Source organism: Lithobates pipiens, unplaced genomic scaffold, assembly GCF_037356315.1.
Source record: "Lithobates pipiens isolate NorthernLeopardFrog02 unplaced genomic scaffold, aLitPip1_a1.2 Scaffold_56, whole genome shotgun sequence".
NCBI lineage: Eukaryota > Metazoa > Chordata > Amphibia > Anura > Ranidae > Lithobates > Lithobates pipiens.
This window is the reverse complement of record NW_027507878.1, coordinates 1161302-1233390: the sequence shown is the minus strand read 5'-3', so window position 1 is coordinate 1233390 and position 72089 is coordinate 1161302. Positions and strand designations below refer to the sequence as shown.

General features: G+C 46.3%; 1 long non-coding RNA gene across 2 annotated transcripts; it reads left to right on the top strand.

Annotated features, from left to right (window-relative positions):
• Positions 1-16799: 16799 nt before the first annotated feature.
• LOC143958068 (uncharacterized) lies at positions 16800-53819 on the top strand. Of its 2 annotated transcripts, none has more exons than XR_013270086.1 (3): positions 16800-16858; positions 47924-48037; positions 53032-53819. It is a non-coding gene; the product is annotated as an uncharacterized LOC143958068 (long non-coding RNA). The 2 variants fall into 2 exon arrangements; XR_013270085.1 differs by lacking the exon at positions 16800-16858 and adding an exon at positions 42839-43141.
• The last annotated feature ends 18270 nt before the right edge of the window (positions 53820-72089 follow it).

The window sequence follows — 72089 nt, the reverse complement described above, 5'->3', positions numbered from 1 at the left end:
CAAGTGTTCTTTTTCGTTCTCGCTCCGGATGCCTTTTAAAGTTTATTTTTTTTATTTTTTCTTTCTTTAATTTTTCTCCATCCACCATCCATCCTGTTTGGGTTCAGCCCCTCCCGGTTCAGAAGACCCCCCCATATAGGCTGTAAATCTCCTGAGGAGTGTGGGTTCCCATGGTGCTGGGATTGTATGGTAGTACAGTATAAATGACCGTGTGTTACTGGCAAAGGTCACTGGCAGTATAAATGACAGTATATACCTTCGTTAGGCAGGTGCTGGCACTCTCTCCTTCCATGATTTTTTCAGGCAGTGGTTTGGCTCGCTGGGTCTTGTAGTTCACCACCTCCATGTGTATTCCTTTCAGGAAGCGGAGAGTTGAGTAGGTAAGGTCAGAGGTAGCTTCCTCTTGGATTGCCTAACAAACACCAGAATGCTCACTGCTGATTTGCAGCAGGCTCTGTCCTCTAGGGCTAATCTCAGCCTCCAGCTGACCAATCTGCTGCTCTGCTCTGCTCTGGTAAGCCTAGGGTTGCCGCCTTTTCTTCAAGCCAAACCCAAACACTTTACAGGGCACCTTTTTGTTTCCTTAGTATACACTATAGGATTATAAAAGACCCGGGACACCTTTGGCTGCCCCAAGGAAAGTGATAATGCAGCACACTGTGGCGAACAGTGGGTGTGGCCAAACTGCTCTTGCTGACGTTATCGCCCCACACCCCCCAAGTGATGCCAAACCTGCCCCCAGACAGCGGCCCGCAGCTCCCGGACAGCAACAGATTTTTGCGTGACTATCTCAGTTACTTGGGGCGTCACAGCCCAGTCCAAATAATCTGTCCTGGTTTCAGACAGACTGAAATCCGGACACAAGATTCTAAACCCGAACTGTCCGGGTGAATCCTGGACAGGTGGCAACCCTAGGTAAGCCTCCTTCCAGGACTCTCATTACTTACTGCTGTGTTACTTGTCTGTCAGAGTGTTTTTATTATCCTGTACCTTTATAGAGCTGGGGAATTTTGCCTGTCTGCCTAGCTGCCTTAGCACTGAAGATTCGGATGGAGAGATTTTATTTATTTATTTATTTATTTAAAAAAAAAAGAGAGCACATCCTCTGTCTTTTACAGAGAGAAGGGCCCAATGCGGGATAAACGCCTACAAAGAGGTTACAAATCAGCATATCAGCCTCAAAGGAGTAAAAAAGGACTAGACATGGCAAATCGCAGAGTCGCATGCAGCTGGATAGACGCTTGTTGTCACAGCATTCCAGATCTCCCTCACCCTTACCTGACTTTAGTCGCTCGGACCCGAGCCAAGAGAGGTCAAGACACCAGAAAGCCTCTAGGAAGTGAAAATCTGGGCGCAGACAGAGAAGAGGATCCTTTTCTTCGGATAGGTCTTCATCGCCAGCCCAGACAGAAGAAGGATCCTGTTGGGCCTGCTCAGCTGAGGTCCTCAGAGGAAAGCGGGTGTGCATCTTGCTTCAAGGAGGCGACTAAGGACAATGCTGCGAATGCTCGGCAGGTTAAATTCTACATTAACCCCTTCCCGCCGAGCGTACGCAGATGTGTGTACTCGGCTTCCGGGGGGGTATACCGGGATGATGCCCGCACCTGCAGGCATCATCCCGGTACGATTTTATTCAGCGGGCGATTGGCTATCCAGCCACAACAACCAAAGTGGCTAAAAGCCGCTCGGCTGTTATGCCGGAGGAGCGGGAGGGGACGTCCCCCCTCCCACCGCCTCCCGTCGCTGTTACCGGTGCTCCGCTCGATCGGGAGCACCGATTCAAGAACCGGTGCCTCCGGCTGCCGGGGAGGAACTGGAATGAAGCCGTAATCGGCTTCGTTCCAGTATCCTAATCGTGAACACGGAAGCGACGTCATGACGTCACTTCCCGTTTACTCGGCTGCCAATGGCGCCGGTTTTAAAAATATATACGGTATTCATAATCGCCGTTTTCGGCGATCTGAATACATTGAAGTGTAAAGGAGGGGTGGGGGGTCTTTTAGACCCCCGATCCCTCCATAAAGAGTACCTTTTACCACTTATTACTGTCACAAGGGATGTTTACATTCCTTGTGACAGCAATAAAAGTGATCAAATTTTTTATTTTTTTTTAAACAATTTATTCATTTTCAAATAACTAAAATAAAAAAATAACTAAAAAAATTTTTTTTAAAGCGTCCGCCGTCCCCGCGAGCTCGCAAAGCAAAGAAAACGCATAAGGAAGTAGTGCCCGCATATGTAAACGGTGTTCAAATCACACATGTGAGGTATCGCCGCGATCGTCAGAGCGAGAGCAATAATTCTAGTACTAGACCTCCTCTGTAACTCTAACCTGGTAACCGTAAAAAAAATTTAAAGCGTCGCCTATTGAGATTTTTAGGTACCGTACTTTGTCGTCAATCCACGAGTGGGTGCGATTATAAAGTGTGACATGTTTGGTATCTATTTACTCGGCGTAACATTATCTTTCACATTATGCAAAAAAATTGGGCTAATTTTACTGTTTCATTTTTTTTAAATTCATGAAAGTGTCCCTTTTCCCAAAAAAGTTGTGTTTAAAACACCGCTGCGCAAATACCGTGTGACATAAAATATTGCAACAATCGCCATTTTATTCTCTAGAGCAGGGATCCTCGAACTACGGCCCTCCAGCTGTTGCAAAACTACACATCCCATGAGGCATTGTAAAACTATGACATTCACAGACATGACTAGGCATGATGGGAATTGTAGTTCCTGAACAACTGGAGGACCATAGTTTGAAGATCCATGCTCTAGAGTCTCTGCTAAAATATATATATATATATAATGTTTGGGGGTTCCAAGTAATTTTCTAGCAAAAAATATGGATTTTAACTTGTAAACACCAAATTCCAAAAATAAGCGCAGTCATGAAAGGGTTAAGAACGCAGTCAAGGAAGGGTTAAACAGTGCTTCAAGGAATCCTGCTCACCCTGCTGTATCTTCAGCATCTGCACATTCAGATCATGTGTTTTCAGTGCGTTTTAACTCTGACGTCAATAGCGATTTGGATCCATCTGAGGCTGAGATGGTCTTGGAATTGCATACGTTTGATTTTTGCACTGGTTCCCCCATTGGTGGAGGCTGTTAAGGATGCTGTCAGATGTCCTCTCTTAGGGCCGGTTCACACAGGGGGCGACACGAGGTGACACGACTTGCCGTGCCGCGACCTGACAAGTCGCCCCCGTTCTGTACAATGCAACCGTTCTAAGAGGAGCGACTCGAGTCGCTCCGACTCAGAAAAAAGGCTCCTGTACTACTTTTGGGCGACCTCGGGGCGACTTGCATTGACTTCTATACAGAAGTCATTTGCAAGTCGCCGCTGAGGTCGCGGCAGGTCGTGGCGAGGCAAGTCGGTGTCGCCTCGCATCGCCCCCTGTGTGAACCGAGCCTTAGCGTTCCAACCTATGTGTCTCATCAAGGGGGCACAAGAAGTCACCCTCTCCTTCAGGTGGCATGTCAATCGTCCTATACGCAGAGAAGAATCTCGGCTCTCTTACAGCATCTTATCTCACAGGGCCTGGGAATGTTTTAGCAGATCGCTTGAGTCAAGGCTTTGGGGATCACAACAAATCAACCCCAAATGCTTACACAAGATCTTCAGGGTCTGGGGGACGGCTTCGATAGATCTTATGGCATTGGAGAATTGTCAACTGCCTGGCTTCTCCTCCCGGACCTGGCATCCACAGGCCTTGGGTCAGGGTGCTCTGTCCAGGTCTTGGAACTTCCCCTTGGTGTATGTGTTCCTACCGCTTCCATTGGCTCTCAAAATCCTGCTGAAGATTCAGCGAGAAAGGGTCACAGCAATAGTAGTCCTTACTGGCTCAGGGAGCCGTGGTTCCCTCTGGCTTAGGGGATAACGTTGGGCTCACCAATCCCACTGCCTCCTTGTCAAAATCTCCTTCTGCAGAGTGGGGCCTGACACCCGAATCGCAGGAGGATGAAGTTAATAACTTGGAAGTGAGAGGGGGGCCTTTAACTGGCTTGGGTCTCTCAGGCGGTGTAGTGGAGACATTATTACAGGCTCGTAAGAGGTTACATTCGTGGACGAATCACCAGATCTGGAATACTACAGGAAGGGGTTGGGACCTTGGATATCCTTCAGTATCTAACATTTTGGAGTTTCTGCAGAGTGGTCTCTAAGGGTTGGCTCATAATTCCCTGAAGGGTCAAATCCCCACCTTGTCAGCTATATCGTGTACAAGATATGCTCTACATCCGTTGTTCTGATTTTTAGGGGCAGCCATAGAAATCAGACCTCCATTGAAATAGTTTTTTCCAAAAGAGGACTTAACACTAGTCTTGGGAACATCGCTGGTTCCTCCGTTTGATCAAGCTTTCTCTGGTTCATTATTTCCTTTAACAGTTTTTTGTTTTTGTTTTTTACTAGCTGTTGCCTCGGCCAGAAGAGTCTCCGATTTGTGCGCCTTCTCATCTAAAGAACCATATTGTTTGGTGCTCCCAGACAAGATAGTCCTTAGGCCGATACAGAGCTTTCTACCTAAGGTGGCCACATCATTTCGTATGAACTGGGAGGACATTCTCCCAGCCTTTCCGGCGGATACAGCTGATGAGTGGAGTAGGTTTGACCTGGTCTCTGTGGTTTCAACCTACCTGAGATGGACTAAAAGATTTTGAAAATAAGATCAGCTGTAGGTTTTCCCTATGGCAGTGGTCATCAACCCTGTCCTCAGGGCCCACTAACAGGTCAGGTTTGCAAGATAACTGAAATACATCACAGGTGATTAGGGATGAGCTTCGTGTTCGAGTCGAACATTGGCTGTTTGTCCGTTCGGCGAAGTCCGAACATTTTGGTCCGTTCGCGCCAAATTCGTGTGGCGCTCACGGCCCACAATGCACTGCGATGGCGCAGTGCATTGCTGGCTCATGATTGGCCAAGCATGCACTGTGACCCCGCATGCTTGGCCAATCGCAGCGCCAGCAGCGAGGAGAGCCATGATTGGCCACAGGCAGGATGCCTGTGGCCAATCATAGCTCAGGCTGTGTAGTGCACGCCCCACACTATATAAGGCCGCCAGCGCGGCGGCCTTGTGTAGTGTGTTGGCGTCTGAAGCAGTTAGTGGGTGTTCTGTGTACCTTCAACACAGTACACACCGATCGTTTTCGGCCGATTTTAGATCTTGCTGTTGTGTAGTGGTTATTGTCTGTGCCCTGACCGCAGTATACACCGCTATATTCACCTCACCTATATAGCTAGTGATCTATCATTTATAATAGAGCTTGCAGTCAGTAGTGTTAGGAGCTAGTGCGTGCTGTCTGCATGCTCTGTACCCAGTACATACCGCTATATCCACCTACATAGCTCTTCTCTACTTGAGCCCACTTGCCATCTGCAGGAGTTATTGGAAGTTGTGTGTGCCTCCAGCACAGCACAGTATACATCTGTATATACCCCTTTATCTCTGGTGTTCTATAATAAAGGCATCTGCAGGAGTTAGTGGGTGTTCTGTGTACCTTCAACACAGTACACACCGATCGGCGATTTTCGATCTTGCTGTTGTGTAGTGGGTTACTTTTTTACCAAAGATATGTAGCAGTATACATCTTGGCCAAAATTTATGAAGAAAAATTATTTGCAAAATTTTGTATCAGAAACAGAGAAAATGCATTTTTTTTTAACAGAATTTTCAGTTTTTCTCATTTATAGCACAAAAAATAAAAAACCCAGCGGTGATTAAATACCACCAAAAGATAGCTCTATTTGTGTGAAAAAAGGACACAAATTTCATATGGGTACAGTGTTGCATGACTGCATAATTGTCATTCAAAATGCGAGAGCACCGACAGCTGAAATTTGTTCTATAATAAAGGCATCTGCAGGAGTTAGTGGGTGTTGTGTGCCTCTAGCACAATATACATTACCCAACTGGCTGTGTTTGATGGCAAAGTGGCTGCGTTTGATGGGTTTTTTTTTCAAATTTTTTTCACTTTAATCGTCATTAAAATCAGTGCTCCCGCCAAAACGGCCATTTTTAAAAACATTTTAGGCATTGACCCATGTCCCCTGGGGCAGGAGCCAGGTCCCCAAACCCTTTTTAGGACAGTATCTTGCATATTAGCCGTTAAAATGAGCACTTTTAATTTCGAACGTTCGAGTCCCATAGACTTCAATGGGGTTCTAAAGTTCGTTCGAATTTGGGGTCCGTTCGAAAGTTCTGGTGCGAACCGAACCGGGGGGTGTTCGGCTCATCCCTACAGGTGATATAATTTGCTGCTCAGTGATTGCCGTATTCTAGTCTGCATCCCCCCAAGGTAAAACATAAAACCTGGCCTGTTAGTGGGCCCTGAGGACAGGGTTGATGACCATTGCCCTATGGGGCCTAAAAAGGGTATGCCAGCAACATCAAGAGTTGTGTCTTCCTGGTTTGTCAAGACCATACATATTACATACAAAACGCTGGACCTTCCTCCTCATTCAGAGATCAAAGCACATTCGATGAGGGATATGGCAGCATCCTGGACAGCATACGCGAAGGCCACCCCTGGGGTAGTTTGCAGAGCAGCAAGCTGGGGCACGCCCAACACCTTTTTAGGCATTACAGGCTTAATGCTGCTTGTCCGCCTGAGGAAACATTTGGCTCTACGGTAGCATTGCATTGAGGGTTTGGTTTATTTTATTTTTTTTAGTTTCCGTCTTCCCTCCCTTCTTAATATTGCTTGGTACATCCCATAGTAGGCTGAAATGGGGAGGTCCAGGAATAAGGAAAATTGTTATCCATACTTACCGTAATTTTCCTTTCCTGGATCCTCCCCATGTCAGCCGGAGGATTCCCACCCAGTTTATCCGTCGGGAGGCGGGTATTTTTGCAACACTGGTGTGGGCAGACAGCCGTCCCTTTATGGGCTAAGAAAGAGGTGGTCCTGGAGGGGTCAGAGGGGGCGGAGCTGACCCATAGTAGGCTGACATGGGGAGGATCCAGGAAAGGAAAATTACGGTAAGTATGGATAACAATTTTCCTTAATAAATATATATATGTGTAGATTTTATTTTTAGTTTTTTTTAATTTTTCACTTATTTTTTTATTTTTAATAATTCTTATTTTTCTTTCTTTTTTCTACAACAATTTTCTTTAACGGACTTATATACCCACTTAGCCGGACTCACTTGAGAATCCTCATGGTTAAAAACATATATAATAACTCCATGACATATGTAGGGCCTAAGCCCATTCGTTGACCACCTTACCCAACCTAGCCCCTAAATAACATATGACTCGAAAAGGGTGTGGAGTAAATGGCCAGCCGGCCTTTTATTAATACAATATATAAAATTTAATAAATAACTTTTTTAAACTTTTTTTTACCGTTACTTCAAAACCTTTTTAAATGGGTCATAAACAAAGTGCAACCACCAAACCACTGGTCACTGTGAACAACTATCTGAACTTTGAACTCTTTCCTCCAGTCGGAAGCCCCTGACTCGGAGGCGGTACCCAACGTGTCACAGTGACCTACCCCTTTTTAACCCTTCCAGGTTAACCCCTCATAACCCGGAAGTACAATAACCACCCCCCATCCCATGGATGGGTACTACATGTTCCATACATGTACCTCTCCTTCACCTCCTCCAACGACCCAAAAGACTGCCATAGCCTAATAAACCCTTTTCATTCCTGAAAACCACTATTCCCCCAAAAACACCAGGCGGGCGGGTGGGAATCTCTTCCTCCTCTGCTCGAGACTGACGTCATATCCTCCCTTCAGGCACATTACTTTTTGCCTGCGTACCACCCAGCCCCTGACCACTCCCCCTTTCTTAAAGTTCTGTCATCCCTTACTCTTTAAAGCGGCACTGTGCTATTCCCAGCACTGTCATGCCGTCCCTCCACCTATGTCCTTGTGTCTTCTGCTCCGGGACTCTCTGTATTAGTCCTATCTACTAATTCTATGTAAAGTAATTTTTTTCACAGCATGAATGGTTAAACTCAACCAAATGATGATGACATACTGAAAAATCTACTGCCACAAAGTGGTACAACAAGCCTCAACACATCATTTTTCCACATTACCCTACTAGAGTCAGATCAATATTTTTTTCGAATCTATTTTAACCCAACACTGCCATCGTATGCCCTATATTAGCAATGCGGACTCCATTGCAAAGACTAAAAATATGTTTACATTCAGCTACTCCTCATGGATGCTTATCACATGTCATACACCTAAATAGCAGTACCATTCGAAGCAGTGGACATCCCTCCCTTATTTATTTATTTATTTATTTTATTCTATCTTTTTTTGCTTACTTTTCCCTCTTTAAATTTTTTCTAGAGACGTACCTAGTGATAACTTGAAGGGATATTTAGCTTAACCATTTTCATTCTTTAACCTCTTGAGATCCGCGCTATAGCCGAATGACGGCTACAGTGCGGACCTCCTTTGCCGGGACTACGTCTATTGACGTCGTCCCGTGCACGAGCGCCCTGCGCGCCCCCTGAGGGGCGCGCGCGGCGCGCTCTGTGATCGGCGAGTCAATGAGACTCGCCTGATCACCGATCCGAGCAAGGGGTCGATCCCGACCCCTTACCACGTGATCAGCTGTCAGCCAATGACAGCTGATCATATGCCATAACAGAGCCGGTAATCGGCTATTTTTCCTCCTCGCGCTGACAGCAAGTGCCCAGTAAGCAAGTGGTTAAGAAAATCGGTCTCCATTTTGTGTCTCTCTAACAGCCACTTCACCAATAGACATGCTCAAGTTTTGCTAACCTAGTTTTGTTTCTCACGTTACTCTTATCTTCTTCTTTAGTTGTTTCGTTTGTTGGAAAGCACATGATTTTTGAGAAATCACTGGTTTCACTTTTGTTGTAGGCTGTACTTGTATATGATTGGATAATCTGTATGACACGTTCAAAGGGCGGTACTTTCTGAAAGCCCCCCTTTAAACATTCACACCAAAGAATAAAGATTAGATTTGCTTGGAGAGACTTTGTTGTTTTGTGTCATTGTCTCAATGGGCTAATCTCACAGGCCCGTGTGGGGGGATTGGTCGTCACATCTTACCAGAGATAATTGAAGGATTAAGGACCTCTAGACAATCTACATTCCCTTCAATAACCACCATATATAAAAGTTTAAGTTTTTTTTTGGTTATATCACTCATATAAGTTGATTATAAAAATAGCTTAGACATCAGTGGAGCAATATATCCATAAAGCATAACAGAATCAATCATAATCATTCACCTTATTCTCCTGCCTTATGGCGACCACACTTACACCTCGATCCAGATTAATATTTTCATAAACCAACTAAAATTGCTTTGAACACGAGTGGTATAGTTTCGTTCCACTTGATGTCTAGGCCCACCTGTTGATTTACTTTTTTTTCTTTCTTTACAGAATCATTTATAGCAGGGCCGGGACAAGGGGTCGGCAGGAGGGGCGGCTGCCCCTAGCGCAATGGTTTATTGCAGGGGTAGGGGGCACCATAACCCTAATGGAAAGGAGGGAGTGGGCCCAATTTGGCGTCTTTGCCCTGGGCCATTATTATTGTTGTATTAATGTTACAAGAAACACATTTGATGAAAGACGCCCACTCTACATTTTTTCCACAAAGCCTTTAACCGCTTGCGGACCAGCTGCCACAGCCTGCGGCGTACAATAACGTGATTTCGCACAGCGCAGCCAACCTGCCGCAGGCTGTGGCGATGTCCGCGGGGAAACCCGCGATCGTCTCACGGAGAGGAAGAACAGGGAGATGCTAATGTAAACAAGCATTTCCTCGTTCTGCCTAGCGACACTGTCACTGATCACCGCTCCTTGTAATCAGGATCAGTGTCGCGTCACACACAGCCCCTCCCCCTCCCCCCACAGTTAGAATCACTCCCTAGGACACACTTAACCCCTACAGCGCCCCCTCCTGGTTAACCTCTTCACTGCCAGTCACATTTGCACAGTAATCAGTGCATTTTTAATAGCACTGGTCGCTGTATAAATGTGAATGGTCCCAAAATAGCGCCAAAAGTGTCCGATGTATCCACCATAATGATTTTTTTTTTTTTTTTTACCAAAAATATGTAGAAGAAAACATATCGACCTAAACTGTGGAAAAAATGTTTTTTGGTTTATATATTTATTATAGCAAACCCTGTAGCTGCTGACTTTTAATAAGGGCACTTACCTGTCCAGCGAGCCCGCAATGTGAGCCCCCCCCCCCCCCAGGCCAATCCGTCTATCGGATCGTCTGTCGGTGCCGCCATCTTAACGATGGGAAGCAGGCAGTGGTTTGCGGCTTCACTGCCCGTTTCCTACTGCGCATGCACGAGTCGTGCGGCGCTTTGTGAATGGCACCGTTGTGTTCTGGGACACACACACATGTCCCAGAACACAACGGGGCCGCTCGCCAAAGAGGAGGAATCGCCACGGAATAGGAAGAGACAGATTAGGAAGACTGCCTAGCAACAGCGGTTTCTGGTAAGTTAAAAACATTATTTTTTTTCTATTTTTTTTTTTAAGAATATTAATGCTATTTTTAATTTTACAGTGGACCTCTGCTTTAACGATTGCCAATGTATATGCACCAAATGAGACATGATCAGAGATGCAGCCAAGAGGCCCATGATCACTCTGGATGAACTGCAGAGAACTACAGCTGAGGTGGGAGAGTCTGTCCATAGGACAGCAATCAGTCGTACACTGCACAAATCTGCCCTTTATGGAAGAGTGGCAAGAAGAAAGCCATTTCTCAAAGATATCCATAAAAAGTCTTGTCTAAAGTTTGCCACAAGCCACCTGGGAGACACACCAAACATGTGGAAGAAGGTGCTCTGGTCAGATGAAACCAAAATCGAACTTTTTGCCTATAATGCAAAACGATATGTTTGGCGTAAAAGCAACACAGCTCATCACCCTCAACACACCATCCCCACTGTCACACATGGTGGTGGCAGCATCATGGTTTGGGCCTGCTTTTCTTCAGCAGGGACAGGGAAGATGGTTAAAATTGAGGGGAAGATGGATGCAGCCAAATACAGGACCATTCTGGATGAAAACCTGTTGGAGTCTGCAAAAGACCTGAAACTGGGACGGAGATTTATCTTCCAACAAGACAATGATCCCAAACATACAGCAAAATCTACAAAGGAATGGTTCACAAATAAACGTATCCAGGTGTTAGAATGGCCAAGTCAAAGTCCAGACCTGAATCCAATCGAGAATCTGTGGAAAGAGCTGAAAACTGCTGTTCACAAACGCTCTCCATCCAACCTCACTGAGCTCCAGCTGTTTTGCAAGGAAGAATGGGCAAGAATTTCAGTCTCTCGATGTGCAAAACTGATAGAGACATACCCCAAGCGACTTGCAGCTGTAATCGCAGCAAAAGGTGGCTCTACAAAGTATTAACGCAAACGAACGTTAAAAAAGTTTCAAAAATCCAACCCCAGGAGGAAGTCAGCACAGCACAGGGATGGTGGGAGCCCCTCATAATAAGCAGCCCCAGGAGGAAGTCAGCACAGCATAGGGATGGTGGGAGCCCCTCATAATATACAGCCCCAGGAGGAGGTCAGCACAGCACAGGGATGGTGGGAGCCCCTCATAATATACAGCCCCAGGAGGAAGTCAGCACAGCACAGGGATGGTGGGAGCCCCTCATAATATGCAGCCCCAGGAGGAAGTCAGCATAGCACAGGGATGGTGGGAGCCCCTCATAATAAGCAGCCCCAGGAGGAAGTCTGCATAGCACAGGGATGGTGGGAGCCCCTCATAATAAGCAGCCTCAGGAGGAAGTCAGCACAGCACAGGGATGATGGGAGCCCCTCGTAATGAGCACAGCAGAGGTACAGCCTCAGGAGGAAGTCAGCATAGCACAGGTATGGTGGGAGCCCCTCATAATAAGCATGACTGAGTCGTCATCGATTCGACGACAACTGATCCGAAATTCGTAAACAAAAATTCGTATTCCGTACAGAATTCGGACGCATGGCAATTCGTATTTCGGATCCTCCCGTACGTACTAACTAAAAAACAAAACGAATCGTACATGTCTAATACACCCAGCCAAACTGCGTTCTCATACTTGCCGGCGGTGACAGCGACACCTGTGGCCAAGGAGAACTCAGTGCAATCCAGCTAGACTGGTACTGAAACCATAATTTAGCAGAATTAGCCCTAGAACCCAACTGTGGTTCCAGGAATATTAATTTTCAAAAACAAATAGCATGTGCTCGTCAGGAGTCGGCGCTAAATTTATAAATACAAATCAACTGTTCACTCATCCCATCCTCTGTTTAGTGATGTTGCCTGTGCTATGCAGCCACAGCATGCAGAGGAGGTGGTGGACTGGCTTACTAAACCATCTTCATCCTCCTCATCCTCAATCACTCAATGTGATACTAGGGCGCAGTCTACTGCATCTGCCAGAGCAGCTTATTCTGCCCTTTTTTTGTCCACAGCTCCTCCTGCCATACCCCCATCATCAGGCATGGAGTGCTATTTGAACACAGGGTCAGCCACTTGCTTATGGAGGATGCACAGACATTACAGGCGCATCTCATAAAAATTTGAATATCATCAAAAAGTTAATTTATTTCAGTAATTCAATTCAAAAAGTTAAACTCATAAGCCATCTAAGCCGTCAAGGGTATTCGGGGAAGTCAGGGATGTTCTCTTTGGCACGGCTACCAGTTACCGGCCAGGTTTTCGTGGCGTTTCAGACTTCCTGTCTCTTACCCTTGGCGCAGTTCCCAGTTAGTGCTCTAGGCAGTTCTCTCTTACCACACTTGCAACTTCCCCTTCATTAGAATAGATGAATAAGCCAGAGGTTTGTGGTTATATTACTGTACCCCAGTAACCGTGTCGGATTAAAGTATTTGCCCTTCTCTGATATATTTCTTGGGTCTGCTCTTTCTCCCTCTCCCCATGCATCCTCTCACTACAAACAGTTGGTTCTCACGTCCAGGTTACTTGCCAAACCAGGCTCGAATCCTAAACCGCTTTTCTGGATATTCGTCTGGATCGGACGCAACTTTCGCAGGTCCTGCACAGGGGGTTCCTCCTTTGTCATCAGGTTCATGGGGCGCTGGAGATCCTCCGTTTTAGCAGCCACATACGTTAACCCCTTTTCTCTAGTCATCTGGGCATTCGCATTTTCTGGACTGATGGTTGTTGCTGGCCCTTTTTTGTAGCTTTCACATCACACCTACTCCGTGTCTCTTTTTGCCCTCTTTTTAGGCATACTGAGCAGGCAGGCCAAGGCACACCTCAGGTCTTGGTAGTTGGTAGGATTATTGTGTTTCCAAGAGAAGACTCCGACTACAAGTTGGAAGGCTGGCCACAGGCTAGCCTGAATTTGTAGGAGGAGTCTGAGGGCTTAATATCCCTCCTCCTCCATCGTATCCTTCGTCGGCTAATTTCTGGGTTCTCATCCAACCGTTCCATACTTTCAGCCCATGATGTCTGCTCCCCCAATACATGGAGATCATACCCCCCTTATGTATTTATACATGGAGATCATATCCCCCTTATGCCTTTATACATGGAGATCATATCCCCCCTTATGTATTTATACATGGCGGTCATATCCCCCTTATGCCTTTATACATGGTGATCATATCCCCCTTATATATTTATACTGTACATGGTGATCATATCCCCCCTTATGTATTTATACTGTACATGGTGATCATATCCCCCCTTATGTATTTATACTGTACATGGTGATCATATCACCAAGCCATTGTTTTACAAAATAAGGAAAGTTTGCAGGGAAAATCAATTTAAATGTCTTTTTTTTTCCCCTTTACAAATGTCAGTTTTGCTGCAGCAGGTTCTATACATGGTACAGATGCGCCACTTTACAGGCAGACTAAGTAGATCATTTTTATTGTTTCACTTTAAGGATCATTAAAATCACTGCTCCTTTAAAAGCGATCTTTTAAAATAAAAAATAGCATTGGAACATGTCCCCCAGGGCAGTACCCGGGCCCCATACCCTTTTTTTTAACTTGCATATAAGCCTTCAGAATGGGGACTTTTGATTTTTCAAGTTCGAGTGCGATAGACTTTAATAGGCTTCGCGATTCGGGTCCAAACTTTTGCGATTTTCGAGAGGGATGATATCCTACCTTATGTATTTATACACAGTGATCATATCCCCCCTTATGTAGTTATACACGGAAATCATATCCCCCTTAAGTATTTATACATGGAGATCATATCCCCCTTATGTATTTATACATGGAGATCATATCCCCCCTTATGTAGTTATACACGGAAATCATATCCCCCTTAAGTATTTATACATGGAGATCACATCCCCCCTTATGTATTTATACATGGAGATCATATCCCCCTTATGCCTTTATACATGGAGATCATATCCCCCCTTATGTATTTATACACAGTGATCATATCCCCCCTTATGTATTTCTACATAGAAATCATATCCCCACCTTATGTAGTTATAAACGGAAATCATATCCCCCTTAAGTATTTATACATGGAGATCATATCCCCCTTATGTATTTATACATGGAGATCATATCCCCCCTTATGTATTTATACATGGAGATCATACCCCCTTATGTATTTATACATGGAGATCATATCCCCCTTATGTATTTATACATGGAGATCATATCCCCCCTTATGTATTTATACATGGAGATCATATCCCCCCTTATGTATTTATACATGGAGATCATATCCCCCCTTATGTATTTATATATGGAGATCATATCCCCCTTTATGTATTTATATATGGAGATCATACTCCACACTCCTCTCCTGTACATTATTCTCACTACCATACCCTCTCCATCCCTCTAATGCACATTGGAATTGATTGTTCTGGAACATGCACTCTTGCATACATAAAAGGTTGTTTATTATGTGTATGTAGAGCACAGTAATTGTCCAGAATACAGACTGTTCCTAGTGGAATAAAGCCCAGTAACTTTCCCCATCCTTCCCTGAATACAGAGAAATCATTGTACTCATGTCTCATGATGTGAACAGATCCTGTTTGGCAATACTGGTCTTTTTTTTTTCATTTTTTATGTTTGTGCGGGGTTCCCCTTAATATCCATACCAGACCCAAAGGGCCTTGTAATGGACTGGGGAGTGGGACCCATGCCGTTTTTTTTCAATGATTTTCATCTATATTGCTGGGACCCAACAATACATTACAGTTGCGTGTATAGTTTTAAATGACATTTTTTTCCTTTAGAAATTTCATTTTGCTGTGATATTGTACTAATCACGGGAAGAATGTGACACTTTACAGGCATATTATAGACACCCCTCAGGGGCGATATTTAAAGGAATTTTTTTTTTTTTCGCATTTTTTAAGCATTATTAAAATCACTGCTCCTGGAAAAAACAAGCCCTTTTTAAAACTTTTATGGCAATACCATGCATACAAGCCTTTAAAATTAGAACTTTTGATTTTTCATGTTCGTGTCCCATAGACTTTAATGGTGTTTGAATAATTTTTTGCCTCTTCTATCCCCCTTATGTATTTATACATGGAGATCATATCCCCCCCTTATTTATACATGGAGATCATATCCCCCTTATGTATTTATACATGGAGATCATATCCCCCCTTATGTATTTATACATGGAGATCATATCCCCCCTTATGTATTTATACATGGAGATCATATCCTCCTTATGTATTTATACATGGAGATCATATCCCCCCTTATGTATTTATACATGGAGATCATATCCCCCCTTATGTATTTATACATGGAGATCATATCCCCCCTTATGTATTTATACATGGAGATCATATCCCCCCTTATGTATTTATACATCGAGATCATATCCCCCCTTATGTATTTATACATGGAGATCATATCCCCCTTATATATTTATACATGGAGATCATATCCCCCCTTATATATTTATACATGGAGATCATATCCCCCCTTATGTATTTATACATGGAGATCATATCCCCCTTATGTATTTATACATAGAGATCATATCCCCCTTATGTATTTATACATGGAGATCATATCCCCCCTTATGTATTTATACATGGAGATCATATCCCCCCTTATGTATTTATACATGGGGATCATATCCCACCCTTATGTAGTTATACATGGAGATCATATCCCTCCTTATATATTTATACATGGAGATCATATCCCCCCTTATGTATTTATACATGGTGATTATACCCCCCTTATGTATTTATACATGGAGATCATATCCCTCCTTATGTATTTATACACGGAGATCATATCCCCCCTTATATATTTATACATGGTGATCATATCCCCCCTTATGTATTTATATATGGAGATCATATCCCCCCTTATGTATTTATACATGGAGATCATACCCCCTTATGTATTTATACATGGTGATCATATCCCCCCTTATGTATTTATACATGGTGATCATATCCCCCCTTATATATTTATACATGGTGATCATATCCCCCTTATGTATTTATACATGGTGATTTTATCCCCCGTGTCATACTGCCACACTCCTCTCCCATACATTCTGCTTCACATTGCAATTGATCGTCTCTTTCTAGTATACTGTATATAAAAACACAGAAATTTGCCAGAAAAAAAAAATGTTCCTGCTGGAATAACACCTTGTACCTTTCCCTGATTAATGAGGGGTCATTGTACAGTTTTAAACGGATTCTGTTTAACAATGCCGATCAAATATTGGCAGCAGGAGTCATGGGGGAAACTCTTTCTGACATGTGACCAGCAGTGACATGGCTCCGCCCCCCCAGTCATAAAGGTATTGGGTCCCGGGGCCCCAACACAGTTCATAGCAGAGCCTACAGAACATCATGATGAAGGCTGTGATCTCTCTCCTAATCCTGGGGCTCCTCTTCATCCACGGTAAGTAAGAACATCTCTAATATTGTTTGTTTTATTATCCTAGAGTCCCGTATATAACAATGCGTTATATACGAAACATGTCCACCCGCAACAGGGTCACCTCAATTATCATTATATTTTGTTCTTCTGAATATTTGTTAATTTGTACTAAAAGGGGAAAAAATGAAAAACGTTTCACTGATTCTGAGTTCACTTTAACTACTTTAGCTCTAGGAGGTTTTACCCCCTTCCTGACCAGGCCATTTTTTTGCTATTTAACTGGCAATTGCGCGGTCGTGCGACGTTGTACCCAAATCAAATTGATGTGTTTTTTTTTTCCCCTCGCAAATAGAGATTTCTTTTGGTGGTATTTGATCATCTCTGCGGTTTTTATTTTTTGCGCTATAAACAAAAAAAAGACAATTTTGCAAAAAAAAAAAAAAAAATATATATATATATATATATATATATATATATATATATATATATATATATATATATATATATATATATTATTATTTATTTATTTATTTATTTTACTTTGTGCTATAAAACATTCACAATAAAAAAAAAAAAAAGTAAAAAAATCGAATTTCTTCATAAATTTAGGCTATAGCTATCTATATATATATATATATATACACACACACACACACTGCTACATGTTTTTGGTAAAATAAATCCCAATAAGCATATATTGAATGATTTGCGCAAAAGTTATATCGTCTACAAACTAGGAGATATTTTTATGGAATTTTTATTTATTCTTTTTTTTTTTAATACTAATGATGGCGTTCGGGAATTTTTAGCAGGACTGCGACATCGCGGTGGACAAACCGGACACTATTATGCCCCGTACACACACGGTCGGACTTTCCGATGGCAAATGTTCGATCGGAGCTTGTTGACGGAAATTCCGACCGTGTGTGGGCTGCATCTGACTTTTTCCATCGGAAAATCCGACGCACAAAAAATTTGAGATCTGGATCTCGAATTGTCCGACAACTAAATCCGTTGTGGTAAATTCCGATCGCGTTTGCACAATTCCGATGCGCAAAGTGCCACGCATGCTCGGAATCAAGCAGAAGAGCCGCACTGGCTATTGAACTTAATTTTTCTTGATTTGTCGTACGTGTTGTACCTACCGCGTTCTTGACGTTCGCAATTTCCGACCAACTTTCTGTCACCGTGTGTATGCAAAAAAAAAAAAACAATGGATTTTCTTGTCGGAATGTGCGATCGTGTGTACGCGGCATAAGTGACACTTTTGACACTTTTTGGGGGATCAGTGACATTTTTACAGTGATCAGTGCTAAAAAATAAAAATAAAAAAAATAAATGCACTGGTACTGTACTAATGACACTGGCAAGGAAGGAGTTTACATCGGGGGCGATCAAAGAGTTAAGTGTGCGCCTAAGGAGTGCTTTCTAACTGTGGAGTGCTTTCTAACTGTGTCTCTGTTTCTGCTTAGCGGAACGCAAGATCTCAATTTTCTCCTCTGGCAGAACCACAATCTGCCTTGTTTACATAAGTAGATCGCCGTTCTGCCTCTCCTCAGAATGATCAGCTGATTGGCTCCCGCTGTGATTGGACACGGGACAAAGGAAAAAAAAAATCTTGCACTAGTTTATAGAAAAAAAATAAAATAAAAAAAAGAGAAGAAAAAATAAGAATGATAATAATAATATAATATAATATGATAATAAGAATTTATTATTTTTCTATAAACTAGTGAAGCGGGGGGGTTCGGCTGCACCATACTTCCAGCTCCATTTTACATTTTTTGTTGTTTTTGTTTTTGTTGTTTCTGTTATGTTTATAGTGTGTCCTGTCGAAAACCTCTTGGTGTTGAATATTGGCTCCCCTGAAGAAGCCTTTGTTAAGGCGAAACATGTTGGGATATTCTCGAATCAGCCAATATAACCTCAACCGAAGTGAATGAATAGACATGGATTTTTAAATCACAAATTAATCAATGTGGTTTGTGTGTCACTTTGATTATTTCTTCTGTGTTTTTTTAGAAAAAAAACTGTATTCAATAAACAAAACAATTTTTCTATTTTAATATATGCTATATCATCTTTTTTTCTTTCTTTTTTTTACCCCATCATTGGGGTTAGTACCTATACAAAAAAACAACAAAAAACATTTTCTTCCTTTACACGATAGCTCAAAGTATCCGGCACCGCAATAATCCCTCTTTCTCTTTTCTTCCAATTTTTCAATTTACCTACACTGGGATGAGGTGCCTTAGTATTTTTGATTCCCCCGCCTGATTTTTCTTCTTTTCTTTCGCTTACATATTATTATTATAATATGTAAAAAAAAAAAAGTTATATTTTATTTCCATCATTTACACTTTCAAAATTTCAGAAAACAAAAAAAATGGCATCTGCAAAAGTTTGGGCACCCTGCAGAGTTAATATCTTGTACTGCCCCCTTTGGCAAGTATCACAGCTTGTAAACGCTTTTTGTAGCCAGCCAAGAGTCTTTCAATTCTTGTTTGAGGTATGTTTGCCCATTCTTCCTGACAAAAGTCTTCCAGTTCTTTGAGATTTCTGGGCTGTCTGTCACGCACTGCTCTTTTAAAGTCTATCCATAGATTTTCAATAATGTTGAGGTCAGGAGATTGTGAAGGTCATGGCAAAACCTTCAGTTTACGTCTCTTGATGTAATCCCCCCGTGGATTTTGAGGTGTGTTTAGGATCATTATCCATCTGTAGAAGCCATCCTCTCTTTAACTTTTCACAGATGGCATCAAGTTACCATCCAAAATTTGCTGAAATTTTATTGAATCCATTTTTTCTTCTACTCGTGAAATGTTCCCTGTGCCACTGGCTGCAATACAACCCCAAAGCACGATTGATCCACCCCCATGCTTAACAGTTGGACAGAGGTTCTTTTCATTAAATTCTGTGCCCTTTCTTCTCTAAACGTACCTTTTCTCATTGCGGCCAAAAAGTTCTATTTTAACCTCATCGGTCCACAGAACTTGTTTCCAAAATGCCTCAGGCTTGTCTATATGTTCATTTACAAAGTTCAAAAGCTGATTTTTGTGGTGAGGACGTAGAAGAGGTTTTCTTCTGATGACTCTTCCAATGCAGACCATATTTGTACAAGTATCTCTTTATAGTGGACTATTGTACCACAACTCCAGTGTCTGCTAGATCTTTCTGGAGGAATCGTGCAGTCAAACGTGGGTTTTGAATTGCTTTTCTCACAATCCTGCGAGCTGTTCTGTCTGATATTTTTCTTGGTCTTCCAGATCTTGCTTTAACTTCCACTGTTCCTGGTGACTGCCATTTCTTAATTACTGTCATGGTCATCCCCGGAATCCAGTGGCATATGGAAGGCCTGCTCACGGAATCCCCACGTTTAGAACTAACCAGTATCCATGGGCGCGCGTTGGCGCGAACGGACGCACGCGGGTGCGCGATGGTACGAACGGGCGCACGGTTTCACGCGGGCTCGCGCAGACACACCGTGCGACCGTTCTTGGCGCCCAAAGGGCTACTTAAGGAACCTGTTACTGTGCCTCTGTGCTGTCCAGTCTACAGCGTGTCCGGTTATTCTGTCTTCTGCTACCTGATTGTCCCTGATTCTTGTTACCCGGCTTGTTCCTGACGACGTCTGCTTGCTGCCAGCCTCTGACCTCCGGCCTGTCTGACCACGCTTCTGTCTCTTCCTGTGTACCGTTGCTGCCCGCCTGTTACCGACCCGGCTTGTACTTTGAGCTTTGCTTCTGCCACTTGCTGTTCCAGCCTGACTGCCTGTGCCTGCTGCTGTCTGCTGTCTGCCACCAGCTGTTCCAGCCTGACCGCCTGTGCCTGCTGCTGTCTGCTGTCTGCCACCAGCCATTCCAGCCTGACCCCCTGTGCCTGCTGTTGTCTGCTGTCTGCTACCAGCTGTTCCAGCCTGACCGCCTGTGCCTGCTGTTGTCTGCTGTCTGCTACCAGCTGTTCCAGCCTGACCGCCTGTGCCTGCTGTTGTCTGCTGTCTGCTACCAGCTGTTCCAGCCTGACCCCCTGTGCCTGCTGTTGTCTGCTGTCTGCTACCAGCTGTTCCAGCCTGACCGCCTGTGCCTGCTGGTGCCTGCTGTCTGCTACCTGCCATTCCAGCCTGACCGCCTGTGCCTGCTGCTATCTGACCAGCCTACCGGGTGTCTACATTTCCAGCCCTTCTGTGGTTCCTCCACTACTCAAGGTCCGGACCTGTCCTTCACCAGCTCAGCACTTGTGCCCTCTGAACTCTAGAACTCCTGTTCCCACCTCCAGGGATTCTCGAGCCAGAGGCTTACGAGAGGCCGCTTCCTGCATTCTGGGCTCCTATACCAGGTACGTGACAATTACATTCCGAACAGAGGATATTGACATCTGAAAACGCTTCGCTATCTTCTTATAGCCTTCTCCAGCTTTGTGAGCGTCAACTATTTTCAGTTTCGGTTTTCTAGACAACTGCTTAGATTACAGGGATATGTAATTAGTGGACCTCCAGCTGTTGCAGAACTACAAGTCCCATGAGGCATAGCAAGACTCTGACAGCCACAAACATGACACCCAGAGGCAGAGGCATGATGGGACTTGTAGTTTTGCAACAGCTGGAGGTCCGCTAATTGCATATCCCTGGCTTAGAAGAATATAAGCAATTAGACAAAGTTGCGCTACGGACTGTTCAGACCGTTGGTAACAAATGGGTTAGAGCTGCCTCTATATGGAAACCGCCAACCCCAAAGCAGGGGAGAGGGTACTGGGATTAAAAATACGAAAAAATAGATAGTGGCGCTAAACCTAGTGTGAGTTATACCAATCCTTAACGGAGGGGTTGTGCTAATTTACGTGATCCTCTTGTGCAATACTTTCTCACAATTACATGCTTTAAATGTAGGAGTGTCCCAAGAAAAGGGGAAGATAACTAAACAACTATACTAAATTCATTAATTAAACAATAATATTAATTAATATACTGTGTAATCGCATGGAAAGTGCTGAAACATGTGCCAATTAACCACTTGCTTACTGGGCACTTAAACCCCCCTCAGTCCCAGACCAATTTTCAGCTTTCAGCGCTGATGCACTTTGAATGACAATTGCGCGGTCATACAACACTGTACCCAAATGAAATTTTTATTATTTTTTTCCCACAAATAGAGCTTTCTTTTGGTGGTATTTAGTTACAGCTCGGAGTTTTATTTTTTGCTAAACAAACAAAAAAAGATGCAAAAAAAAAAAAAAATCATGTTTAATAGTTTGTTATAAAATTTTGCAAACAGGTCATTTTTCTCCTTCATTGAAGTGCGCTGATGAGGCGGCACTGATAGGCTGCACTGGTGGGCACTAATAGGCTGCATTGGTGGGCACTGATAGGCTGCATTGGTGGGCATTGATAGGCTGCACTGGTGGGCACTGATAGGCATAGTTAAGGTGGCACTAATAGGCACAGATAAGGCGGCACCGATGGGCACAGATAAGGCGGCACTGATGGGCAAAGATGGGCACAGATAAGATGGGACAGATGGGTGGCACGGATGGGTGGCACTAAGGGGCACTGATAGGTACCACTGATAGATGGGACTGATAGGCACTGATAGGTGGCACTGATAGGTGGCTCTGATAGGTGGCACTGCTGGGCACTGATGGGCGGCACTGCTGGGCACTGATGAGCACTGGTAGATGACACTGATGGGCACGGATATGTGGCACTGGGGTGAAGCACCTTTGTTGAGGCAGATTGTGGGCACTGCTGAGTGGCACTGTGGGCACTGCTGGGTGGCACTGCTGGGTGGCACTATGGGCACTGCTGGGTGGCACTGTGGGCACTGCTGGGTGGCACTATGGGCACTGCTGGGTGGCACTGACGGGGGGCACTTATTTTTTTATTATGCTTAGTGATGAGGGGGCAGGTGGGCACTGGCAGGGGGCAGGTGGGCGCTGGCAGGGCTGGCCGCGATCGGGACTGATGTCCCGATCACGGCCGCCGGTGATCGGCTCTTTTTTTTTCTCCTAGCGCTGTCAGCGCGAGGAGGAATAATAGCCGATTACGGCTCCGTTATATCACATGATCAGCTGTCATTGGCTGACAGCTGATCACGTGATAAGGGGTCAGGATCGACCCCTTGTTAGGTTCGGTGATCAGGCGAGTCTCATAGACTCGCCGATCACAGAGAGCGCCGCGCGCGCCCCTCAGGGGGCGCGCAGGCCGCTCGTGCACGGGACTACGTCAATAGACGTAGTCCAGGCAAAGGAGTTCCGCGATGTAGCCGTCATTCGGCTATAGCGCGGGTCTCAAGTGGTTAAACTAAAATTAAATTAAATTATTTCATGGATGACTTTAACATCAAATCAAGTTCATTTTACAAGAACCATAATACAAAATCAAAGTCAAGTAGAATCGAAACCACATCCAAAATTAATTGGAAAAAGAATTGCCCCATATGACAGTGAATTAAAGTGACTAGTGCAAAGTGCTGGTATCTTCAATATAGAGAAGGCAATCCTCCCCGGTGCGCCACTCTGTGCTGTAATAATGTGAATGCTCTCACCAGAACTCTCACCCCAGCTGGGGTAGATGGGCTTTCACAGTATAAGCCACTGTGCTGCTAACTGGCATCTGCTGCTGGTGTGCTGGGGGGATGTTCGCTCCTCCGTTGGTATTAGACCTCCATTGGTGTATGTATCAAAGGAAGAAACATATCCATAGTGTAGTATGTATGTACAATCCACTTTATTAAAAACAAAAAGTGACTACTCACATGTGAAGACAGAAAAAAAACGCTTTGTTTACAAGAAACCGCCGGCCGCTGTGGCTGTGGGGAAGATACACGTAATGTGACCAGGCCCTGCGCGTTTCGTCAGAGTGACGTCTTCTGGAGTGGCCATATTGGTGCACCTTCCGACTTTAAATAGGGTGCAGTGCTCCACTGCGCTTGCGCGGTCCAAAGGCGCCATTTTAGGTATGGGAGTCCCTTACATTACTCCCATATTTGCGCTAGTACCCTCCTCCTCTATTACGCAGGGTCTCCCATTTGTACGCACATAAAAAAAAAAACGGGGGGACATGGAGAGGGGATATACACAGGCTTAACCTATTGGTTTGTTTGTTATTATATTAGGACGTGGAGCGCTGCAACACATTGTATAAGCAAGCCAATTGCTAACACACCATTCTAATCACATGCCAATTGCCCATTACATAGAATAAAGAATTTAAATTAAAATTTAAAATATCAAAGAGAATCAATAACAATATCTATTCTATAATAAGATTAAAATGAATGAATGGAAATAATAAAATAAAATATGTGTGCCCTGTACAGATAGTAAGGATCAGGCCATTTTTAAGGCAGGGCAAAAGGGGCAGCTGCCCTGTGCCCTGTCATTGTTGTGGGGCCCAAAGCAGCTGCTTCATACTTACCAACTATCCTGGTTTAAATTTCCTCGCCCCTTGAGGTTTTACTCCTGTGCTGTGTCCCAATATCTCAGTGTGAAGTGCTGCTACTAATGCTGCCCAGCTCTGCCCTATTGTTGTGTACAGATGACTCACCTGCAGACCCTGTGTTTACATGTAAATTACCGGCATTCATATGTAAATACTGGAGGCCAGCGGCATTGATATGTATATCATGCCCCCCCTGAGGTCATCTCCACAGTAATCTCTAGCAACCAATCAACAAGCAGAAATCATGTGCTGTAACCTCTAGCAACTAACCAGTGAGCTGTAATGTGTTCTGTAACCTCTAGAAACCAGTCAGTGAGCGGTAATGATACACTGTAACCTCTGGCAACCAATCGCAATAGCTGCCTGATCTGATACAGTAAACTGATTTGGGTCTAGCTGTTATTTATTTTATGTCTCAGAGCAGGTGGAGAGCGAAACTGCATGGGGGGGGGGGGGGGCAAGAAAAGTTTTGCCCAGGGTCCAATCAATATTAAAGACGGCCCTGGTAAGGATACAAATAACTATAACATAGCGACAGGTGGAATACAGTGTATGCATTTAAAGGGGTTGTAAACCCTTACAAACCACTTTGACCTACAGGTAAGGCCTAGATTAAGGCTTACCTGTAGGTCCAAGCAATATCTCCTAAACCTATATGGTTTAGGAGATATTTGCCCAAAAACGGGCACCGCTGTCTACGGCGCATGTGCCGTAGACAGCGGCGCGCAGGCGCACTGAGCGCGGCATTCTCCGCGACGGAGCTGCCGCGCGTGTCGGCTCCCGTGCGCATGCGCGGGAGTGACGTCATCGCGGCTTCGCCGAAGGACAGCGGCGGAGCTGCGAGACCCCACCAACAAGATGGATGCGCCGGACTACAGGGGACAGCGGTGACTTCGCTGGCTCCTGTGTCAGGTAAGTGACACATAATGGACTACTATGCGATGCGATGCGATGCGATGCATATTAGTCAATTATGCTTTACCTTTGCAGGGAATGAAAGAGGAAGTAAACTCATCAGGGTTTACTTCCTCTTTAATAGTGTGTGTATTATCTTTCCAATTAGGGGAAACTTATTTCAGGGAAAGACTATGTTTGAAATATTTTAGAATATTCTAAAGCATTCCAAAGTATTTTTAAAATATTTTCAACATAAGGAGATCTTGCTCAGGGGAAAGGAGGACCCCCCAACAATTGTTGTGTAGGACACTGTTGGGTCTGGAGGGAGATATTATATGTGTGTGTTCATACTACATGTGAACTGGGTAGACCCAATAGTGCAGGTTAGTTCGTATTGCTCTACTTTACCAGCCCTTGAGGAGGAACGGAAATGCAAATTGGTTACTTTCATTTTTCATTAATTCCCCAGCACATGAGAAGGGGCGGGGGGGATAGTGGGGAAGAGGAAGTGGTTTTAATCCCATAGAAAGTTGGTACTACATGTTACAGTTGACAAGATTTAGAAGACCCATGCAGTAAATTGGTTAATTAGCCTTCGGCCTATATTTTATAGCTAATATTTAGCCAATCCAATCATAAATGACAGAATTAGATATGTGGTCTTCAGCCCATATTTATTGGCTAATTTATACCTACTGTATATTATGAGGGGAGAACTTGGAAATGGCATAATATGTGTGTCGTGGTTATGCAGTGATCTTCCTGTGTTTGCTTACCTCCCCTCATGTGTTCAGACTAAGAGGCCAGCCACTTCCACCTGGTGGTTTTTATAACCTCTCCTCTAAGCATGGCTCCACCCCAGGCCCTATCAGGGAGCCCTATATTAACCTGTGCACTGCAAGCCAACAGTGCTGATCAACAATTGTGTATTCCTTTGTGTGTTTGGCTTCCTGTTTCCTGCCGTGTGCTCTGCTACTGTTTTCCGTTACTGACTTTGGCGTGTCTTTGACTATCCCTGTTTGCCTGTGATCCTGACCTTTTGGCGTGTACCTGACTATTCTTGTCTGCTTGTGGCCCCTACTGCACATGTGATCAGTTATGACACCAGCCTTTGGATGGTTTGACAGTTTGGTTGAGAGCACAACCAATGGGAGTGTTACACTACCGGCACATGCCAGAAATCAAACTGTTTTATGGATGGGTTTACTTCCACTTTAAGTATTATGTTTGTTATTATTTATTTATTTTTAATCTACCTTTAGTATCACTTATATAAACACGTGGAAGAGCTACGTTTATTGTGCACCCCCCCCCCCCCCCCCCCCCAAAGCTGTAAAGGCAGCAGTACCACTGCTTAAAGTGGAGCTTCCGCTCATTGGAACCCTCCCCCCCTCCGGCGCCACAGTTGGCATCCTTTTAGGGAGGAGGGGGGTGCAGGTGCCTGTACAGTACAGGTACCTGCACCCACTTCCGGCATAGATATCTGCAGAATGTACGCCCCTTTCCGCAGATATCTACGCCCCTTTTCGAAGGTCCCCCCGCTGTCTGCTGGGAAACACACGGATCCCAGAGACAGCGCGGACCATCCTTATTGCGCAAGGCTCCACTTCCTGATTCCCATAGCCAAGATGGCGGCGGCAGCACCCGAGAGACAATTGAGAGATCTGCTTCGGGTGCCGACATCGCGGGCGCTCTGGGTGGGTAAGTGTCATTATTTTAAAAGTCAGCAGCTGCAGTATTTGTAGCTGCTGGTCTCTTCTTCTGGACTGCAGAACTCCTCCCACTTTCCTCATCTCCATAACATAAGGTTTAGGTGTTCTATAGTCCGGCCGGGGATCACCTGACAATGTGGCTTGGGATTTCAGTGCATCATCAGCTCGATAGAGAAATTTGGAGGTCTCTGTCTGTGTTCTGCTAATCACTGTATATCTATTGTTCTAGGTGAGGCTCTGAAGTGTCTGAAGAGCTCCGGTACTGGGACAACCTCCACTGTGACCTGTACAAAGGGCAAAGACCGTTGCTTCGCCACGAAAGTTGGTTTCAAGGGTATGTGGAGTGTCTTCTACTTTCAATATTTTTATTGAGTTTAAGCAAAAAATATAGGCAATCAAAACATAAGCAAACTATAACATTGGTTGCCATAGATAATATACCAGCCCAAAAATCAGTGTGTTATCATGCAAAATAAAGATATAAAAAGAAAAAAAAAGGGAAGATACGTTTGCATTGCTGTAAATACAATAGACCCAATAACAAAGCGTTCCAAAATTTCTCAACGGAATTCCGTAGAATGCTCGTCATTTTCTCTTTTTTGCGCTTTGCCATAATAATTGAGATGGAAGGGCTCTCATCTGTTAATATTTTACAGATCTGCAGATATAACCACTTGCCTACCGAGCGCTTAAACCCCCTTCCTGCCCAGATCAATTTTCAGCTTTCATCTCTGTTGCACTTTGAATGACAATACCGCGGTCATGTAACAATGTACCCAAACAAAATTGTTATCATTTTTTTTTTTTACACAAATAGAGCTTTCTTTTGGTGCTATTTAACCACTTGCCGACCAGCGCACGACGATGTACGTCGACAGAATGGCACGGGCAGGCAAATGGGCGTACATGTACGTCCCTTTAAATTTGCCACCCTGCCATGCTGGTCGGGACCCCCGTGAGTCCGGTCGCGGGACCCGCGGACTCGATCGCCGCGGGCATACCCGCGATCGTCTCACGGAGCGGCCAAATTAAGAAATGCCGTTGTAAACAGCATTTCTCCATTCTGCCTAGCAACTAGTGACGCTGATCTCTGCTCCATGTGATTGGAGCAGAGATCAGTGTTCACTAAATGAAAGCCCAACCCCCCCACAGTTAGTAACACACCCCTAGGAACACTTAACCCCTACACTGCCACCCACTGGTTAACCCCTTCACTGCCAGTGTCATTTACACAGGAATCACTGCATTTATATAGCAGTGATTACTGTATAAATGACAATGGTCCCAAAAATGTGTCAAAAATGTCCGATGGGTCCCCCACAATGTCGCAGTCACAATAAAAATCGCTGATCGCCACCATTACTAGTAGAAAAAAAATAATAAAAAATTATTAATAAAAATGCTATAAAACTATCCCTATTTTGTAAACGCTATAACTTTTGCGCAAACCAATCAATAATCGCTTATTGCGATTTTTTAAACCAAAAAGATGTAGAAGAATACGTATCGGCCTAAACTGAGGGAAAAAAATGTTTTTTTATATATTTTTGGAGGATATTTATTATAACAAAAAGTAAAAATTAATGCGTTTTTTTTTCAAAATTGTCGCTCTATTTTTGTTTATAGCGCAAAAAATAAAAACCGCAGAGGTGATCAAATACCACCAAAAGAAAGCTCTATTTGTGGGGAAAAAAAGGACATCAATTTTGTTTGGGAGCCACGTCGCATGACCGCGCAATTGTCAGTTAAAGCAACGCAGTGCCGAATCGCAAAAAGTGGTCTGGTCTTTGACCAGCAAATTGGTCCGGTCTGAAAGTGGGTAATGACCTCTGGGTTTTTTATTTTTTACTAAAGAAACAGGTAATTTTTCTCCTTCACTGATGTGCGCTGATAAGGCTGCAGTGATGGGCACTGATGAGTTGGTAATGATGAGGCGGGACTGATGGGCACTGATGAGGCGGCACTGATGAGCACCAGGGCAGGACTTACCATTGGGCTTGACTGGGCTCAAGCCCATGGGCCCCGCCCAATAGGGGGCCCCGCCGAGATACATGGCCTGGGTACTCGGCACCGCTCACAGTCACGCCCAGTCCTGCCCTATGATGGACATAACACAGGGACTGGGCGTGACTGTGAGCCGAGCCGAGTACACTCGGCTACTCTCGGCTCTGCTCGGGACTGCGAGAGGCCCCGAGAGCCGCCAAGAGGACCTGAGAGCCACCGAGATACACAGGACTCTGTATCTTGGCGGCGCCATTTTTAAACTTCAAGACTGCAAATGACAAGACTACACTGACAAGGCTGCAGATGATGGACATGGCTGCAGATGGACACTGATAAGGCTGCATTGATGGGCGTTTAAATGTAAGTTTGGGGTGTATGTTATACGCCAGCGCCTGTTATACGCCGATAAATACGGTAATGTATAGAAGGTAGGGCCCAAAAGTGACTCAAGCCCAGGGGCTGGGGGCCCAGGGTTGCCCTGATGAGCACTGACAGTGGTGTCACTGGGGGAGGGGGAGAAGGGGACCATTGTCCCCCAACATTATACTGTTCCCACCAAAAAAGAAATGGGCACTGGGACTGGGAGCAGTCTGGAATGCAGGGGACAGGGATGGACAGAGCCGCCGTGGTGTTGGCTCCCCCTCCACCTGACTCTACTCCTGGCCACTGGTTGCTAGAGCCGCCTGGCATCTAGCAACCAGTAACATCAGAGCTGGCATTGATAGTTCTCGCTCCCCCCTCCTTCCTCTCTTGCATGGGATGGGAGAGGAGACAGCCGATCTGCTCCTTCTCCCCCCCTGTCACTCTCCTTCTGTGTGTGTACCACGGGAAGTCGAGTGTGAAGCTAACAAGCTCACACTTCCTGCAGAGCACACACAGGAGAGGGGCGGGAGAATGAGCAGATCAGCTGTCTCCTCTCCCATCCCGTACCAGAAAAGGAGGGGGGGGGGAGAGAACTATCAATGCTGTCTCTATATATATATATATGAGTTGTATAGGGGGTCCATCTCTTATCTTCTCTCTCTAGAGTTGAGTTCTATAACAATGATCGGTTTTTCTTCTATTTGACTTTGTATCTTTTAGCTGTGACAAGTATTAGCTAATCTTCATTTCATTTTTTTTTTTTTAATTCCTGCTTTAGCCCCTCTGATGCGTGGGTGCTGCAACCTGAGCCATTGCAAGCTGTTGAAGAGCCGTTATCCGAGTACCACCTGCTGTTCTACAAATGTCTGTAATTGAAGCCTCAATCCGATGTCTACGGCCCGACAATCCATCTCTTCAGCTTTCAGATGGGCCTAAAGCATCGTCTTTACCTTCCTACAACTTAAAACTGTTATTACCTTTATATTTTCCATATTCTGTACATTTCTATAAATAATTTTAATGTGGGATGTAGCAAAGCTCCCCCCCCCCCCCCCCCTACAAAAAAGACCTCAGATCAGAAGCTTCTATGGTGATATTTGGTTGGCCCTCAGCACTCTATTTACTACTGGGAAGAAGAGGAATTGCTTGGCCCAAATTTATTTTGCTGTGAAATTAGAGAATAAACCTTCACTTTAAGGGTTAGTTCACCTTTATCAGTATATACCCTATGAATCCCCCCCACCCCCACCCCCATACCATTACATAATGCTCAACTAGACATGTCCACTGCCGAAAAGAAATTTCGATTTTGTCTCATTCATTTTTATTTATTTTTTCTCGTTTTTCCAGGTCATTCGTCGTTATCATCTCAATTCGTAAATATGTAAATTCGTAAATTCAAAAATTCCAAGATCCCAAAATAAGAAAGAAAATCAGAAAATTCGAAAGAATAACTAACTAACTAACTAACTAACTAAGGGCCGGTTCACACTGCGGGCGATGCGAGGCGACACGACTCGCCTCGCCGCAGTGTGACAAGTCGCCCCCGTTCTGTACAATAGAACCGTTCTGAGGAGCGACTCGAGTCGCTCCGACTCAGAAAAAAGGTTCCTGTACTACTTCTGGGCGACCTCGGGGCGACTTGCATTGACTTCTATACAGAAGTCATCTGCAAGTTGCCGCTGAGGTCGCGGCAGGTCGCGGCGAGGCAAGTCGGTGTCGCCTCGCCTCGCCTGCAGTATGAACCGGCCCTTACTATTAAATTATAGGTATTGGAATTTCCTTTCAAATTTGGCTGTTAGTGAACGTAACAAATTTATCCTAAGGTATGAATTATCCGAAATAACGAATGCCGCATCTAAACAGATGGAATGGACCAAATGAATAATAAATAATAATAAAACCGGAATAAATGTAATTTGTAAAGCAACGATGATCTCTTGTCTACTCACAGCTCCTTGCAGGGGTCATTGAACGCTTTCCACCAAGGGTTTGTGTCGTTCGGGGTGGTGATCCTCTCATTCCACATCTCCAACGAGGCAGGATGCCCTCCGGGGGCCAGCTTAGGGGCAGCACACCGACTGAATCACACTGCAGAGCTCCGCCTGTGCAGGGCGCTGCCTCTGCGCGTTATTCTAAAAGTTCTTTGGTGTGGGCCTTTTTTGAGACGAGTGCATCAGATCGCACCGCTGCTATTTGCAACATATGTCTCAAGCGTATCTCGCGTGGCCAAAACATCAGCCGCTTGGGCACCACATGCTTGACCAGACATATGTTGACCTGCCATGCAGCTCGTTGGCAAGCGTACCTCAAAGACCCACACCAAAGAACAAAGCGGACCTCTCCTTGCTCCTCATCAGCTGGCATCTCCAACCCCACTAGACCTTCAGTCCTCTCTGAAACCTGCTCTGAGAGGAATGAAGGTGTAGAATTAGGTGTTTCACAGCCAAGTGCTTGCGGGCAATCTGCTAGCTGTACACCGACGTCTGATTGTAGCAGGCAAATTTCCCTGCCCCAGCTGCTGGACCGTCAAAAGAAGTTAACTCCCAGCCATCCACATGCCCAGCGGTTGAATGCTAGCTTGGCTAAATTGCTAGCACTTCAACTGCTGCCATTTCAGTTGGTAGACTCGGCCCCCTTCCGTGAGTTTGTACAATGTGCGGTTCCTCAGTGGCAGGTCCCCAAACGCCACTTTTTCTCACAGAAGGCGATTCCGGCTCTCTACTGAGAGGTATGCTGCCCACTGTCATACCCTCTGATCCTCTCTCCAACACCTATTTCCTCTTGTCATACATTCTGCATTCCTCTAATGCACTTTGTAATTTTTGTAATCTTACCTGTTCTGGGCACATTTAAAATACAACAATGTCCCGGAATGTTGAACATTTCTCTTGGAATAAAGCCCAGTAACTTTCGCCATCCTTCCATCCAGATTACAGAGGAATCATTGTACTGTCTCAGGTGAGAAGTGAACAGATTCTTTTTAGCAATATTGATCAAATATTTCTAGTGGGACTCGTGTTAAAATGTAATATGAGATGTGCTCCCAGTCCTATAACTCCAGGGGCCCGGGGGCCCTTACACAGCTCATAGCAGAGCCTGCAGAGCATTAAAATGAAAGCTATTCCCTCAGGATCCTAAATATTGTCTCCTGGGGCTGGTGGAAAAAATGTCAATCCTCAGAGCTAGGAAGATACTAATATCTCTACTACTGTACTATGCACGCAAGGCCATTACGATGAGCTGGAAGCAGCCATCTCCCTCCTCTGTCAGGTTCTGGAAGACGTTGGTGAACGCCAGTTTGCCCCTTTACAGAGCCACCTACTCGGGCAGGGGTTGCCCACAAAAGTTTGAAAGAGTGTGGGCCTGTTGGTTGGATGACAATACTACGGCAATGGATGCAGTAACTACTCCTTAGATTAACACTATGAGCATAATGTGATGGCAGATTGACCCAGGTATTTTCATGTCTTAATATCCTACCACTGTAACGGTGAGCACAGAGTCTCCTGCAATAAACCCCTCCCCACATAAGGGTATAGTTAGATAAAGTTGTGTTTGTTAAATGGTCTGACCTGCTGCGGCAAGTTATACTCCGGTACGGTTCTTGACTGCACCGGAGGGATTCCCCCCCCCCCCCCCTGCGTGGGTGATGTTTGGCCCCTGCGAGGGCAAGTTTGTATGCCAAAGAAAAATGTAATAAAAATGGTTTTGCAAAAACAAAAAATGAAAGCTATGATTACTATTTTTTAATTAGGAATGAGCTTCGAGTTCGAGTCAAACGTAATTTCGACTGGAACATCGGCTGTTAGATCGTTCGACGAAGATCGGAACATTACGGGCCATTTGCGCCAAATTCGAGCGGCGCGGCGCGGCCCATAATGCACTGCGTCATCGCAGTGCATTGCTGGCTGATGATTGGCCAAAGCATGCGGGTCATAGTGCATGCTTGGCCAATCATCAGCCAGCAATGCACTGCGATGACGCAGTGTATTATGGGCCGTGACGCGCCGCTCGAATTTGGCACAAATGGCCCATAATGTTTCTATCTTCGTCGAATGATCGAACAGCCGATGTGCCTGTGGCCAATTATGGCTCAGGGGGTTAAGTACACGCCCCACACTATATAAGGCTGGTGGCGTTTGTGAAAGAGAGAGACAGAGAGACTGTCCTTTCATTTAGTTTCAGCAGGCAGGCAATTCCTTCCTGGTGTTCTGTTGCTAATATACTGCAGGCAGGCAGGCGAGACAGTTAGATAGATGCAGTGTATTGTGTATATATAGATATATGCATCCCGATTTTGTGTGTATATATATATATATATATATACACTGTATATAGTTTACCTAGATCTCACTGCAGTGTTATGCACCTGAAGGGAGACTGAAATGATGAAGGTCAGCCTCTCTTGTATCTCCAGACCAGGTCCCGCTGAGAGTGAAACAGAAGGAGATGAAGGACCGGAGGCACACGGGTGCCTGTAGGCGAAGACCTGAAGACTTGCAGCAAGAAGTCGCAGCTGGTCGAAGGACTGTAGTTGCAGAACAGATCGCCAGCTGGCTTGCGGGGCTGAGGTGGCAGACACTCGAATAGTAGTGCTGAGCCGAGCAGGGCACAGAAGCAAGGTCGTAAGGAAAGCCGGGTTCATCAATAGGTGGGCAGCAGGGTAGGGTACAGGCACATCAGGCTGAAGCAGGTCAGGGAGGAAGCCGTCAGCGGGCAACAAGGTACTTGAGCAACAGGCAGAGACGAGTCAGATGGGAAGCCGGGATCAGGAACCAGAGATCAGAGAGGCAGAGTCCAGAAGCAGGGTCAACGGGAGCCAAGGTCAGCAACGGGAATCAAACGGAATAACACAGGTTTCAGAGCAGCAGGATAACAGCTGAAGACCAATCAGTACAGCCCAGTGGTCGGGACCCCCTTTAAGTAGGCCGTCTGGCGCCGAGTGCGCGTTCCTGCAGGTTTCCATTACATCAGAGGGGGGCGGGGTCACCCGCACGTCACTGGGGAAGAATGGGTTTCCCCTTGCGTCAGAGGGGGAGGGGGTCACGTGACGGGTGGCCCCGCCCTCAGCTAAGAGACCTGTCAGGCTGCCGTGATTCCCATGGTGTCTCCAGTGGAGGCAGGATGCGCTGTGCTGGACATCATTGTTGGACCCTGGACTTGGAGAGGAGAGATCATCCATCGCTAGACCCTGGAGAAGAGATCACCCATCGCATGATACCGAGAGTGGATTACCACCGCTGGAATCTTTTTTTTTTTTATTATTATTATTTTTAATAAAGGACTTATCCCAACGTTGTCTGTGTGTTTTTTTACATTTTTTTACACGTTCTTTGTGAAATGGTAGGAGTACAATGTACCCATTACCATTTCAAACAGGGGGCGGCCAGATCTGGGGGTCCCCTTGTTAAAGGGGGCTTCCAGATTCCGATAAGCTCCCCGCCTGCAGACCCCCACAACCACCGGCCAGGGTTGTGGGGATGAGGCCCTTGTCCCCATCAACATGGGGACAAGGTGCTTGGGGGCTACCCCCAAAGCACCCTCCCAATGTTGAGGTAATGTGGCCTGGTACGGTTCAGGAGGGGGGGGCGCTCTCTCATCCCCCCTCTTTTCTTGCGGCCTGCCAGGTTGCATACTCGGATAAAGGGTCTGGTATGGATTTTTGGGGGGAACTGTACGCCTTTTTTTTAAAATTTGCCATGGAGTTCCCCTTAAAATCCATACCAGACCTGAAGGGTCTGGTGTGGGTATTTGGGGGGAACCCCACGTCATTTTTTTTTTCACTTAACGCAGGGCTCCCCTTAATATTCATACCAGACCTGAAGGGCCTGGTAATCGAATTTGGGGGGACCCCCACGCAATTTTTTTTTTCATCAATGACTTTCAATGACTGTTCTCTGTATTATGGGGAGCCGACAATTCATTATAGCCACGAGTGATTTTAAATGACTTTTTTTCCTTCAGAAATGACACTTTGTGCAGGGACAGTTCTAAGCATGGGAAACATGCGCCCCTTCACAGGCATACTATAGACACCCCCCAGGTACAAAATTTAAAGGAATATTTCACTTTTATTGTTTCACTTTAAGCATTATTAAAATCACTGCTCCCGAAAAAATTGCAGTTTTTAAAAAATATTTTGCATTGATACAGCTCCCCTGGGGCAGGACCCGGGTCCCCAAACACTTTTTAAGACAATAACTTGCATATAAGCCTTTAAAATTAGCACTTTAGATTTCTCCCATAGACTTGTACAGGGTGTTCCGAGACATTTGCTGTGAACACCCCAAATTGTTCACTGTTCGGTGAACGGGCGAACAGGCAATGTTCGAGTCAAACATGAGTTCAACTCGAACTCGAAGCTCATCTCTACTCTCCTGTACATACTACCCACTGTCATATCTTTCACTGTACATACTGCCCAATGTCATACCCTTCACACTCCTCTCCTGTACATACCACCCACTTTCATATCCTGCACACTCCTCTCCTGTATATACTGCCCAATGTCATACCCTTCACACTCCTCTCCTGTACATACCACCCACTTTCATGTCCTCCACACTCCTCTCCTGTATATACTGCCCAATGTCATACCCTTTACACTCCTCTCCTGTACTGACCACCCACTTTCATATCCTGCACACTCCTCTCCTGTACATACTGCCCAATGTCATACGCTCCACACTCCTCTCCAGTACATACCACCCACTTTCATATCCTGCACACTCCTCTCCTGTACATACTGCCCAATGTCATACCCTCCACACTCCTCTCCTGTACATACCACCCACTTTCATATCTTCCACTGTACATACTGCCCAATGTCATACCCTTTACACTCCTCTTCTGTACATGCTACCCACTGTCATACCCTCCACACTCCTCTCCTGTATATACCACCCATTTTCATATCCTCCACATTCCTCTCCTGTACATACTGCCCATTGTCATGCCCTGCACACTCCTCTCCTGTACACAGGGCCACTGATGGGGAGGAGACCGCCAACCCTCCTGTAGGGGGCCAGTGCACACAGGGGGGCCCGGACAGTCTTAGGATCGGTGGAGCAGAGAATGAAGAATGACAGCGTCTCTCACCCAGCAACTCAAAGCCGGTTTCTTTCCATCTGCCCACTGTCAAATCCTACACACTCCTCTCCTGTACATACTGCCCACTGTCTTACCCTAAACACTCCTCTCCTGTACATACTGCTCACTGTCTTACCCTAAACACTCCTCTCCTGTACATACTGCCTACTGTCTTACCCTAAACACTCCTCTCCTGTACATACTGCTCACTGTCTTACCCTCCACACTCCTCTCCTGTATATACTGCCCACTGTCTTACCCTAAACACTCCTCTCCTGTACATACTGCCCACTGTCATACCCTCCACACTCCTCTCCTGTACATACTGCCCACTGTCTTACCCTAAACACTCCTCTCCTGTACATACTGTCCACTGTTATACACTCTGCATGCCTCTAAAACGTGTTGTAATTTTCACAAAGTCTTGTCTGTTCTTGAAGGGCACAGTATTACTAACATCCGTAACTTTCTCAATCCTTCCCCGATTACTGAGATATAATTGTACTCTCTCAGGAAGTGAACAAATACTGTTTATCAAAACATTGCCATCAGGACTTGTGTGAGAAAGTAACATAGTATGAAATGTGACAAGCAGGTATGTACCCTCTGCACTCCTCTCCATGCACATACTGCAGAAGGGGTACGTGCCCCGGATGCTTTCTTTATGTGTGGGGGGGGGGGGAGTCGCTTCGTTGGGAGTTCCCTTTCCCCTACCTCTCACTGACCGGAGTGACTCCAGTGTCACTCTTTTCAACACGCCTTTTTTCCATCTGGAAAGTGGTGGCACCACCTCGGGCACTAGCCCAGTACTCCTCGCTGGCCAATGTTACTTATAAAAACAGAAATGGCTTCCTGTAGCAATTCTGTGATCACAAATGACAGCATGCCTAAAGTGACAGCGCCTCCTCAGTTGAAGAGGAGCAGCTGTCAGGAGGCTTGGCATGGAGCGCTCCGCAGGACTGGGTAAATAGCTGGGGGTTTTAAGAGTAGAGCACTGTACTTTATGGGTGAAGGGAGAGGAAGAGGTAGCTCTGTACTGGGGAGTGGAAGGAGGAGGGGAGCTGTGTGTACTGGTGGGTGCTGGTGTGTGGTGGGAGCTCTGTGGTGATGGGGTGGGAGGAATGGGATCTCTGTACTAGGGGTAGGGGAGGGGAGCTCTGTGTACTGGGGGTTAGGATTTCAGTAGGTCTTTAGGGGGCAGTGGGAGGAGGGGGAAGCTACATGTTCTGGCAGGTGGGAGAAGGGGGAGCTCTATGTGCTGGGGGGCTAGGGGGTAGCTCTGTACTTTTTGGGTGGTGAGAGGAGGAGGAGGAGCTTAGCACTGGGGGGTTGGAGGAGGGGGGAGCTCTGTGTACTGGGAGGCTGGGGGTGGGGGAGCTCTGTACTGGGGGGAAGGAGGGGTTGCCTTTGTACTTTAGGGCAGGAGAAGGGGGCTTTGTACTGGGGGCTAGGGGTGGAGGGAGCTCTGTACTATGGTATAGGAGGAAGGGACAGGGGGACCGGGGGGGTTGGGGCAGTTCACTACCTTGGGGATAGCAGTGGGGGCTGGCCTTTGTTATTGGGGGTTGAAGAAGGGCTTTGTATTGGGGGCTAGGGTGGAGGGAGTTCTGTACTGGGTGTTGTGGGTGAGGGGCTCTGTATACTGGGGGCTACGGGTTGAGGGGAGCTCTGTACTGGAGGGTGGGAGGAGGGGTGCTGGGGGTGATAGGGGTGAGCTTTGTAGTGAGGGAAGAGGGATTGAAGTTGAGACAAGAGCCCTGTACTGGGGTGTTGGAGGAAGGGGGGGTCTCTTTGTAATTGGTGGCTGGGGTTTTGGAGGAGCTCTCTACTGGGGGGTGGGGGAAGGGGGGAGCCCTGTACTGGAGAGCTAGGGGGTAAAAGGAGCTCTGTACTAGGGGTTTGCAGTGAGGGGGCTCACTTTACTGGGAGCTAGAGGTTGGGGGGAGCTCTGAACTAGGGGGTGGGGGGGGGACTCTGTGTACTGGAGGGGTAGTAGTGGGGGGCTCTGTGCTGGGGAGGATGGAGGTGAGCTTTGTAGTGAGGAAAGGGGGTTGAAATTAATGGAAGGTATTGGTGGTGGGGAGAGGCTTTGTTGTGGTGTTTCTTCCAGTGGAACCACCAATGTAGGGACATTTTTTTTTTCCTTTCAGTGACACCACGGGCCCGGGAACATTTTTTCTTTGTCACATATTTTTGAATCTAATAAAAAAATAACCACAACTCCTTCTCAACCTCTATGTGCAAATGTAACCCTTAATTTGACCCCCTATACATTATAAAGGTTGCTGCATTGACATGTATTCCCACAACATAAGATAATGTGATTTAATAATCAACGCTGTGCTACCTTCATAAAAATAATGATAAAGGGCTGAAAACCTCCCTTATTTATGTAAGTTTAGCTTAAAATGAAATAAAACCCCCAAAGACATAAATTATCGTGACTCTTGTGATTATCAGTAATGGTGATACCCCCTCGGGGGACGGCTCAAATGCACTTATTGGATGCAAAAGTAATGAACATGTCAAAAAAATGACTATTAAATAATACATTAGTGATAGTGAAGCCCCCTTCCAATTTCTATTTATTTCCCTTTATTTTCCCTTTCCTGAATAACAATCACCTTCATGCAAACAGAAAAAATTATTGGATTTATGAATGTTGATGGAAACCCCAAACTTCAAAGTCCAGTTCCAACTACACAAAAATAGCAAGAAACGGCCCCAATGTGATCTTCAATCCATCATCCCGTACATTTCTTTCCAATACACACCCCGGCCTTTTATCACGTGATTAGCTGGGTCCAATCACAGCTGATAGCGATGTAAACACAAGCCGGTTATCAGCATTCCTTTCCTTGGGTTGACCAGCTTGTGTGCAATGTACATCTACACTGATAACCTGGGCACTCATTATCAGTGTCCATATTATCAGTGCCCTCCTGTGCTGCCTATTAGTGCCCACCAGTACTGCTAATCACTGCACACCAGTGCTGCCAATCAGTGCCCACCAGTACTGCTAATCAGTGCCAATCATTACTGGTAATCACTGCACACCAGTGCCCACCAGTGCTGTCAATCAGTGCCCACCAGTACTGCTAATCAGTGCCCACCAGTACTGCTAATCACTGCACACCAGTACTGGCAATCAGTGCCCACCTGTACTGCTAACCAGTGCCCATCATTACTGGTAATCACTGCACACCAGTGCTGACAATCAGTGCCCACCAGTGCTGCCAATCAGTGCCCACCAGTACTGCTAATCAGTGCACATCATTACTGGTAATCACTGCACACCAGTGCTGCCAGACAGTGCCCACCAGTGCGGCCTATCAGTGCCCACCAGTACTGCTAATCACTGCACACAAGTGCTGGCAATCAGTGCCCACCAGTACTGCTAATCAGTGCCCATCATTACTGGTAATCACTGCACACCAGTGCTGCCAATCAGTGCCCAGCAGTGCAGCCTATCAGTGCCCACCAGTACTACTAATCACTGCACACCAGTGCTGCCAATCAGTGCCCACCAGTACTGCTTATCAGTGCCCACCAGTACTGCTAATCACTGCACACCAGTACTGGCAATCAGTGCCCACCTGTACTGCTAACCAGTGCCCATCATTACTGGTAATCACTGCACACCAGTGCTGACAATCAGTGCCCACCAGTGCTGCCAATCAGTGCCCACCAGTACTGCTAATCAGTGCACATCATTACTGGTAATCACTGCACACCAGTGCTGCCAAACAGTGCCCACCAGTGCGGCCTATCAGTGCCCACCAGTACTACTAATCACTGCACACCAGTGCTGCCAATCAGTGCCCACCAGTACTGCTAATCAGTGCCCACCAGTACTGCTAATAACTGCACACCAGTACTGGCAATCAGTGCCCACCTGTACTGCTAACCAGTGCCCATCATTACTGGTAATCACTGCACACCAGTGCTGCCAATCAGTGCCCACCAGTGCTGCCAATCAGTGCCCATCAGTACTGCTAATCAGTGCACATCATTACTGGTAATCACTGCACACCAGTGCTGCCAATCAGTGCCCACCAGTGCGGCCTATCAGTGCCCACCAGTACTTCTAATCACTGCACACCAGTGCTGGCAATCAGTGCCCACCTGTACTGCTAACCAGTGCCCATCATTACTGGTAATAACTGCACACCAGTACTGCCAATCAGTGCCCACCAGTGCTGCCTATTATTGCCCACCAGTACTGCTAATTACTGCACACCAGTGCTGCCAATCAGTGCCCACCAGTACTGCTAATCAGTGCCCATCATTACTGGTAATCACTGCACACCAGTGCTGACAATCAGTGCCCACCAGTGCTGCCAATCAGTGCCCACCAGTACTGCTAATCAGTGCACATCATTACTGGTAATCACTGCACACCAGTGCTGCTAATCAGTGCCCACCAGTGCAGCCTATCAGTGCCCACCAGTACTGCTAATCACTGCACACCAGTGCTGGCAATCAGTGCCCACCTGTACTGCTAACCAGTGGCCATCATTACTGGTAATCACTGCACACCAGTGCTGCCAATCAGTGCCCACCACTGCTGCCTATTATTGTCCACCAGTACTGCTAATCACTGCACACCAGTGCTGCCTATTATTGTCCACCAGTACTGCTAATCACTGCACACCAGTGCTGCCAATCAGTGCCCACCAGTACTGCTAATCAGTGCCCATCATTACTGGTAATCACTGCACACCAGTGCTGACAATAAGTGCCCACCAGTGCTGCCAATCAGTGCCCACCAGTACTGCTAATCAGTGCACATCATTACTGGTAATCACTGCACACCAGTGCTGCCAATCAGTGCCCACCATTGCGGCCTATCAGTGCCCACCAGTACTGCTAATCACTGCACACCAGTGCTGGCAATCAGTGCCCACCTGTACTGCTAACCAGTGCCCATCATTACTGGTAATCACTGCACACCAGTGCTGACAATCAGTGCCCACCAGTGCTGCCAATCAGTGCCCACCATTGCTGCCTATTATTGCCCACCAGTACTGCTAATCACTGCACATCAGTGCTGCCAATCAGTGCCCACGACTGCTGCCTATTATTGCCCACCAGTACTGCTAATCACTGCACACCAGTGCTGCTAATCAGTGCCCACCAGTACTGATAATCAGTGCCCATCATTACTGGTAATCACTGCACACCAGTGCTGCCAATCAGTGCCCACCAGTGCGGCCTATCAGTGCCCACCAGTACTGCTAATCACTGCACACCAGTGCTGGCAATCAGTGCCCACCTGTACTGCTAACCAGTGCCCATCATTACTGGTAATCACTGCACACCAGTGCTGCCAATCAGTGCCCACCAGTGCTGCCAATCAGTGCCCACCACTGCTGCCTATTATTGCCCTCCAGTACTGCTAATCACTGCACATCAGTGCTGCCAATCAGTGAGGGAAGGGGGGTTGGCCCACTAGTGCTGCCAATCAGTGCTGCCTATTAGTGCCCATATGTGCTGACAATTAGTGCTCATCAGTGCTGCCATAAATGCCTCCTCATCAGTGTCACCTATCAGTGCCCATCAGTACTGCTAATCACTGCACATCAGTGCTGCCAATCAGTGCCCACCAGTGCTGCCTATCAGTGCCCACCAGTACTGCTAATCAGTGCCCACCAGTACTGCTAATCACTGCACACCAGGGCTGCCAATCAGTGCCCACCAGGGATGCCAATCATTGCCCATCAGTGCTGCCAATCAATGCCCATCTGTGCTGTGCTGCCAATTAGTGCTCATTAGTGCCTCCTCATCAGTGTCACCTATCAGTGCTGCCTATCAGTCCCCATCAGTGCCGCCTGCTAGTGGCCATCAGTACCGCTTCTCAGTACCACCTATCAGTGCCCATCAATGGCACCTATCAGTGCAGTCTCATCAGTGCCAATCAGTGCCAAGCAGTGCTGCCTATCAGAACACATCAGTGAAGGAGAAAAATGACCTGTTTGCTAAATGTTATAACAAACTATGAAAAATGTTTTTGTTTTCTTTAAAAATTCTTGGTCGTTTTTGTTTATTTAGCCAAAAATAAAACCCCCAGCGGTGATTAAATGGCACCAAAAGAAAGCTCTATATGTGTGAAAAAAATGATAGAAATGTCATGTGAGCACAGTGTAGCATGACCGCGCAATCGTCATGCAAAGTGTGACAGCGCTGAAAGCTGCAAATTGGCCTGGGCAGGAAGGGGGTAAAAGTGCCCGGTAGGCGAGTGGTTAATGGAGGTTTTCAGCACTTTGTTATTATGTATCTTATGAGGGTAGCGCAGATTTAGTTATTGAACTACATATCTCTGAACCTGTTTTAAAATTTCAACTGGTACTGTTTACTGCTATTGGCCAATATCTCCTTCTCCACCCAACATGGGGGAGGGGGCGCAGCTTCCCATCTTTGCCCTGGCATTGGTTGGCCTTGTCCCGAGCCCTGCCCCCCAGTCATACCTTTTCGTGTATATAAAACGCATCCATTTCCCAGAATACGGAACGTTCCTTTTGGAATAAAGCCCAGAAACTTTCCCGTCCTTTCCCCGATTTCTGAGGAATCATTGTACTGTCTGAGGAAGTGAAGGGATTTCGTGTAGCAATACGGATCAGACCTTGCCAGCAGGATCTGTATGAATTGTGTTATGAAATGTGACCAGCAGTGACGTAGCCCCGCCTCTACATTATAAATATAGGGGCCCAGGGCCCCTACACAGTTCACAGCAGAACCTGCAAGACATCATGATGAAGGCTGTGATCACTCTCCTAATCCTGGGGCTCCTCTTCATCCACGGTAAGTAAGAACATCTCCTTATTATACTCTTGAGTGCCAGAAGATTTTACCCCCCTTCATGTAGGGTTGCCACCTGTCCAGGATTCACCCGGCCACTCAGGCAGACTGAAACCCAGACACATTATTTAAAGAGGAAGTAAACCCTGATGAGTTTACTTCCTCTTTCATTCCCTGTAAAGGCAAAGCATAATGGACTACTATGCATCGCATCGCATCGCATCGCATCGCATAATAGTCCATTATGTGTCACTTACCTGACACAGGAGCCAGCGAAGTCACCGCTGCCCCTGTAGTTCTGAGCGTCCATCTTCTTGGTGGGTCTCCGTGGGTCTCGCTGCTCCGGCGCTGTGATTCGCCGGAGCAGCGATGACATCACTCCCACGCATGCGCACAGGAGCCGAGACTCGCGGCATTGCCGTCATCGACGATGCCCCGCTCAGTGCGCCTGCGCGCCGCTGTCTACGGCGCATGCGGCGTAGATAGCGGTGCCCGTCTTCGGGCAAATATCTCCTAAACCGTGTAGGTTTGGGAGATATTTCTTGGACCTACAGGTAAGCCTTAATCTAGGCTTACCTGTAGGTCAAAGTGGTTTGTAAGGGTTTACAACCACTTTAAAACGGACAGTGGCTGCGCTCAGGGCTGGACTTACCATTGGGCCTGACTGGGCTCAAGCCCATGCGCCCCGCCCAATAGGGGGCCCCCGCGGGCCCCGCCGAGATACATAGCCGAGTGTACTCGGCTCGACCCCACTCACAGTCACGCCCAGTCCCGCCCTATGATGGACATAACATAGGAACTGGACTGTGAGCCGAGCCGAGTACACTAGGCTTCTTTAGGCTCCGCTTGGGACTGCGAGAAGACCTGAGAGCTGCCGAGAGGACCGAGAGCCACCGAGAGGACCCGAGAGCCACTGAGAGGACCCGAGAGCCGCCAAGAGGACCTGACAGCCGCCAAGAGGACCTGAGAGCCGCCGAGAGGACCCGAGAGCTGCCGAGAGGACCCGAGAGCAGCCAAGAGGACCTGAGAGGGGCCGAGAGGACCCGAAAGCCGCCGAGAGGACCGAGAGCCACTGAGAGGACCCGAGAGCCGCTGAGAGGACCCGAGAGCCGCCAAGAGGACCCGAGAGCCGCCGAGAGGACCCGAGAGCCGCCGAGAGGACCCGAGAGCCGGGTTTTTCACCTTAATGCATAAGGTGCACACATCAAGGGTTTACAATTCCTTTAACCGCTTGCCGACCGCCTCACGCAGATATACTGCGGCAGAATAGCACATGCAGGCAAGCTAATGTACCTGTACATTGCCCTTTTTTTTTTCCATAAAGATTTTATTAAGGTTACAATATAGGCAGGTACAAATATGTACAATTTAAACAGGTACAGCGTACAATACAAGCCAAGACAAAACTTATGAAAAGCCAGGAGACATCTCCTGGGTGTACCCAGCTAGAAATAGGGGGGAAAATGCCCGTTCCAAAAGATATGCTAGCTTAAGTGCAGATGTCACTTTGTGTGAATATTGGCGTTAGAGGAGGTGACATGAACGGCGACCAGCGCGCGTCCATTACGCCAGTTTATAGATATGCGGGTAAGAAGGACCAACTATGAGGGAGACGGAGCAACGGGGTTTGAGGGGGAGAGGAAGAAAGGGGGGGGTGATGGGAGGAGGGAAGGAAAGAGAGAGAGAGAGAAAAAAGGAAGGAAAAGAAAAGAAAAGAAAGGGGTGTAGCACCTCGGCCAGTGTCCGTAAGGGGGAGAGTGGGGAAAGGTTTCAGGAACCCGGGGAAGGGTCTATGCACAAGAGGGGGGAACGTGTCGTTTGAATTCTGTGGTAGTTGTAAAGTGAGACCAGCAGGCCCAGGTGATCGAGAATTTCTCCGTCCTTTCCTGTGCAATATGAATCAACTCTTCCATGTCACCAATCCTGGAAATGGTTGCGAACCATTCACCCAAGGTTGGGGTGTGGGTAGTCCGCCAGTGTCTGGGGATGCACAATCTTGCGGCATTGACCATGTGCATAGCTAGGGATTTGAAGTAGGCCCTTTTAGATAGGGATGTGTGATGGAGGAGAAATTGCTCCGGTGTAAAGTCTAGAGTGTAGGTGCTAACTGATAAAATGAGTCTGTGGACTTCCCTCCAGAAAAGTTGGATGCTTGGGCAAGCCCACCAGATGTGTATCATCGTCCCAACATCGGCGTTACATCTCCAACAGGTATTCGGGACAGCAGGGGAAAATTTGTGGAGACGGGAGGGGGTCCTGTACCATCGAGTGAGGATTTTGTATCCATTCTCCTGGATAGCGACATTCATCGAGCCACCCTGTGCGTATTCGTGAAATCTAGTCCAGTCTCCAGGTGTCAGGGGGGTCGTCAGTTCCCTATGCCAGGAGGATTGCGACGGAGAGAGGGTCAGGTCGCCCGGGTCCAGTATAAGAGCATACAGGAGGGAGATGAGGTGTTTCTGAGGTGTCTTACGGTTGCATAAGTCCTCGAACGGGGTGAGTCGTCTCGTCCAGCAGTCTGATACATCTTGGATGGATAGAAAGTGGTGAATTTGTCGGTAAGTCCAGAACGAAAAGGAAGAGGATTTGGATAGGCTCTTAAGAGTGTCAAGGGAGGCAATCCTACCCCCCGGGTAGAAGTGAGAGGCAAGAACGTCCTCAAAAGGCCATTCCTGCCGGAGAAAATTGGGTGAATTTCCAGGGGGGGAAGTCAGGATTGCCTCGCAGCGTGGTCAAGGGGCCCGGGGTCGGAGCGATACGTAAGCTAGCAGGGATTTTCTTGTATAACATCAGGGAGGTATAGATAAACGGGTGTGTGACAAGCGTTTGTGGCCATTGCGTCCGGAGCAGTCAGGGAAGAAGGTGGATAGGGACAGGGGAGAAAGCGTTTTCCAGGGGAACCCATAGTTTATCATGGGGATGAATATTCCAGTCTGCGATTCTGGTAAGATGGCAGGCTACATAGTATTTATAAAGATCCGGGAGGGCAATGCCTCCTTTAGATTTGGGCAACGTGAGGCGGGCATACTTGATCCTCGGGGGTGAATCCCTCCATAAAAAGGCAGAGCACGTCTTCCGGTAGGAAGAGAAGAAGCAAGGGGGTAAGGCTATGGGGACGGTTTGAAATAGGTAAAGAAAGCGGGGTAATACAATCATTTTGGTCAAAGCCGCCCGGCCAAACCACGATACGTTTAAATGTTGCCAGTCCTTGAGGTAATTATGGGTTTGGACCAGGGTAGTATGGAAGTTGAGTGAGTAGAGGTCCGGAAGATGATGCGGGAGTTTAATACCTAAGTATGATATCGCGGTCCGTTCCCATTTAAAGGGAAAGGATTCTTGACAATGGGCTACTTCAAGGGAGGGCAAGGTGACATTCAACGCCTGAGATTTGGTATAATTGATTTTGAGGTTGGAGATCTTCCCGAAGGCCTCTAGGTCCTGAAGTAATGACGGCAGGGAGGTGCGCGGGGACGTCAGGGAAAGCAAAACGTCATCGGCAAACGCAGAGACTTTATACTCCCTGCTCCCCACCGTCACCCCCCTGACATCAGGGTTCGCTCTGAGCTTATGTACATTGCCCTTTAAGAGGCGGCCTGCGGGCGCGCCCCGCGGCAAGCTCCGTGAGTCGGGTTTGCGGGACTCGATGTCCGCGGGGATACCGGAAATTGGAGAGGAATGCCCCATACACATGGTCGGAAATTCCAACGGATTATGTTGTCGGAAAATCCGATCGTGTGTGGGCTCCATCGGACTTTTTCCGTCTGGAATTTCCGACTAAAAAAGTTTGAGAGCCGAATCTAAAATTTTCCAACAACAAAATCCGATCGGACTTTTTCCTATCGTGTGTAGAGAAATTCAGATGCACAAAGTGCCATGCCTGCTCTAAAAAAATGGGGGGGGGGGCGAAAGCTATTGGATACTGGCCTCTACGTAGTCCCGCCGTACGTTTTGTACGTCACCTCGTTCTGAACGATCGGATTTTCCGACAACTTTGTGCGACCGTGTGTATGCAAAACAAGTTTCCGCCAAAATCCGATGGATTTTGTGCTCGGAATGTCCTATCGTTTGTATGGGGCAGAAGAACAGGGAGATACTAATGTAAACAAGCATCTCCCCGTTCTGTCTAGTGACAGTGTCACTGATCTCTGCTCTCTGTGATCAGGAGCAGAGATCAGTGACGTGTCACACGTAGCCACGCCCCCCCCCCCCCCACAGTTAGAATCACTCCCTAGGACACACTTAACCCCTTAACTGCCCCCTAGTGGTTAACCCCTTCACTGCCAGTGTCATTTAAACAGGAATCAGTGCATTTATATAGCACTGATCGCTGTACAAATGACAATGGTCCCAAAAATGTGTCAAAATTGTCCGACGTGTCTGGCATAATGTCGCAGTCATGATAAAAATCGTTGATCGCCGCCATTACTAGTAAAAAAAATAAAATTATTAATAAAAATGCCATAAATATGTTAAGGAAAATATGTCCTCGAAATCCGGGACAGTTGGGAGCTATGTTAGTGCAGTATTTACGGGGTTAAAACAGGCAATGAGGAGGCATCACATCACTCTTCCCCAATGCAGTGTCGTCAGGGTCTTTTCTTCTGGACTGCAGAACCCCTCCCACTTTCCTCATCTCCATAACATAAGGTGGAGGTGTTCTATAGTCCAGCAGGGGATAACTGACGATGTGGCTTGGGATTTCAGTGCTTCATCAGCTCGATAGAGGAAGTTAGAAGCTCTCTGTCTGTGTTCTGCTAATGACTATATATATATCTATTGTTCTAGGTGAGGCTCTGCGGTGTCGGCAGAGCTCCGGTACTGGGACAACCTCCATTGAGACAACCTGTACAGGTGACAAAGACCGTTGCTTCGCCACGATAACGACAGCTGGTTTCAAGGGTATGTGTCTTCTGCTTTCAATGTTTTTATTGAGTTTAAGCAAAAAATATAGACAATCAAAACATAAGCAAAGTATAACATTGGTTGCCATAGGTAATATACCAGCGCAAAAATCTGTGTATTATCATGCAAAATTAAGATATAAAAATAAAAGAAAAAGATACGTTTGCATTGCATAGTTACATAGTTACATAGTTACATAGTTATATAGTTACATAGTTACATAGTTACATAGTTATATAGTTACATAGTTACATAGTTACATAGTTACATAGTTATATAGTTACATAGTTACATAGTTACATAGTTACATAGTTATATAGTTACATAGTTACATAGTTACATAGTTATATAGTTACATAGTTACATAGTTATATAGTTACATAGTTACATAGTAATATAGTTACATAGTTACATAGTTACATAGTTATATAGTTACATAGTTACATAGTTATATAGTTACATAGTTATATAGTTATATAGTTATATAGTTACATAGTTATATAGTTACATAGTTATATAGTTACATAGTTACATAGTTATATAGTTACATAGTTATATAGTTATATAGTTACATAGTTATATAGTTATATAGTTACATAGTTACATAGTTATATAGTTATATAGTTACATAGTTACATAGTTATATAGTTACATAGTTACATAGTAATATAGTTACATAGTTACATAGTTATATAGTTACATAGTTACATAGTTATATAGTTACATAGTTACATAGTTATATAGTTATATAGTTATATAGTTACATAGTTATATAGTTATATAGTTATATAGTTACATAGTTACATAGTTATATAGTTACATAGTTACATAGTAATATAGTTACATAGTTACATAGTTATATAGTTACATAGTTACATAGTTATATAGTTACATAGTAATATAGTTACATAGTTATATAGTTACATAGTTATATAGTTACATAGTTACATAGTTATATAGTTACATAGTTATATAGTTATATAGTTACATAGTTATATAGTTATATAGTTACATAGTTATATAGTTATATAGTTATATAGTTACATAGTTACATAGTTATATAGTTACATAGTTACATAGTAATATAGTTACATAGTTACATAGTTATATAGTTACATAGTTACATAGTTATATAGTTACATAGTTACATAGTTATATAGTTATATAGTTATATAGTTACATAGTTACATAGTTATATAGTTATATAGTTATATAGTTACATAGTTACATAGTTATATAGTTACATAGTTACATAGTAATATAGTTACATAGTTACATAGTTATATAGTTACATAGTTATATAGTTACATAGTAATATAGTTACATAGTTACATAGTTATATAGTTACATAGTTACATAGTAATATAGTTACATAGTTATATAGTTACATAGTTACATAGTTACATAGTTATATAGTTACATAGTTATATTGTAATATAGTTACATAGTTACATAGTTATATAGTTACATAGTTATATAGTTACATAGTTACATAGTTACATAGTTATATAGTTACATAGTTAGTCCGGTTGAAAAAAGACACAAGTCCATCCAGTTCAACCACAAAAAAAAATAATAATAATAATATCATACATTCCCATGTACCCAATTCTATACCCACAGTTGATCCAGAAGAAGGGTTTGGTTTCATAACCCAGAAGAGAGTGTAAAAAGTGAGAAATTTGGGTGAAGCAAAACTTCTCTGAAAGTGGCAGCTCTAGTTTACTAACGCAGAAGCTAAAAGAAATAGGACCTGAAGAGTTCATGAAATGCCTGATCTTATATAGACCTTTGTCTGTCCACCATACATGAGGTCCTCCAGCCCCCATAACTGAGGTCTACTAGCCCCCCCCCCCCCCCCCCAGGGCCGGGGCTACCACTAGGCAAACTAGGCAGCCGCCTAGGACACACTGCTGCCTAGGGTGCCCGGCCGCTGGTTTCCCTACTCTCCATCTCCCGCCGGTCTCCGCGCTATATAGGTTTTCGGTGCAGTGCTGACTGTATGCAGGGGGTGCTTCTGTCTATAGCATGTAACTGACTCAGGCAGCAGCGACCCCGTCCGTAAGTATGTAGTGTCAGAGGTGCAGAACTGGAGGACTGTGTCCCGAAGGAATGGAAGCACACATCCCCTACATCCCGCCACCTCTATGATCAATGACCTGTCTGTCTCTCCCTCTCTGAGTCTCTGCTTCTGCCCATACATGATTCCTATACCGAGTCATATGTCCCCCTGACCCCGCCCCCTGCCTAGAGGCCGCTCTCCCTCCTGGCCTGTCCTGTATAGTGGCAGTGTGTGCTGTAGCCCAATCAGATCGGAGTAGTGGGCGCTCCGGGGCTGGTAACGGCTGGAGCCTTTAGGCACCGAGGCAGAGTTTGCTCCTGGCACTGGCAGGGTTGTCGGATGCATGTAGAGCATACATGCATACTGACATTGTATTAGGAATCAGGTAGGTCAGTGTAATGATCAGGTAGGTTAATGTAGTGGTCAGGTAGGTCAGTGTAGACAGTAGGTAGGTCAGTGTATTGGTCAGGTAGGCCAGTGTAGGCATCAGGTAGGTCAGTGTAGTGGTCAGGTAGGTCAATGTGGATGTCAGGTAGGTCGGTGTAATGGTCAGGTAGGTCAGTGTAGTGGTCAGGTAGGTCAGTGTAGGTGTCAGATAAGTCAGTGTAGTGGTCAGGTAGGTCAGTGTAGGAGTCAGGTAGGTCAGCGTGGGTGTCAGGTAGGACAATGTAGTGGTCAGGTAGGTCAGTGTAATAGTCAGGTAGGTCACATGGGTTACAGGGGCATGGCAAAGGGGGTGGGGTCGGGGGTGGAGCCAAGGGGGGTTGCAGCAAAATGAGGTTTCACCTAGGGCAGTGATGGCGAACCTTGGCACCCCAGATGTTATGAAACTACATTTCCCATGATGCTCAGCTATGCTGCAGAGTGCATGAGCATCATGGGAAATGTAGTTCCAAAACATCTGGGGTGCCAAGGTTCGCCATCACTGTCCTAGGGTGTCAAAAGTCCTTGCACCAGCCCTATTAACACAGTGGCCCTTTCCATTACAGTTCCCCTAGCAATCACAGCCCCCCATCACAGAGCCCCCTTTTACTCTCTGTCTCCCCTGCACAGTCCTACCTTAGGCAGGGCAGAGGCAGTTATCAGCCTATGTGTCCTTTCCATGGTCAGCTGTTGCACTTTGAATGACAATTGCGTGGTCATGTAACACTGTACACAAACAACATTTTTATAATTTTTTTTTACACAAAAAGAGCGTTGTTTTGGTGGTATTTTAATGACCGCTGAATTTTAAATTTTTTACTAAAGAAACAAAAAAAATAAGCAAACAGGTAATTTTTCTCCTTCACTGATGTGACCTGATAAGGCTGCAGTGATGGGCACTGATAGGCTGGACTGATGGATACTGATGAGTGATGGTAATGATAAGGTGGCACTGATGAGGTGGCACTGATGGGCACAGACAGTGGCGTCACTGGGGGGAGAAGGGGGCCATTGCCCCCCAACATTATACTGTGCCCCCCATGTGCCCCTCCAATTAAAAGTAATGGACACTGGGACAGGGAGCAGTCTGGAATGCAGGGGACAGGGATGGACAGAGCCACCATAGTGTTGGCTCTGGCTCTGCCTCCACCTGACTCTACTCCTGGCCCCTGGTTGCTAGAGCCATCTGGCGTCTAGCAACCAGTAATATCAGAGCTGGCATTGATAGTTCTCCTCCGCCCCTCCTTCTTCTCTTGCATGGGATGGGAGAGGAGACAGCCGATCTGCTCCTTCTCCCCCCCTGTCACTCTCCTTCTGTGTGTACCATGGGAAGTCAAGTGTGAAGCTAACAAGCTCACACTTCAGAGCACACACCGGAGAGGGGCGGGAGAAGGAGCAGATCGGTTGTCTCCTCTCCCATCCCGTGCCAGAAAAGAAGGAGAGGGGAGAGAGAACTATCAATGCCGGCTCTCGGGCTCTGAACTGTTCCATGAGAGAGAAGCTCTCACCTCAGGGCCGTGCTGGAAGGCAGACGCCATTCATGAGCTTTTCATAGGAAGCACTAATGGGCACTGATATCCTGAACTGAAAGGCACTAATAGGCTGCATTGATGAGCACTGATAGGTGGCACTGATGGCCATTGAGCACTGATAGTCAGCATTGATGGGCACTGATATGCTGCACTGATCAGCTGCACTGATAGGCGGCTTTGATGAGTACTGATAGGCAGCACTCATAGGCAGCACAGATGGGCACTGATCGGTGGCATTGATGAGCACTGATAGGTGGCACGGATAGGCAACATTGATGAGCACTGATAGGGGGCACTGATAGGCAGCATTGATGAGCACTGATAGGTTGCACTGATTGGCAGCATTGATGAGCACTGATAGGCTGAATTGATAGGAGGCACTAATGGGCACTTATAGGTGGGATTGATGAGTACTGATAGATGGCACTGATAGGTTATATTGATAAGCACTGATATGCTGCACTGATAGGAGGCACTAATGGGCACTGATAGGCTGCACTGATAGGCTGCACTGATGAGCACTGATAGGTGGCACTGATGTGATGGGCATTGAGAGCTGATAGGCTGCGCTAATAAGGAGGCACTGATAGGTGGCACTGATGGGCACTGATAGGCTGCATTGATGAGCACTGATAGGCTGCATTGATGAGCACTGATAGGCTGCATTGATGAGCACTGATAGGCTGCATTGATGAGCACTGATAGGTGGCACTGATAAGCTGCACTGGTAGGTGGCACTGATATCGGCATTGATGAGCATGTATGTTCACCCAACATTGAAACGACAATTACACTCCCTCAGAACTTGGGGCCACACTGAGGTGTATAGGGGGTCCGTCTCGTATCTTCTCTCTCTAGAGTTGACTTCTAGAACAATGATCGGTTTTCCTTCTATTTGACTTTGTATCTTTTAGCTGTGACAAATATTCTCTAATCTTCATTTCATTTTTTCTTTCTTTTCATTCCCGCTTTAGTCTATCTGATGCGTGGATGCTCCAACCTGAGCCATTGCAACCTGATGAAGAGCCTTTTTCCGGGTACCACCTGCTGTTTTACAAATCTCTGTAATTGAAGCCTCAATCCGATGTCTACGGCCCGACAATCCATCTCCTCAGCTTTCAGATGGGCCTAAAGCATCGTCTATACCTTCCTACAACTTAAACCAGTTATTCCCTTTATTTTCCATGTTTATTTCTATCAATAATTGAATGTGGGACTGAAATTAAAAACTCGATTTTAGCAAAGCTCTCCCATCCCCCCCCCCCCCCCCCCCCAGTGCCGGGACAAGGTCATCCAGCGCCCAGGGCAAAGATGCCAAACTGCGCCCCCCTTTCCCTTAGGGTTAGGGTCAGGGTGCCCCCTATCCCTGCAATAAACCATTGTGCCAGGGGCAGCCGGCCCTTCCTGCCCCCACTATAAGAAAGACCTCAGATCAGAAGTTTCTATGGTGACATTTGGTTGGCCCTCAGCGCTTTATTTACTACTGGGAAGAAGAGGAATTGCTTGGCCCAAATTTATTTTGCTGTGAAATCAGAGAATAAACCTTCACTTTAAGGGTTAGTTCACCTTTATCAATATATACCCTATGACTCCTCCCCCCAGTACCATTACATAATGATCAACTAGACACGTGCACTGCCGAAAAATGTGTTAGTTTTCGTTTCATTTTTATTTATTTTTTTCTCGTTTTCAGGTCATTTCGTAAATTTGTAAATTCGAAAATAAGAAAGAAAATTCTAAAGAATAACTAACTAATAACAACTAACTATTAAATTATAGGTATTGGAACTTCCCTTCAAATTTGGCTGTCAGTGAACGTAACCAATACGAATTTATCCAAAGTTATGAATTATCTGAAATAACGAATGCGACATCTAAACAAATGGAATGGAACAAATTAATAATAATAATAATAATAATAATAATAAAACATTTATTATTATTGTTATTTATTATTATTAATTCCTTAGTTTTAATTCGTTTAGATGTGGCATTCGTTATTTCAGATAATTCGTAAACTTCGGATAAATTTGGATTCGTTACTTTCACTAGCAGCCAAATTTGAAAGAAAATTCCAATACCTATAATTTAATAGTTAGTTATTATTGGTTAGTTATTATTTCAGATTTTCAAATTTTCTGGTTTTCAGATTTTCTAATTTTCGGGAATTTTCAGATTTACGCATTTTCAAATATTCACATTTAGGAATTTACGAATTGACAAATTTTCGAATATTAAAATTTAGGAATATTCTGAAAAAATTGTTAAACGGGTTTTCGTTAATTTGGATATTTCCGTTTGTCTAAATTTGTTAAAAAAAAAAAAAACGAATTTGGAAAGAAGCGAATTGTACACGTCTATGCTAAACTAATCAGATAAAAAAAAAAAAAAAAGTGATAATTCCATTTCTGTCGTGTGAAGACTACGCCAAAACCTTCTGATGGTTCCGAGTACCACCTGCTGTTTTACAAATCTCTCTAATTGAAGCCTCAATTTCCCGCCATCTGTGTCCCATTGCAGAGATTTCCCATCACTTCCTGTCCCATAGCTGAACAAGAAGTGAGAGGAAATCCCTGAAAATTAAGGGCACAGTACGGGGGGGAGGGGCAGAACGGCACATTACGGGGGGCATAAGGGCACAGTACAGGGGGGGTAGAAAGGCACAGTACAAGGGGAGTCAGCAGAGCCCAATACTCCATTCAGGAGGGCACAGTACGGGGGGGCAGAAGGGCACAGTAAAGGGAGGGCAGAAGGGCACAGTACGGGGGGGTAGAAGGGCACAGTAGAAGGGGAGTCAGGAGGGCCCAATACTTCATTCAGGAGGGCACAGTACAGGGGGCAGAAGGGCACAGTACAGGGGGTAGAAGAGCACAGTACAAGGGGAGTCAGGAGGGCCCAACACTCGATTCAGGATGACACAGTAAGGGGGGGCAGAAGGGCACAGTACAGGGAGGGTAGAAGGGCACAGTAGGGGGAGAAGAAGGGCACAGTACAAGGGGAGTCAGGAGGGTCCGATACTTCATTCAGGAGGGCAGAGTACGGGGGAGGCAGAAGGGCACAGTAGGGGGGGGTAGAAGGGCACAGTACTAAGGGAGTCAGGAGGGCCCAATACTCCATTCCATTCAGGAGGGCACAGTACGGGGGGAGTAGAAGGGCACAGTACAAGGGGAGTCAGGAGGGCCCAATACTTTATTCAGGAGGGCCCAATACTTTATTCAGGAGGGCACAGTACGGGGGGTTAGAAGGGCACAGTACAGGGGGGGTAGAAGGGCACAGTACGAAGGGAGTCAGGAGGGACCAATACTCCATTCAGGAGGGCACAGTACCTTTTCTGGGATGCATCTCGGGACAGCTTAGTAAAAACTGTGACTGTCCTGGCAAATCCGGGACAGTTGGCAAGTATCATGTAATGCTATATTATCATGGGGCCCCCATGTACCTGGGGTCCCTGGGCACTGCCCAGGGGTGCCCATGCATTAAGACAGCCCTGGGGTCCACCTGACTTTGGGCTAAGTAGACAATGCTGTACCTTGCCTCTGTCAGCAGCCTTGCACCCCGGGAGTTTCGGGGGTTAGAGTCCCTTTCTCTTCAGAGGTTTGGCCATTCTGTAGCCTCTGTGTTTTTTTTTATGTGCCATGATTTCTTGGTTCGATTTTTTGTTCACAGGAAATTTGACAAAGCACAGAGGAGTTTGAAAAAAAAATCACTGAAATAGCCCAATATTTTTTCCAAAATGTATCAAAATGTTCTCAAATCGCTCGTCTTTCTTAGATGTTATCTAGGGGCTGCCTGGCAATCCCTCCATTAGTCAATGTACAGATTGTGCACTGAAATGGCCGTATGGCACCCAGGCGGCTACGGGACAACATAGTAAATATCAAGGTTCATCCAAACTTCTGATCTGAGGTTTGAATTTTTATGGATTGAGAGTGCTGACAGGGAAGGGCGGCTTCTCAGAGATGTGCATTATCATTTATCAGTTCCACTTTAATCATCACTTGTCTTGAATGAAAGATTTTTAATAAAACTCTTCTCTTTGTTCTACTATGCAAAAAATTGTAACTGCATTCTCTTCTCTGCACTGACCTGCACTACGTCATAGAAATGGAGGAGATAGCATACGTCTCCGGTCAATTCCAAACAGCTTACATACAGTATCTTACAAAAGTAAGTACACCCCATCACATTTGTGTAAATCTTTTCTTCTCTCTTTTCATGTGACAACACTGAAGAAATGACACTTTGTCTACAATGTAAAGTAGTGAGTGTACAGCTTGTATAACAGTGTAAATTTCCTGTCCCCTCAAAATAACTCAACACACAGCCATTCATGTCTAAACCGCTGGCAACAAAAGTCAGTACACCCCTAAGTGAAAATGTCCAAATTGGGCCCAATTAGCCATTTTCCCTCCCCGGTGTCATGTGAAGAGTTAATGTTACAAGGTCTCAGGTGTGAATGGGGAGCAGGTGTGTTTAAATTTGCTGTTATCTCTCTCACTGTCTCATACTGGTCACTGGAAGTTCAACATGGCACCTCATGGCAAAGAACTCTCTGAGGATCTGAAAAAAAGAATTGTTGCTCTACATAAAGATGGCCTAGGCTATAAGATTGCCAAGACCCTGAAACTGAGCTGTAGCACGGTCGCCAAGACCATACAGCGGTATAACAGGACAGGTTCCCCTCAGAACAGGCCTCGCCATGGTCCACCAAAGAAGTTGAGGTCACGTGCTCAGCGTCATATCCAGAGGTCGTCTTTGGGAAATAGACGTATGAGTGCTGCCAGCATTGCTGCAGAGGTTGTAGGGGTGGGGGGTCAGCCTGTCAGTGCTCAGACCATACGCCGCACACTGCATCAAATTGGTCTGCATGGCTGTCATCCCAGAAGGAAGCCTCTTCTAAAGATGATGTACAAGAAAGACCACAAACAGTTTGCTGAAGACAAGCAGACTAAGGAGATGGATTACTGGAACCATTTCCTGTGCTCTGATGAGACCAAGATAAAGGTATTTGGTGTCAGATGGTGACAAGCGTGTGTGGGGGCAACCAGGTGAGGAGGACAAAGACAAGTTTGTCTTGTCTACAGTCAGGCATGGTGGTGGGGGGGTCATGGTCTGGGGCTGCATGAGTGCTGCCAGCACTGGGGGGCTACAGATCATTGAGGGGACCATGAATGCCAACATGTACTGTGACATACTGAAGCAGAGCATGATCCTCTCCCTTCAGAGACTGGGCTGCAGGGCAGTATTCCAACATGATAACCACCCCAAACACCTCCAACACCACCACTGCCTTGCTAAAGAAGTTGAGGGTGAAGGTGATGGACTGGCCAAGCATGTCTCCAGACCTAAACCCTATTGATCATCTGTGGGACATCCTCAAACGGAAGGTGGAGGAGGGGAAGGTCTCCAACATCCACCAGCTCTGTGATGTCATCATGGGGGAGGGGAAGAGGACTCCAGTGGTGACCTGTGAAGCTCCGGTGACCTCCTTGTCCAAGAGGGTTAAGGCAGTGCTGGAAAATAATGGCGGCCACACAAAATATTGACACTTTGGGCCCAGTCTGGACATTTTCACTTAGGGGTGTACTGACTTTTGTTGCCAGTGGTTTAGACATGAATGGCTGTGTGTTGAGTTATTTTGAGGGGACAGGAAATTTACACTGTTATACAAGCTGTACACTCACTACTTTACATTGTAGACAAGTGTCATTTCTTCAGTGTTGTCACATGAAAAGAGAGAAGAAAAGATTTACACAAATGTCACTGAGGGGTGTACTTACTTTTGTGAGATACTCTATATAGGACACATGAGGTGCTAAAGGGTGTGTGGCTACATGTTACCACTAAGAATTCAGATTTAACCCTCTGTGACCCTCAGGGCTGGTTCACACCAAAACACAGTGAGGGAAAGGCGAATGACGGTGTATGCGCTGCCCTTTGCGAGAGTGTACAGGTGCCGTTAAATTGTTATTGGCACCCCAAACTCAGTACCGTGCTGTTTGGTGTATTCTAAACAACTCGTGCTTTCCCTACTTTTTCCACATTCCAGTGCGTTTAGCAGCCCATTCAAATATATTGAGTACAAAACTGGACAGGAAACACACACACATTTGAACGTGCGCTTTCCGGGGATAAACCAGCCCCATAGTGAACAAAAGTCCCCTTAATGCTGGTCAGTGGAGAGTGTCCCCTCTCTGGCGGTCAATGGAGAGTGTCTCCTCTCTGGTGGTCAGTGGAGAGTGTCTCCTCTCTGGTGGTCAGTGGAGAGTGTCCCATCTCTGCTGGTCAGTGGAGAGTGTCCCCTCTATGCTGGTCAGTGGAGAGTGTCCCATCTCTGCTGGTCAGTGGAGAGTGTCCCCTCTATGCTGGTCAGTGGAGAGTGTCCCATCTCTGCTGGTCAGTGGAGAGTGTCCCCTCTATGCTGGTCAGTGGAGAGTGTCCCCTCTCTGGCGGTCAGTGGAGAGTGTCTCCTCTCTGGCGGTCAGTGGAGAGTGTCTCCTCTCTGGTGGTCAGTGGAGAGTGTCCCATCTCTGCTGGTCAGTGGAGAGTGTCTCCTCTCTGCCACTCAGTGGAGAGTGTCTCCTCTCTGCTGGTCAGTGGAGAGTGTCCCCTCTATGCTGGTCAGTGGAGAGTGTCTCCTCTCTGCCGGTCAGTGGAGAGTGTCTCCTCTCTGCCACTCAGTGGAGAGTGTCTCCTCTCTGCCACTCAGTGGAGAGTGTCCCATCTCTGCTGCTCAGTGGAGATTGTCCCATCTCTGCTGGTCAGTGGAGAGTGTCCCCTCTCTGGCGGTCAGTGGAGAGTGTCTCCTCTCTGGTGGTCAGTGGAGAGTGTCTCCTCTCTGGTGGTCAGTGGAGAGTGTCCCATCTCTGCTGGTCAGTGGAGAGTGTCCCCTCTATGCTGGTCAGTGGAGAGTGTCCCATCTCTGCTGGTCAGTGGAGAGTGTCCCCTCTATGCTGGTCAGTGGAGAGTGTCCCATCTCTGCTGGTCAGTGGAGAGTGTCCCCTCTATGCTGGTCAGTGGAGAGTGTCCCCTCTCTGGCGGTCAGTGGAGAGTGTCTCCTCTCTGGCGGTCAGTGGAGAGTGTCTCCTCTCTGGTGGTCAGTGGAGAGTGTCCCATCTCTGCTGGTCAGTGGAGAGTGTCTCCTCTCTGCCACTCAGTGGAGAGTGTCTCCTCTCTGCTGGTCAGTGGAGAGTGTCCCCTCTATGCTGGTCAGTGGAGAGTGTCTCCTCTCTGCCGGTCAGTGGAGAGTGTCTCCTCTCTGCCACTCAGTGGAGAGTGTCTCCTCTCTGCCGGTCAGTGGAGAGTGTCCCCTCTATGCTGGTCAGTGGAGAGTGTCCCCTCTATGCTGGTCAGTGGAGAGTGTCTCCTCTCTGCCACTCAGTGGTGAGTGTCTCCTCTCTGCTGGTCAGTGGAGAGTGTCTCCTCTATGCTGGTCAGTCGAGAGTGTCCCCTCTCTGGCGGTCAGTGGAGAGTGTCCCCTCTCTGGCGGTCAGTGGAGAGTGTCCCCTCTCTGGCGGTCAGTGGAGAGTGTCCCCTCTCTGCTGCTCAGTGGAGAGTGTCCCCTCTCTGCTGGTCAGTGGAGAGTGTCCCTTCTCTGCTGGTCAGTGGAGAGTGTCCCCTCTCTGGCGGTCAGTGGAGAGTGTCTCCTCTCTGCTGGTCAGTGGAGAGTGTCCCCTCTCTGGCGGTCAGTGGAGAGTGTCCCCTCTCTGCTGGTCAGTGGAGAGTGTCCCCTCTCTGGCGGTCAGTGGAGAGTGTCTCCTCTCTGCCACTCAGTGGAGAGTGTCTCCTCTCTGCTGGTCAGTGGAGAGTGTCTCCTCTATGCTGGTCAGTGGAGAGTGTCCCCTCTCTGGCGGTCAGTGGAGAGTGTCCCCTCTCTGGTGGTCAGTGGAGAGTGTCCCCTCTCTGCCGCTCAGTGGAGAGTGTCCCCTCTCTGCCGCTCAGTGGAGAGTGTCCCCTCTCTGCCACTCAGTGGAGAGTGTCCCCTCTCTGGCGGTCAGTGGAGAGTGTCCCCTCTCTGGCGGTCAGTGGAGAGTGTCCCCTCTCTGGCGGTCAGTGGAGAGTGTCCCCTCTCTGCTGCTCAGTGGAGAGTGTCCCCTCTCTGCTGGTCAGTGGAGAGTGTCCCTTCTCTGCTGGTCAGTGGAGAGTGTCCCCTCTCTGGCGGTCAGTGGAGAGTGTCTCCTCTCTGCTGGTCAGTGGAGAGTGTCCCCTCTCTGGCGGTCAGTGGAGAGTGTCCCCTCTCTGGCGGTCAGTGGAGAGTGTCCCCTCTCTGCCGCTCAGTGGAGAGTGTCCCCTCTCTGGCGGTCAGTGGAGAGTGTCCCCTCTCTGCCGCTCAGTGGAGAGTGTCCCCTCTCTGCTGGTCAGTGGAGAGTGTCCCTTCTCTGCTGGTCAGTGGAGAGTGTCCCCTCTCTGGCGGTCAGTGGAGAGTGTCTCCTCTCTGCTGGTCAGTGGAGAGTGTCCCCTCTCTGGCGGTCAGTGGAGAGTGTCCCCTCTCTGGCGGTCAGTGGAGAGTGTCCCCTCTCTGGCGGTCAGTGGAGAGTGTCCCCTCTCTGGCGGTCAGTGGAGAGTGTCCCCTCTCTGCCGCTCAGTGGAGAGTGTCCCCTCTCTGCCGCTCAGTGGAGAGTGTCCCCTCTCTGGCGGTCAGTGGAGAGTGTCCCCTCTCTGGCGGTCAGTGGAGAGTGTCCCCTCTCTGCCGCTCAGTGGAGAGTGTCCCCTCTCTGCCGCTCAGTGGAGAGTGTCCCCCTCTCTGCCGCTCAGTGGAGAGTGTCCCCTCTCTGCCGGTCAGTGGAGAGTGTCCCCTCTCTGCCGCTCAGTGGAGAGTGTCCCCTCTCTTCCGCTCAGTGGAGAGTGTCCCCTCTCTGCCGGTCAGTGGAGAGTGTCCCCTCTCTGCCGGTCAGTGGAGAGTGTCCCCTCTCTGCCGGTCAGTGGAGAGTGTCCCCTCTCTGCCGGTCAGTGGAGAGTGTCCCCTCTCTGCCGGTCAGTGGAGAGTGTCCCCTCTCTGGCGGTCAGTGGAGAGTGTCCCCTCTCTGGTGGTCAGTGGAGAGTGTCCCCTCTCTGCCGCTCAGTGGAGAGTGTCCCCTCTCTGCCGCTCAGTGGAGAGTGTCCCCTCTCTGGCGGTCAGTGGAGAGTGTCCCCTCTCTGCCGCTCAGTGGAGAGTGTCCCCTCTCTGCCGCTCAGTGGAGAGTGTCCCCTCTCTGCCGCTCAGTGGAGAGTGTCCCCTCTCTGCCGCTCAATGGAGAGTGTCCCCTCTCTGCCGCTCAGTGGAGAGTGTCCCCTCTCTGCCGCTCAGTGGAGAGCGTCCCCTCTCTGGCGGTCAGTGGAGAGCGTCCCCTCTCTGCCGCTCAGTGGAGAGTGTCCCCTCTCTGGCTCTCTGGTGGTCAGTGGAGAGTGTCCCCTCTCTGCTGCTCAGTGGAGAGTGTCCCCTCTCTGCTGGTCAGTGGAGAGTGTCCCCTCTCTGCTGGTCAGTGGAGAGTGTCCCCTCTCTGGCGGTCAGTGGAGAGTGTCCCCTCTCTGGCGGTCAGTGGAGAGTGTCCCCTCTCTGGCGGTCAGTGGAGAGTGTCCCCTCTCTGCCGCTCAGTGGAGAGTGTCCCCTCTCTGCCGCTCAGTGGAGAGTGTCCCCTCTCTGCCGCTCAGTGGAGAGTGTCCCCCTCTCTGCCGCTCAGTGGAGAGTGTCCCCTCTCTGCCGGTCAGTGGAGAGTGTCCCCTCTCTGCCGGTCAGTGGAGAGTGTCCCCTCTCTGCCGCTCAGTGGAGAGTGTCCCCTCTCTGCCGCTCAGTGGAGAGTGTCCCCTCTCTGCCGCTCAGTGGAGAGTGTCCCCTCTCTGCCGCTCAGTGGAGAGTGTCCCCTCTCTGCCGCTCAGTGGAGAGTGTCCCCTCTCTGGCGGTCAGTGGAGAGTGTCCCCTCTCTGGCGGTCAGTGGAGAGTGTCCCCTCTCTGGCGGTCAGTGGAGAGTGTCCCCTCTCTGCCGCTCAGTGGAGAGTGTCCCCTCTCTGCCGCTCAGTGGAGAGTGTCCCCTCTCTGCCGCTCAGTGGAGAGTGTCCCCTCTCTGGCGGTCAGTGGAGAGTGTCCCCTCTCTGCCGCTCAGTAGAGAGTGTCCCCTCTCTGGCGGTCAGTGGAGAGTGTCCCCTCTCTGCCGCTCAGTGGAGAGTGTCCCCTCTCTGCCGCTCAGTGGAGAGTGTCCCCTCTCTGGCGGTCAGTGGAGAGCGTCCCCTCTCTGCCGCTCAGTGGAGAGCGTCCCCTCTCTGCCGCTCAGTGGAGAGTGTCCCCTCTCTGGCTCTCTGGTGGTCAGTGGAGAGTGTCCCCTCTCTGCTGCTCAGTGGAGCGTGTCCCCTCTCTGCTGGTCAGTGGAGAGTGTCCCCTCTCTGCTGGTCAGTGGAGAGTGTCCCCTCTCTGGCGGTCAGTGGAGAGTGTCTCCTCTCTGCTGGTCAGTGGAGAGTGTCCCCTCTCTGGCGGTCAGTGGAGAGTGTCCCCTCTCTGGCGGTCAGTGGAGAGTGTCCCCTCTCTGGCGGTCAGTGGAGAGTGTCCCCTCTCTGCCGCTCAGTGGAGAGTGTCCCCTCTCTGCCGCTCAGTGGAGAGTGTCCCCTCTCTGCCGCTCAGTGGAGAGAGTCCCCTCTCTGGCGGTCAGTGGAGAGCGTCCCCTCTCTGCCGCTCAGTGGAGAGCGTCCCCTCTCTGCCGCTCAGTGGAGAGTGTCCCCTCTCTGGCTCTCTGGTGGTCAGTGGAGAGTGTCCCCTCTCTGGCTCTCTGGTGGTCAGTGGAGAGTGTCCCCTCTCTGCTGCTCAGTGGAGAGTGTCCCCTCTCTGCTGGTCAGTGGAGAGTGTCCCCTCTCTGCTGGTCAGTGGAGAGTGTCCCCTCTCTGCCGCTGAGTGGAGAGTGTCCCCTCTCTGGCGGTCAGTGGAGAGTGTCCCCTCTCTGGCGGTCAGTGGAGAGTGTCCCCTCTCTGGCGGTCAGTGGAGAGTGTCCCCTCTCTGCTGGTCAGTGGAGAGTGTCCCCTCTCTGCCGGTCAGTGGAGAGCGTCCCCTCTCTGCTGCTCAGTGGAGTGTCCCCTCTCTGCCGGTCAGTGGAGAGCGTCCCCTTGCTGCTGGTCAGTGAACAAGTGCCAACTTGCTACTGGTCAGTAAAGAGTGCCCCCTTGTTGGCAGTCATAGGACAAGACTTCAGACCCAGAGATGCTGAGGACCCTCCATAATCTAGCTGAGGTCCTAGTGGGCTTATTAAGTAGACCTGTCCTGACCCTAGAAAGGAAGGTGACCCTCTGTAACCTAGATGAGGCACTAATGGACTCCCTAAGAGGACCTGTCCTGACCTCAAGAAGGATATGACCTCCAAAACCTAGCTGAGGCCCGTAATGGTTTCATTAGGAGGACCTCCCCCTCACCTTTGTAACCTTGGACATGTTATATCCCAATGGGCTCATTAAGAAAATCTGTCTTGACCAAAGAGTAGCCCTCAGTTCTGTGTGCCTATGGGCAGAAGAATATACACTGGTTATTTGGTTCCCCTAGATCCTATATGTATATTAATACATCCATCATCGAACACCTCCGCTCCATGTCCCATCTTCCTTCTCTCCAGCCATGGTGATCACCCTCCCTGCACAGTACTCCAGTCTGCACCCAGGCCACCCTCAGCTCATACCCCCTCTGGCTCTGACAGGGTTAATAGAAGCATGTCTGCCATAAATGAGTGATAGGCCAAATGCTCTTTCTTCAAAGGCTCATTGGCTTGCTTAGACTAAATAAATTATACCTGTGGACCAATCACCATTTACCTTGTCTCATATAAATATATACAGCCGGAAACCAGACAGAAAGACACCAACATCCAGGCAACTTTAAACCTAAAAAAATACAAAAATACACTAGAAATAGGACTTTATAGGTGTCTACCAAAAGACAAATAATAATCTACACTATTGCTATTAAAATGATAAAACTTTATTAACAAAGTATTAAAAGTACATCACATTAGTGCCACGCATGGCCTATTTACTGAGCCACGTGCTGACATGAAAAAAAACACCCCCCTACTCTGAGAATATATACATCCTTTGTCATAGTCACATCAGATGACTTAAAGATCCTTAATGACAGTAGCCAGAGGGGAACTCAACATTTAAGTCACGACGCGTTTCGTGGGTTCCCAGTATTCCACTTCCTTATAGTGGAACTATATGGATGCAACCATTATGAGATTACATCCAATACATAGATGGTATGACAACAACACGTGTGATTTACACACGTCAGGAACCTGGGGACCACCACCACACCAACCCCCCCACCCCCCCACCACCTAGGAGGAGAACCAGATAATAACAAAAAAAATCTTTTGCAGAACCTAAAATAAAATGGTGAATATACATAGCACCCTTGTGTCTAAAGCATTTCTCCTACTTTGGCCCTTCTCTTCTCTTCCTAGAATTGCCTTCTAGTCAGAGGGGTGTCGCTGACCATTCCGTTGGCTCACCTTCCTCCTCCTTCTGATGATTGGCATGTTAAGCGAAGTTACAGGGAAGCCGGAGTGATGTGCCCATTGGCATTCGCCAACAGGCTGCATTACCATGCATATGGGACAAACTCTGTCCCATATTGAATGAATACAGGACACGGCATTTTACTGATCATATTTTATATACGGTGGGTGGCAACCCTGTATGCACCCTTACATGGAAGGTTTGCATAACAAAAAAAGCAATTTTTGGTTCTCATATATTGCAATACATGTACAAATTGGCCAATGGCATCAAAGAGATCCCTCTCTTGCCAGTCCCTACTCTACCGTGCAAATATCAAAAGCTTACTTGCTTACAGCACACTTTAATGGACATGTAGAGCCAATGTGAAGCAAACAGACATGATTGGAGGAGAGCTACAGACTCACTAGAAATGGAGGAGAAATAGAAATCCTTGTGATAAAATTCTAATTATTAACACATACCCTCACCGGTCACTTTGTTAGGTCCACCTTGCTAGTACGGGGGAAGGGTGTGTCTTCGCTGAAGGATCTGTACTTGGGTGAGGTATAGGGGCGTCTGTACTGAGGGGTCTGTATTGGGGAAGGGGGATTTAGGAATATTAGGGAGGTCAGTCTGTAATGAGGGGTCTTTTCTGGGAGGAGTCTGTACGGAGGGGTCTGTGTGGAAGGGTCTGTGGTCTGTGCTGTGGAATCTGAGCTGGGGCGTGCATCTGTACTGAGGGGTCTGTACTGGGGGGGTGGGGGGTTATGCTCAGTGCTGTGGACTTTGTGCTGAGGGGGGACCATCTTTACTGAGGGGTCAGTCTGAGTTGAGGGGTCTGTACTGGGGTAAGTCAATCTTTACTTAGGGGTCTGTGCTGGGGGAAGTCCATCTTTACTGAGGGGTCTGTGCTGAGGGGTCTGTACTGGGGGAAGTCCATCTTTACTGAGTGGTCTGTGCTGAGGGGTCTGTACTGGGGTAAGTCAATCTTTACTGAGGGGTCTGTACTGGGGGAAGTTCATCTTTACTGAGTGGTCTGTGCTGAGGGGTCTGTACTGGGGGAAGTCCATCTTTACTGAGGGGGTCGGACTAATCTGAGGGGTCTGTACTGGGGTAAGTCAATCTTTACTGAGTGGTCTGTGCTGAGGGGTCTGTACTGGGGTAAGTCCATCTTTACTGAGTGGTCTGTGCTGAGGGGTCTGTACTGGAGGAAGTCCATCTCTACTGAGGGGTCTGTGCTGGGGAAGTTGATCTTTACTGAGGGGTCTGTACTGGGGGAAGTCCATCTTTACTGAGGGGTCAGACTAATCTGAGGGGTCTGTACTGGGGGAAGTTGATCTTTACTGAGGGGTCTGTACTGGGGGAAGTCCATCTTTACTGAGTGGTCTGTGCTGAGGGGTCTGTACTGGGGGAAGTCCATCTCTACTGAGGGGTCTGTGCTGGGGAAGTTGATCTTTACTGAGGGGTCTGTACTGGGGGAAGTCCATCTTTACTGAGGGGTCAGACTAATCTGAGGGGTCTGTACTGGGGGAAGTTGATCTTTACTGAGGGGTCTGTACTGGGGGAAGTCCATCTTTACTGAGTGGTCTGTACTGAGGGGTCTGTATTGGGGATGGGGGATTTAGGAATATTAGGGAGGTCAGTCTGTAATGAGGGGTCTTTTCTGGGAGGAGTCTGTACGGAGGGGTCTGTGTGGAAGGGTCTGTGGTCTGTGCTGTGGAATCTGAGCTGGGGCGTGCATCTGTACTGAGGGGTCTGTACTGGGGGGGTGGGGGGTTATGCTCAGTGCTGTGGACTTTGTGCTGAGGGGGGACCATCTTTACTGAGGGGTCAGTCTGAGTTGAGGGGTCTGTACTGGGGTAAGTCAATCTTTACTTAGGGGTCTGTGCTGGGGGAAGTCCATCTTTACTGAGGGGTCTGTGCTGAGGGGTCTGTACTGGGGGAAGTCCATCTTTACTGAGTGGTCTGTGCTGAGGGGTCTGTACTGGGGGAAGTCCATCTTTACTGAGGGGGTCGGACTAATCTGAGGGGTCTGCACTGGGGGAAGTTGATCTTTACTGAGGGGTCTGTACTGGGGGAAGTCCATCTCTACTGATGGGTCTGTGCTGGGGAAGTTGATCTTTACTGAGGGGTCAGTCTGTGCTGAGTGGTCTGTACTGGGCAAAGTCCATTTGTACTGAGGGTGTCCCTCTGTGCTGGGGGATGTCCATCTGTGCTGGGGGATGTCCATCTGTGCTGGGGGATGTCCATCTGTACTGAGGGGTCTTTACTGGGGGATGTCCATCTGCAGGGCAGGACTTAGGGTGGTGGGGGCCCCTGGGCTTGAGTCACTTTCGGGCCCTACCTTCTATACATTACTATATATATCGGCGCATAACACGCGCCGGCGTATAACACGCACCCCAAGTTTAGGAGGGAATTTTAAGGAAAAAACTTTTTAAATGTCCATCAATGCAGCCTTACCAGTGTCCATCTACAGCCTTGCCCATCATTGCAGCCTTATCCAGTGTCATTGCAGCCTTGTCATTGTAGTCTTGAAGTTTAAAAATGGCGCCGCCAAGATACAGAGTCCTGTGTATCTTGGTGGCTCTTGGGTCCTCTCGGTGGCTCTTGGGTCCTCTCGGGGGCTCTCGGGCCTGAGGGTAGCCGAGTATACTTGGCTCGGCTCACAGTCACGCCCAGTCCCTGTGTTATGTCCATCATGACTGTGAATGGAGCGGAGCCTAGTGCACTCGGCTATGTATCTCGGTGGGGCCCCCTATTGGGCGGGGCCCATGGGCTTGAGCCCAGTCAAGCCCAATGGTAAGTCCAGCCCTGTCCATCTGTTGTGAGGGGTCTGTTCTGGGGCATGTCCATCTGTAACGAGCTATTGGTCTGTGCTGAGGGGTCTGTACTGGGGGAAGTCCATGTTTACTGAGGGTCTGTCCTGGGGGAAGTCCATCTTTACTGAGGGTCTGTACTGGGGGAAGTCCATCTTTACTGAGGGGTCTGTACTGGGAGAAATCCATCTTTACTGAGGGGTCTGTACTGGGAGAAATCCATCTTTACTGAGGGTCTGTCCTGGGGGAAGTCCATCTTTACTGAGGGTCTGTACTGGGGGAAGTCCATCTTTACTGAGGGTCTGTACTGGGGGAAGTCCATCTTTACTGAGGGGTCTGTACTAGGAGAAATCCATCTTTACTGAGGGGTCTGTACTGGGGGAAGTCCATCTGTACTGAGGGGCCTGTGCTGGGGGAAGTCAATCTTTACTGAGGGGTGGGTCTGAGCTGCTGAGGGGTCTGTACTGGGAGAAGTCCATCTCTACTGAGGGGTCGGTCTGAGCTGAGGGGTCTGTGCTGAGGGAAGTCCATCTTTACTGAGGGGTCGGTCTGTGCTGAGGAGTCTGTACTGGGGCATGTCCATCTGTACTGAGCTGTTGGTCTGAGCAGAGGGGTCTGTGTTGGGGGAAGTTGATCTTTAATGAGGGGTCTGTGCTGGGGGGTCTGTACTGGGGGAAGTCAATCTTTACTGAGGGGCGAGTCTGAGCTGAGGGGTCTGCACTGGGGGGGTTTCCATCTGTGCTGAAGGGTCGGTCTGTGCAGCTGAGGGGTCTGTACTGGGGGATGCCCATCTGTACTGAGGCGTCTGTACTGGGGGATGTCCATCTGTACTGAGGGGTCGGTCTGTACTGAGGGGGTTGACCTGTAGGCTCAGATTTGACTTAACTATACCCCCTTAAGCCCTCCCACTCTTTGCGCCAATTAGAATATACTCACAACTCAACTCAGCGAACTGTGTGACCCAGGTGTTCTGGGTACACTGCTGGCTTCCTGGAGCATTATATTCATACAATAATATGTGTGGCCCTTGATGATGTCAGGGGCCATATTTGAGCCCCCCCCCCCCCCTATTACATTGACCAGCACTGATTTAGACGTTGAAACATCAGGAACTATGTTTCCAAACTCTCCACCGAATCAAAGGAAACAAAGAAAACAAGTGAAGAAAATGTTTATTTCCAGGAAGAATACCTTTTTTGTATAAGACACAGATCAATCGTTTTATAAAAAAAGCACTTAGAGTGGATCTGGGATGATACAGCCGTCCCCTCCTCGCTATTCATACTGCCGCTAAGTAATCAGCAGTGGAAAAAACATTGGTTTTAGCAGCTTTTGACACTTGACTGAGAGCTGCTGGAAGTGTTTATGTTTCTGGGTGCGGCCCATAGTTATTAAAAAAAAGACAGCTTTCTGCGTTAATTTAGACTCTTAGTCTAATATTAGACCGGAGACATTGAGAATATCTAGAAAGAGGGAAAAAAATTGAGAAAGTGCAAGTTTGGGAAAGACCTTTATGTGGATATTATTGATATAAATATTATATAACAAAATATATTTTATTTCATAATAAAATTAAATAATAATAATATATATATATATATATATATATATATATATATATATATATATATATAATATTTTTATACATATATATTGTTTATAATAATATTTATAATGATATACTGTATATATACATTTTCCCTTTTATTGGGATATTATTGATATAGTTATTACATAATTCCATATATTATTTCATTGGAAAATTTTATATATATATATGTAAGTTTTCTTTTTATTATTATTCTTTTTTTAATTATCATAATATATATATAATTATATAAACAGATGTCCTACTATGGAGCCCATTGACGAAACAGATATTACGTAACACTGCTTTGATCCCTTTAGGACATTAGGAGGGGTCGTTATTCAAACTAAATTCGAAACAACCCATTAGCAAACTGCTAAATACCCAAATATTCTTTTCTGAATGACAGGTTCTCTTTACCATTATACAATTTTTTTTTTTTTAATCACTGAATTTTAACAGAGCAGTCAACTTTAGAAAATAAGTCAAATCAATTAAAACTTGAACTAGTTCCATTTTTTTTTTTGGGGGGGGGGGGGGATTTCTTGGTTAACAATCCTATGTTGCAGCACTGGGGTCCTGGGTTTAAAGTATAGCTACTCCCTATCCTGTCCCTAGCTAGTATTTTGGTAGTTATTTTTTTTTTATATATTCCTCCATACTCAATACACTTTGGCTACTTCCAGTTTCTGCACCTGTGCTGTATTTGTAGGTGCGTCTTCCCCTCCGGTGAGGCCGACGTCCCATGATGCCTTGTGCTACCTGTGAATTCCCAATTGTAAGCACCGGTTGCGCTGACCCCAGCATTGCTGCCCAGGAAGCATTGTTGCCCCAGGACCAGAATTTTGGAAAACTGGTGGGATGTTCGGGCACAAGAGATGAAAACTCAACACCACTGGAGTGGAGAATAAATTACTATTTTATTAATTGTTTTTTTTTTTTTTTCAGTTACACCTTAAATCCCATTTACTTTGCCAAATATCCTATTTGAGCTTCCTACCACCTTATAAGAAAAATGACCATGAACATGACTGCGGTACTTCTATAGACCCTGTAAAGTGCTATGTTATATGTCAGCTCTATAAACTAGGAATTAATAAATACATGTTAGCAGTAGAGACATATAGAGACAATCATGAAAAAATCTGACAAATACTTCTTGAAGGGGGCTAAATGTAGAAAGAAAAAAAAAATATTGTGCGAATGTATTCATATTTTGCACAATTTTTGCAAACAAGAATTTTTTTAATAGGTGTGAAATGCTATTTTCTGATATTTATTTATTTTGAAACATTTTTATTTATTTAAAACAACTAAATGTATTTATTTATTATATTTCTTTCTTTTTTTTCTTTTTTATTCTATGTATTTATTTATTTATTTGCTTTACTTATTTGATTCATTTGTTTTACTTATTTATGTCTGATATTTATTTAGTTATTTTATTTATTTTGCACAATTTTTGCAAACAAGAATTGTTTTTAATTGGTGTGAAATGCTATTTTCTGATATTTATTTATTTAAAACAACTAAATGTATTTATTATATTTTTTCTTTTATTCTATGTATTTATTTATTTATTTGCTTTACTTATTTGATTTATTTGTTTTACTTATTTATGTCTGATATTTATTTAGTTATTTTATTTATTTTGCACAATTTTTGCAAACAAGAATTGTTTTTAATTGGTGTGAAATGCTATTTTTCTGATATTTATTTATTTAAAACAACTAAATGTATTTATTATATATATATTTTTTTATTCTATGTATTTATTTATTTATTTGCTTTACTTATTTGATTTATTTGTTTTACTTATTTATGTCTGATATTTATTTAGTTATTTTATTATATTATAACTAAAAAAAAGTTGTCTTTCCCAGGATGGATCTAACATCTATCTGGTGGTTCCTCTTTGTTCCAAGGGAATTAAATTAAATAATTTTGGATTTTGTTTTTGGATTTTTTTTTTGTTGGCTCGGTTCTACATAGATGACTTCATATGGGGGGCCTCTGCCCTTTGGGAAAAAAGCCCAGTCTAGTGGGGCTGCATCTTTGTTTTACGTTGGCGCAGAGGGTTTTTCACTTCTTACCTATCATTTACATTTTTTTATTTCTGTTTGTGTCCCCAAATTTCCCAAACCATTCTAAAACCATATTCAGCAGGACAGGAAGTAATTTTTTTTACCTCGTCATACGACGTCCTTAGGTTGAAGTGGTTATATGGGGATGATGGGTGCAGCTACAGGCTATTTGTAATCTTTAACATATTTTACCAAAAAAATGTGGTTATATATTGCGTTTTTATGCTTTAAAATGAATTGAAGTGTATTTTTTCCCACAAAAATTGCATTTGATGAATCGTGGGTCTAATAAATGGATATTTGAAATCTTTGCTATATTTTACCTAAAAAAAGTGGTTATATATTGTGTTTTTATGCTATAAAATGAATTAAAGTGTATTTTTTCCCCAAAAAATGCATTTGATGAATCCTGGGTCTAATAAATGGATATTAGTAATCTTTGCTATATTTTACCTAAAAAAATAAAAAAATAAAAAATAAAGTGATTATAGATTGTGTTATGCTATAAGTGTATTTTTTTATTCACATTCAAATTAATTAAAGTGTATTTTTTCCCAACAAAAAAATGCATATGAAAAATTGTGGCTCTAATAAAAAGGGTATTTGTAATCTTTACCATATTTTACCAAAAAAAAAAAAATTGGTTATATATTGTGTTTTTATGATTTAAAATTAATTAAAGTGTATTTTTTTCCCCCCAAAAATTGCATTTGATGAATCGTGGGTCTAATAAATGAATATTAGTAATATTTGCTATATTTTACCTAGAAAAAAAAATGTGGTTATATATTGTGTTTTTATGCTTTAAGTGTATTTTTTATTCACATTCAAATGAATTAAAGTGTATTTTTTCCAACAAAAAAATGCGTTTGAAAAATGATGGCTCTAATAAAAGGGTATTTGTAATCTTAACCATATTTTACCCCAAAAAAATGTGGTTATATATTGTGTTTTTATGCTTTAAGTGTATTTTTTATTTACATTCAAATTAATTAAAGTGTATTTTTTCCAACCAAAAAATGCGTTTGAAAAATTGTGGCTTTAATAAAAGGGTATTTGTAATCTTTACCATATTTTACCAAAAAAAATAA